At 39.3% G+C, this 72089-nt stretch overlaps 1 long non-coding RNA gene across 1 annotated transcript; it reads left to right on the forward strand.

The window, feature by feature from the left end:
• The first annotated feature begins 3660 nt into the window (after positions 1 to 3660).
• Positions 3661 to 52988, forward strand: LOC136560345 (uncharacterized). The gene is made up of 3 exons (XR_010784125.1): positions 3661 to 3702; positions 24250 to 24333; positions 52794 to 52988. It is a non-coding gene; the product is annotated as an uncharacterized lncRNA (long non-coding RNA).
• Positions 52989 to 72089: the final 19101 nt, after the last annotated feature.

Consider the following 72089-nt stretch of genomic DNA (forward strand, 5'->3'; position numbering starts at 1 on the left):
GCAAAAAGTTTCAGAATATTCTTCTATTTTCATCTCTATTTCCACTATACTCCCGATATAGTGAGGGACTTGCCAAAAGTATAAAGGCCAGACTGCCAGAAACAATCACAAGCATCCCAATACATTGAAAGATCCAGTGCTGGTGTTTAAACTGGAGTACATGATTAGGTTAAAATTGAGATGTTAGATCTTTCAGGTAGTGTCTATTTTCTCTGGTTTTAAACACAGTTTTGACAGCTTCTGATCTCAGTTCAGTGTGTAAGATTAAATGATGGTGAGTGGTAGCACAGAGACCCCTCAGGTATAGCTCAGACTGAGCTTGGAAGTTCTCCTGTTCATCCTTCACCACACAGACCCTCCACATCGTGCTGTGACAGTCTTTCCCAGGTATCACAACGATTTCACAACCAGGGGCATGATGAGCTCTGGAAATCAGACATGGGGATCACTAGCAAGAATGAGCTGGCCCTTAAGGGGACAAAGCTGTGCCCTTCCTCCTGGTGACACAAATACCTACACAACGTCCTCCTCCCAGCCAACGCCGAGCGAGGATGTCGCGTCTCCAGCTCCTGGCTCAGTGGGCAGCACTGGGAGCCCAGACAAAGTTTTTTTGGATAAACAGGCTTTTCTCTCCAGCCTTTCCTCAAACTGTCCCACAGCTACACCATTGTGTCACAACAGATGTGGAAGTTTCCAAAGAGGAAGAGGGTTGAACAAGGGTTAACATGGTGCATTCTCCTCTTACTAAAATGATGTCATTTCCCTCCCCCTCCCCAAAAGTATCTGTTGCTTGGTTGTTTACATACTGAATTTAAAATCTATATTATAGACCTGCGTGACTTAAAATTGAATGAATTCTCATACCTGAAGACATTTGTACAAATTTAATTTAAACTTCCAGTGCTTCGCTGTTATTAAAAATATTTGGTTTTACCTGCAAATTGCCCATTTTCCCCATTTTCTGTACTTTCTCCACAAAAATAGACTAAGAAAACGGAAGTACTGATACACTGTAGAAATTGTCCCAATGAGTTTATAATCCAGTGTGAGTTACACAGCACTGATAAGTAAAGGAAGTTCAACCAGACAGTTTAATCCTCCAATTTCCTGTCTTCTAATCAGCCACTGACTCCTCTGGCTTTAAATTAGAAACATTCATGGCAATATTCAGGACAGGTGAAGGAAAAAAGAGTAGCAAACAACTAAGATAAATACTTGTAAGCAAGAGGAGGCCACTTATAGAAAATGAATACAATATAAAGTATGTATAATGATGCACTGAAGTGTTTAAGCTATACAGAGAATTTAGCAACTCTGATAGAGAAGGAATAATTTTATTAAAAATATTTATACAGCAGCAGAGCAGCGTATGAACATACAAGAGTTACTGTATAAAACAAAGGAAATCCATGCTGCAATGGTACACTGTTCACACTTTGTTATTTTTATAGGGGCAGGAGCAGGATAATTATTGCTACATGTATGCCTTTTGATATACCATAAATCATAAGTAAGAAGCACAAATCAGCAAAGCCACGGACAGTTCAACAGCATGTGGGGATTACCATGATAAACTTGGACTGAAAGTGCGTATAGATATGCTCAGTGATTTAAACAAAAAATACTTTTTTCGAGTATTTTGGCAGTGCCAATTATCTTTCCATATGATGAAATTGAATATTTATTAGATGCGCCGTCATTTTTATTTTTATTTGCAATGATATTTATAGTGAGGATTCTATTAATTCTTAATTGATGGAAATGCTAGCAACATTTTGACATTTTCATATTTTTTTAAATTGCGTTAATTACCTGAATAATTCCAGTTATTCCTCTGAATAAACAAAGGTGTGGAAGAAAAGTAGTCACCAAAAGCTTCAGTGAAAAAATGATGTTAAGAACCTTTAAAGTAACTAAATTACCATTTTAAGTCTAGGTTGACTATTTTTAATAAATTCTGGTTTCACTCATGGCTTCAATAGAAAATAAAGACATTCACACTGAACTGTGGATTGAGAGTGGGATAGTAAAATTAGAAAATAATTATTTTGGAAATGACTGGAAGATCTGCTTTAACTGTCGCATTCAATAACAGCAGTTTGCTCATACATGGAGTCATTTGAAATGGCTTCTTATTTATTAATGAGGCTTTTTTTCCCGTCAGATGTTTCACAAAGAGCGCAGTTTGGGGGTTTGAAACTGTTTGGACGGAGATAACTCAAATTATGGGCCCAGGTTGGAACTCAGTTGCTCAGGTGAGCGAACCTGGAGTCGCTCCACTCCTCCCAATGCAGCCACTTCAGGCTGGTGGCAGTGTAAACCTTGTGCAGAATTTGGCCCAATTTGGGGTATTTAGTTTTGTTTTGGCATGGAGGATTTTCCCTCCAGTATATACCTTTGCTACACATCTATTTCAATAACCCCATGCAAAGGAATTTTGCAGACAATCCCTTATTAAACATATTATGGTCACATCATACTGGCTTGCTAGAACAAATAATTAAAAAAAATAATCAGCTTGAAATAAATGTTTATAAAAGTAGCACAGCTGCACATATTTGTTACAAATGCAAGACAGAGTACTGAAACTTTTCTATGACTAACCCTTTAGTGTCTATTTGACAGCAGCAAATTTCAATTGAAAGTGCCAATGAAAACAAAATAATGATCATTTTTCCAACAAATTCACCTCGTATCTTCAGGGTCCTATATTGGTTAAATTATTTGCTATTTTATATATATTTTAAAAGTAAATATAGCTCCTTCTCACACAAATTTACAGCATTTGGGGGAAATTTTGTGCTAAAATGTCACATTACAATATAGACAGAATAATAACTGTTTCTGCATTTACTTGATTAAAGCATAAAAAAGTAGATTAGGTGTTAGAGTGCCTTAAAACAGTGGAGACAAATGCAATTATTACTGAAATGTACAAATCCTGCAGCTTCTACTGAAATAGTTTGAAACATTTACAACTGTCTACAAGAAAGAGAAATAACATTTTTTCTTTTACTTTGACCTCTTGCTGTTTTGGCAAGTAAGATAAAATATATTAGCCATTCCATCAGATGGCTGGGGAGAAAAACTTGCTGTGATGAGGAAAAACGAATTAAAGGAGCATTAATAAAGATTATCTATGAAAGAAAATAAGGTCAAAATTAGAACTCTGCATTTTAAAGCCACCTTTCAAAATTGCAAGCTGCTTTGCCCAATGCTAAAATCCATTCATTTTACTAATCATGCAATCAACCAATCTCCATTATCTCCAGAGCTGGCTATAAACATGCTATAGACTGGGGTGAAAGAGGGAGAGTGTGAGGTTGAGAGACAGAGAGAGGGAAAGAAAGAAAGAGAGAGAGATTACTATACCCAGCCTTTTATAAAGCCGTTTCTTTCATTATAACAGGTCTTTTCATCCCAGTGACACAGAACCTTTAAATTTGGGCATAATGCTCCAGTACAGTACAGAGCTATAGCTTCAAATGGATTTAGAACCTGCTCCAGAAAAAAACCAAACTCCCTTGCCTGACACACAAATTGTTTACGATTCATTAAAAAGCAAAATTGCATATCCCAGTGCTGGCAGCTGAGTCCATATGGGTGCAAGGGGTATTCACTCATCTCTTTGTATGCTGGCAGTACCAAACCGAAGTTTAGCACTGTGCAGCTGAGATTTTGTGCAGCCAGACGATGCATGAGGTAATTTTCAAAGCTTTATTTGTCTTTAAAACATTAAAATCTGCTCTCTAGCTTACTTTTGATGAAAAGAATGTGGCAAATGGGATGAGGTTTGGGGGGGGGGGGGTAAAAAAATCTATTTTTGTTGTGTGTCTTAGATTCATTATGTATGAAAAACTGCTTATTACTCCATCAATAATTGAAACTTTGTACGAAAATTATTTGCAATTAACACATCTATTGTAAAGATCTTGAATTATTCACTTCAGCTAAAAATAACATCTCTTATCTACCACAACTTCTACAAAAAAAAGGCTATTTAAGTGATTTTTTTTCTGCTAGAAAATAAATGGTGTGACGTTCAAGTTTAAGGAGAACTTTCTGCAATGTTTAATCTAAACAACAGCATGTGTGGTTATAAAACTGTTTATTTTCAGGCAAGTGCATTACTAAATGTTTCCAGGATTTTTACATATTATATTCACAGCACTAAAACATCTGTGAAATAGATGTGACTGAAATGAAACTTCCTTGGACACTTTCTCTAGAGTGCTAATAACTGCCTAGTAACATTTGAGGATACTTATTAAATAATAAACACGGACGTACCTCATCATAAAAGCAGCCGATAGACAATAAAAGAGGAGTGGTAATAAAATATACAAATGGCTTGGAATAAGGCAAAATCACAGCATGATATAAATCTTGTGGCTAAAACAGGTACTTGAAAAACTTTGCTTTGAAAACGATAAGTAAAAATCAATAGCCTTATTTACAGGGGTTTAACAAGCTAAAAAAAAGTCACATGAATAATCAACAGTTTATGTGCATGCAAATACCCCTTCCCCCTCCAACTTCTCCTGGCAGAAAGTCTAATTGGAAAATCAGTACTATAAGTAAAGTGGTTAGCCTTCCCTATTCCCATTAACCAAACACTGCATGTTACATTTCACTGGCAACCGCTGGCAAACCTCTAATAGACGCTTAAAAAATTAAGAGTTTAGACAAAAAAACCCCCAAAACGGAAAACTCCGAGCCCAAACACCTTTAAATATAAGCCACATGATATACACAATGGCTACCACCAAGCTGCAGAATAAAAACCTTCCGGATCTCACTTTTAAAAGTCTTTCAAGTCCTCTGAGGTCTTAAACTTTCCAAATGATACCAAAATTGGTCCGGGGCGGCAAGGGGGAGGGAAAGCCCCCGACTTGTTTCAGCGTATCATACAATGAAAGTGATCATGCCTTGTTTTGTAATTCCACTCGCCAGTCCTTTTTTAACTGATATCTATGTGAAATGAGCTGAGGTTCACGGTCCAGTTAGGAGCGGATAATACATTCATTGTCCTGGCAGCAAACTTTTCCTCTCACTGGAAGAATTCACGCTTGCCACAAGAATAATAATTACAGAAAACTAAAAATGCGCTGCTAACGAATTAATCCCTAACGGACAACACGCTAACGAGGGCAGTAATGATTTGAGGACTCTCTTCCTCGCAACAGGACTTGCATCTTCTGCTACAATGGGCTATTGTGCATCCTCCTAACTCACTATACCTCTTATAGATTCAAGATGTCAAAGGTTGTCTGGCCCGGCTGACCATGACATGCTAGTTAACTCGTTCTACGGAGCACGTTGGGACTTTATTGAAACTTTAATTGTGCCCAAAAGCAGCTAGAGCCAGACTATGTGGGATCTATAACACATGGCTCCAGGTCAGCACAGCCCGGGAACCTGTTCTAACGCAAACAAGCGGAGGGAAAAGTTAGACCGGGGTCTCGGATGAACGGCAGCACCTCGCAAACCGCGCTCCTCTCACACGTGATGATTTTACACCACGCCACGACCGCACCGTTCCAGGCTTTTACAGGGATCGACTTGCTTTGTAACGGACTGAACTTTCCACCTTCCCTTTTTACAAAATACTGCATGGTGAAAAATGCACGCGCACACGGACGCTGGAAAGCAGCAGATAAAATAAAACAAACTGAGCGTTAGGCAGCCGACTGAGACAAGTTACTCTGCACAACAAGGCTTTTTCAAACTACTTCTTTGCATACTTTTTTTTTTTTTTTTCCCTTAAGGAGAATTGAAAAAGCTTCCCTCTGGAAACTGTAGTGCACATTAACAGTCTCCTGTTACACAGGGGAAAGCACACAAGTGGGACAAGTGTGAGGCTGCTCTACTGAAGAGTGTGAAAAAAATCAAATGTTAATTTGATAAATGTGAGGTCTGGGACATTTTGTCAAAGAGGGAGGGAAAGTAGAAAAGGGAGAAAAAAAAAAGCAGCCCTGCTGCCAACTCACCATCCACCAAGTTCTGGCCGAGATGTCGTAGCAGAGCTGCCATTTGATGGAGCCGTCGGAGGTTTTCCCTGCCATTATGCTGTCAGCAAGCTTCATCTGATGCTAACTCACGGGAGATAAGACACCTAATTGAGAAAACATTTGCACTGGCATGTTGGGCAACATGTAGCCCGGTCCATACCATATGGAATCATGGGTAAAAAAAAAAAATCTCCTTGACAATGAACCAATCTCTCACAGACCCAGTGGCAAGGTGAAGTGGAGATGAAAAGTCATCTGCTCCTAGCACTGTCTTCTCCTCTCTCTCTCTCTCTCTCTCTCTCCCTCTCTCCCCCCCTCTCACTCACCCTTTTTTTTTTTTTAAATAAGAACCCACTGCTCAACATCAAAGAGAGGCGGTCAAAATTAGGGCTTCATCACTCAGATGATTTTGGTCTGCAAGGTTTTTCTTTCCTCTTTTTTATTTTTTAAGAAGAATAAAGAGATTTAATAGGACAAAGGCAGGTAGTGGACTGTGGAGGGAGATCGCCACAGGCTATTAGCCTAAAATTTCTGCTTGACAGATGGAACTGCTTAGAGACTATCATGCAATGTTTTGGGTGTTTTTTTTTTAAAGACTTTCAGTCTGATTCAGTATCTGTTTATCGCAGCTACTTTTCTCATGTACGTGACTGGGGGGGGGAAAGACTGAGCAAAAAAAGAAAAAAGATTGCGTCTTTCTTTCATAATTGTGCATATAATAATTTAAGCAGTGAAAGGCAAAACAAAAGTATAAACTGTCCAAGTTAATTTCTCGATCAAGTGATAGATCCTTTTTGAAGGAATCAAATGATCTTTCATGGTTTTTTGAGACACTCAAGTTCTGACTATTTATTGCTTCTTGATTTTAGATATTAAATCATGTTGTTTAAATGAATGACTTTTCATATGAAGGTTCAAAGTGCCCTCTAAGAATGGAACAATTCCCTTTCAATATGTTTGTAAAATATAATTTTGCTACAGCATTTTTTTAAATGTGGTTTTTAATGTTACATTTCTTATTCCCATCAGGTGACATCTGCCAAACTCACAGAGGTTTGTTTCTCCCTCCTGCAAAACTTCTCTGCCACACTCAAAATTTATGTGAGGAATTGACAGATAACTTGGGAAAAGACAGCCCCAAAACAAACTGCTTTGAAAAGTTATGAAATCATGTTATTGTCTGATATTAAAATTTTTTCCTGCCTAGCAAAGCCAGAGATAATCATAGGTTTTCTCATCTCATTTTCCCCACTTCTCCTGGTGCACTGTAAACCCAACTGAAGTACTACTTTTGTGACAGCTGACTATTAAGCAGGCAGTGAATGCTTTCCATTTAAATCACCCCGCTGTGTCACACGGAGCGACGGTTGCTCGGCTGTGACCACCGCAGTCCCTGACAGGGCACTCCAGCCTATACAGTAGAGCCTTTCCTCAAGTGCTCGAAAAAATGAACTTCTGAACTGGCAAACACACTCTTGCCAGGAATATTTCTTGGGGCTGTGGAGCTATGGCTGATACAATTCGCTCACTCAGAAACAGCTACACTCTGCAAATCTTTTTTGTGATTTAGACACAAGAGGAAAATGTGTTAAAAACATCCACTCGATTTTAAACAATATTCGTTTCTGTTTGTATCAGCAAGAGGAGCTCGTGGGTGCACAATTCTTGTTTGGATTATTTTGTGTATCAACTGTTGTTTAACTATTTGGCTACAGCAAAATTGTAATTCTGGGCTGCACAGATTACAGAACTGCCATTCAGTACAGAACAAAACTAACTTTTATTGAGCTTCAATAATACCCTTGCATTTCTGTGATGTGCGAGATGATAAGCAAATGATTTAGTTTAAGCACGAACTGCTAATGTAATATGCAGGGGTTTGGGGTTTTTTTGCCCCAAATCTTACAATCTGTTTGGACTAAACATCAGTGAATGATCTATGCTACTACAGCATCCCAGTTTGCACTTTTAGCTCCAGATAGCCAGTACAATCCCACTGCTATTTGCAGAAAAGGGTCTGACTAGCATAGGAAGTGTTAAGTTTTATTTTGAGTCCAGAAAAAAAAAATGGACACTGTGCCAGGAACTGTCCTTGCTCTGGCTAGCCAAAGTATTTATTGTCTTCTGTTACTGCAGGTTTGCTAACACTACCTGTCCTTTCAGTCTCACTGCTTATTGGGAAAAAAACCTCCCTCTCCAAATAGTCACACAAAATATAAAGTAAAACTCTTAGTAACAATCAGCCCTTGAATTGGTGTCAGATTCGATTTTCTGCTGCTCTCTCTGCTCCTATCTCTCAAACCCATCATCTTACCCGCCCTACTTATTATTTATTTAGTATTTCATACCCAGTTGTGCTGCATGTCATTCCAGGCAAGTTCTGATAAATCTGTATTCTATATGTGTTTTTAGCACCTGGTGTATCTACTAACAAACTTTCTCTGGATTGCTGTATTAACCACTTCCTATACCAACATATGATTTTACCTCCCAATATTAATTGTAAACACACCAACTAAATATTTTTTTTAGAACATACACTTTTGAGATTATGAATGACAGAAGCATGAAACCATTTCCTTCCTGACAGTGGAGTGGTTATGTGCAAAGAAATGAGGAGTGCTGTTGGTTAACAGTGTTTTAAATTCAGAACAATTAGGTGCAGTTAACTTTGCCATTGTTCTTTCTGATGCTGGGGATGGTGGGTTCTTACCCGTGGAGCAATTACTCCTTTCATAAGCGGCTGTTGTTAATAGCATTAAAACAAGATTAAATACAACATGTTAAATATTGCAATTATTGTGGAAAATAAAATTATTTGGTGAGCATAATGGGGAGCAAATCAAGCATTTAACATGATCCAGGAAATGCTACTCCAAACAATTGCATTTGTTTTATGCAATTTTTCCCCTTTGATTGCTGACAGATGCCGTTTTGGAAACAAACATCTAAGTAGTTTTCCTTCAATCAGGAAAAAAACCACACACCAGAAAATGGCTACATGTTTTGAATTTAACTCTTGTCAATCAGCATTCTGCACAACACTCCCTGTGAATAGTACTGGGACAAAACGATGCCTTCCAAAGACTAATAAGCAACAAAGATATTTGCTTCTAAATCAGATCTGTTCCAAAGGAAGAAAAAGCCGTCGTGTGGCATCAACATTTGTGCAGATACAGCTGCAAAATAAAAATGCTTGCAGTATAGAGTGGTATTTCAAGTTGGAAATAAGTTAGGTGTGTATGTTGTGGACTACAGGAGATTTGTCTTCTGACAGCTTTAGGCCTCAAGCAATGGATTGAAGCTCTTGTGGCCAACTACCCACAAATAATTTGCTCAATTGTTGAGCAGAGTTACCTGCTGCAGCTCCTACAGCACGAGCAGGCCCCTCTATCTTCCCTTAGCCACAAGTTTGGATGAGGATATTGTTGTTCCTATCAAGTGCATGGAAACAGGAAAGAACACTAAAAAAAGGCTAATAAAGTATATTGATTCAGATGACTGTATCAAGCTGGCATTTTACAGTCTACTGGAAACCGAATGCATGAGAGCATTAGAAATGTTGGCATAGTGGGTGGTTTCTCCAAATGTTGGCTTCTACTGTTCACATCGGTAAAAGAAACGCGGTAGAACTGCGGGCAGCTCCCAGTGCCAGACACATCTTTAGGATCTCAGACCTCGTTATTAGATTATCTATTACTTGCATGGTACCCATTGCCCATTAACCCTCTCTTTGTTCCCTTTGCCTCCTATTTCTCCAGTTGCAGTTGCTCAGAACCTTTTCAGCTCATTGCACCAGTGTGATTTAGATCTGTTCCTAATTTTGGAGGCATTTTCCTTGGGAAGCCTCAACTTCGATGAGTTGCGAGGAGGATTTCCTTATCTCAAACAGTGACAATTAGTTCAAGAGCCATGTGAGAGCAGGCAGTTGATTTTTGGGCAGCCTCTGAACTGATGCAAAGTTGCTGACAACGAGTGTGCTCTAGCTTTTGGAAATCCTATAATCCTGGCTTCAATCAAGAGGATCTGCTGTTGCTGAAGGCGTAAACAAGGAGAGAAGCAGCATGTGACCACTGCTGCTGCACCTTCAAGGACTCCTGAGCCAAAAGGAGTGCAATGATAAAGCTTCTACTGGTTGCTTAATGTTACACACACATTTTGGATGCTCTTCCTGAACCCAGGGAAAGTAGTCCTTTGCCCTCTGCAGGAAAAGTTGGGTTTGGACTCTGCATTTCCCCCTGTAGCTCTGTTGTGTGTGTTTCTCCCTACTCCCCTCTCACTCCTCTGATTTTCTTCCTACCATCTGTATTCCCCTTTTCCCTCATCTGAAACAAGCATCAAGATCTTGTTTCTGACAGAACGGTCTGTCAATATGGAAACACACTGACATCACAGACAGTGCTGTGACTTCATGTCTGAAAGAAACAGGAGGAACAGATGAAAGGACTGAAGGCGAAGGAATGACACATACAAACATTTTTAAAAAATAAGTAGAAATTCTTCTCTATCTACCCAAAATGCAAAGGAACATAAACCAGATTTAAGTCTAAATATAACCAACTATTTCTTAATCTGTGACCATAACTCAGTACAACATTTCAACATGCTCTTCACCCATGAGAGGTCCCTGTCCCCCAGGAGCACACACTTTGCTGACTCAAGGCCTGTGTGACAGCCAACATGACCTCAAGAAGGACTGAGCAGGGTCTTAAAAAAAGCCAATATCAAGCATATATTGAGAGAAGCCTTTAGAGGGAAAGGAGGAATCCTGCCCTGGACTAATCCGTATAATCTAAGCAAATGCAAATTCATAGAATTTGAAATGAAAGTATTCTTTGAAATCACAAAGTCAGTTTGGATGCAGCTGGATCAAAGGTATCATTGCCTCAGTGGGGTGGGGATACAAAACATACACAGAAAATACTGTGTGTACAGGGGTGGAATACCTTCTATGATTTTTTCTCCTTAGAATTAATGTTAACAAAAGGGCCTAACCACTATTTCTATTACTAGCACAGTTTGTTTTTTTTTTGTAGAAGAATTTGGGAGGGGTTAAAAGCCCCACAATTCCTTTACTATTTGCATTATGTATTTTGGGTTCCAGCATTAGAGGGCATGCAGAAGATACTGCCATCTCCAGAGCCACTGCAACCCCTTAATAAGGAGATTCATAACTAGTAGGAGAGGAGCTCAAGAAAACTAAAAGGTTAATATATTCTAACTAGATGTTGGGTATAGAATGTCAGATCTGTCAAATTTCATTACAGTTTGGTGCTCAATGAAAAAGATTTGATTTCTTTTGCCACTGTCCTACTATGTTCAAGTCACACAGTGCCAGCAGCAACCAGCCAACGACCACAGGCTGGCACTGAGCGGGCCCGAGTGGGAAGCCAGCCGCAAGGACCATCTGTTTCCGATTTCTAGCGAAGCCAAGATGTGCAGTGAAGTGCATTCCATTCACCCAGCCAGCCTTCTCCCTGCTCAAGTTATTAGTGTTACAAGTGAAATTATCTTTTCCAAACAGCGGGGGAGCTATAATCCTTATGGAACAAGGCTTTTAAAAAAGGGAGAAAAAGAGGAGGGGGAAAAAAAGAGAAAAAAATTAAAAGGACAGAAAAAAGGCCCCCCAACACTCCCCCCTCTTCAAACATCTTTTGTCAAAGTTGTCGATGACACTGTTTGTAAATTTAATTGCCATGTTCACGGGTTTTATAATTTTAAAGGATGTTTTATTAAGAACTATATTCTCTTAGGGAAGAATGTGTATGTCAGTTCATGGGCTCTAATGAAATAAACCATTCAAATATATTTAGAGGGTTATTTATGAATAAAGTTAAAAATGACAAGATGAATGCTCATTTAAGTCTCTCTAACATGAAGTGCCTTGAAAAACATCATAGGTTTAGAAGTATAATTTAAAGTGCGAATGCATAAACAGCGCTAATTACATGCTACTTACATTGTTTCAATATGTAATGCATATGTTTAACCTCGCAGAGGAAGGATTGGTCTTGGCACAGCAATCGTGGGGATTTAAGGGTATGCTAAACTGATAACTGTAGAATGAGCTCTGACACAGGATATTGGTCTCCTACTGTTACCTAAATGCCAGGTGAAACCAAAGGATTTATAGGAGGGCGGGTGAAAAGGGGGAGGGGGAAAGAAAAAAAAAAGGCTACACAATGAGGTGAAACTGAGAAGTTTATTTTCAAAGGGGGAAACATTTATCCTTTGACACCATTCCATTCCGGTGACTTTATTTCTAATATACCATGAGATTAATGATGTGGCTACTGTCACTGTGTCTGATGAACACTGGCAGAGCTGTGGAACAGTTGCTCCCCCTACTATTATTGGACATATTTGTAAATTGGCATCTATATGATGAACTCATTCCTTGTGCCAGCCAATTGGAAAAAATCTTATTCAGGAGGACAGAGTTTTTATTTTCCTATTTAATTCTATATGATAGCCAGTTGGTTTAAGATTGGCTGATAGAATTTTTTAAAAATTAACAATGTTTGATATTTTTCATGTCATATGATAATCTCTATATGACTCTTAGGCAAATCAGTCGTAGATAATTAAAGAAATAAGTTATCATCAGGAAAAAGATCCCTTACATACCTGAAGTGGGCCAGTATTTAAGTCTTTTCTTAGGGAGGGCACAGTTGCTGAACATTGCCATAATGATTCACTATCCCATCCTGAAAGGATTTATTAATTCTAAAGTAATCCCATCCTAAATGAAAATCCAGAATAGCTTGTTCCATTCATTTTCTTAGTCCCTTTCAATCTGTTTTTACAGGTCTAAAACTATTTTAATGAGTGGATGATATAACACATAAAATGCAAATGTTGAGTCACCTGAAACCTGATTGTGAGATGAGCCTCTTCTTTGGATTTTATTTTTTCTCTGTATCTTCAGAGGTGCAACTGGACACTGATAATCGTTGTTCCAGGACATTATTTGAGCTATGGCTTAGCTGATATTAACACAAATCATAACCTCATTCCAAATTTTCTGTGTATCCAGAAACATCTGCTATAGCTGCACATGCTGCCCAACTTTAGGATGCCTTGTTTTGCCATGAGTAAAATGTTTTTCAGGCTGTCTGGTGCTGTGAGAAATAACCCTTCAGAATCTCTCCATGCAAGCTTGCTTCTCTGTAGGTCAGGAGGAGAGGGGTGTAGAAGGACCCAAAGTACTCAAGTGGGAACTGGGGGGATTGCTGCAGCCCACTTTAATATTTGAGAGCTACAGGGAATGGGAAGGGAGTGAGGCCAGCAGGTGAAAATGCAGAAACTCTGCACATTTCTGTCATGAGCTCTGTCAGACATAGGATGCTGAGGGCCAGGGCTTGCTGAGCCCATGGCTATTTGTGCAGGCACAGGCAAGGGTCACTTGCCAGTTTGTAGATAATGCCACAGGACTACTTTTGGATTCAAAGATGAAGCCTTATATGCTCTAGGAAACACTAATCTCTGAACATTTCCTTTTGCTTTTACTTACTCTTCAGTTTTTGGATAAGGTGGCTCATAGTGGAAAAAATGATTTTATTGTTAACCAGGAGGGACAGACAAGTCCTCAAATGTCTCTGGAATTGCTTTCTTGGACAAGACCTACTCAGTTCAGCAGTGCTGGTGGACTTTCAGGCAGCAGTGCTAAATCAGTGCCTTTTATCATCTACAGCTACATAAAAGACTGAGACTGCTCCTTCCTAATGAGAGACTTCTGTAACACTCTCTGCTTAGGGCTATTCTTAAGGAATAAGGAATCCAAGACAGATGTGGCAGTGACCATCATGTTACTCTCAAAGACCAAATCCCTCAAAGCAAAGGAAATATGAACAATTAAAACAATAAATACTCTGAATGATAGGAATTTCCAGTGCCCTCAGTTCTAACTCCAGTTCCACACATTAATTTGTAATTCTTGAGCCATGAATAAGTAAACCCGCTTTTGTTTAGAGAACGAGATTAAAATGCTACTAATATTAAAAACAGTCCTGTTTGCTGGCTCATACATCTACTTAAATACCTGCCAATTTCTTTGCTTTACCTCTTGAGTGTCACACTTTTCCTCCTGCTAATACCAGCTGACTGGCAGCCAGCAGGCTGAGCACTGCAGGTAAATACCTAGAGAAGTGCTTTGGCAGGGCTGAGCTCTGTGTAAGCAAATTTTACAAGCAAGTCAGGCATAATCTGTTGAAGTGGCTCCAGATTACTGAATATTTTACAGTAAGATAACACTTCTGTGACTGTAAAGACATATTTACACTTCTGTGTAATCTATGGCACTGGACATCACATCACGGAAGAGAAAACTGAATGAAGTTCATTCAAAACACATAACTCTAAATCACTCTAAACACCCTTTTTTCCCCTCCAGTTAACTGATCATAGAGACAAAGTAATTTTGGAGATGAAGTCTGTAGCATGTGCGTCTTCTGCTGTGGCTCCTTATATTTTTTGAAACAGGTTTTAAAAATCTGCACGAATCTTAGCTGATAATAACCAACACACCAGGAAGAGCAAAATTTTTTCAACTAATCAAGTTGAAAATTTGCCATGAGTTTAGAATTTATGAAACTTGATTACTTCACATATTTGAAAATCAAGTCTTATTCAACACATGGTGTATTGCCAGCAAAGAAGATGCTATGTAGAAATGATTTTTTTTTGTATCCATTGGAATTCCCATTAAAATAAGACAATATAACAAATCTAATTCTTTATGGCCTTAATTCTGAAGACTTGACTCTTTCCTCAGGCTAAAGGACTTTCTTTTGCAAAGCTGGCTGACAGATATGAAAGAATTGGTTGACATTCTAGAAAACAGAAATAGAAGGATGCAAGAATTGCAGTGTCCCTTGATGCACCTCCATCTTTTCCTAATGCAGGGATCCAGTATTAAGAAGATGACACTTCTGTCTATGAAGGCTCCTTTAGAGGGGGTTCAGGGCCAGGAGCATTCCTGGGAGTGGGCAAAACAGGAGGTGGCTCTTTTCCTGCCACTTTACCTGTCCCTTACAGGATTTCTTGCTTCTGTGTGCTGGCAGGAGTTTGCACAAACCCAGAAATTAGTCTGGGGGCTGCTTTTATCTTCATAGGTGTCACTTGAGGAATAGCTGTGAGCTTGTCTCCATGTTTGGGATCAAAGGTGTTCAGTGCTGAAAAGCTCAGGAATGATTTCAAAATGTACTTTGAAGCTTTCCTCGTGGGAACAGCTGGAATGTGTGTCTGTATTACCAGCTCTAATACTATGAGCACAAACACAAGCTGAGTCACAGTGGACGACAATGCTGCTGACAAAATGTTTTAAACTGCAAACTAAAACAACAATGGGATTATTTATGGACTGCAACTCTTATTTTAATGTCAATAAATGTACTGGATAAATTCCCCTTCATTAGCTGGAAACCTCAGAAGGAAGCAGAAATATTCTGGTAAACCACAAGCTTGTTCTTAGCAAATAGATGGCTGCATTTCCACTGCTGAGGCATAGCCAGACTGTTTCTGCACTGGGATAATAAATCTCTGGGAGTGAAAAACAAAGTCTATAAAAGCAAGACCTCCAAAGTAAGGGTGTGAGACACATGGCCCTCAAGCCTCCAGAGGATGGCATTAGAAAGTATCGAGAGTAGGGCTTTTTTTCCTTTTTATGAATGAAAAACATGTTTTCCAAGATCTACCATTCAACTCAAAACAAATGGTTGGAACGAGTCCCTGTCACTATGGGAGGTGTTTGCTCTCTTATCTACTGGGCTGCAGACAGTCCAGACAGAGGGAGTTGCTTTGACTGCTGTGTGCTGCAAAATAGAAAAAAAAAAAAAAAGAGGAAAAACACAAAAATAATGCGTTACACCCCCCCTGATTCCTGAGATGTCTGAGGTGCAGAAGGAGCAGTTCTTTGTAATATCTGACTCCACAGATATGCATCAGGCCATGGCATACACCAAATAGAGGGTGCTCTAATGCTTCCCATCCAACCTCCTGACACTTCACTCCTGCTGGTCCTGGAGAGAAACAGAGGACCCAGAATTGCCACAGGGGCTCTCCCATCACGGGAGAAATGCCATCAGATAGCTGAGGTCAGCTTCCCATTCCTTGAGAATGCTTTTCAGAGGCAGACAGAGCATCTTACAAATAATACTGGTGTCTCCTCATGTTTCTAGAGCAAATAGTTTTATGTCAGGATGGAAAATTCAAACATCACAGTCACAGATTGCCTTTTTGTTCTGCTCCTCAGCACTTATCTGTCTTTACTTTTCCTTTCTAAATCTGTGGTTCTATGTCTTATCCTGCACCTAATGGCTTGTAAGCTATTTCCAAGATGGAAAATGTGGTATTCTCTTATCTGTGCAGCATTTTGTTTATTTATAGCATGACACTAATGACACTTTGAATTTGCTTCTGAGTTTTTTCTTATTGTAAAGACAAGGCACACAAACAATTGTGTCTGGGTCTAAGTACATTCTTAACCCCATTCAATTTATTTCAGATGCTGAGTCCTCAGGAAAAGGGACCAATGACTAATAAATCAGGTGTTTCTTCCTTCACCTACTGGGATCAATAAGCAGCAGGAGAAAAAAGTTCTTGTTTGCATGAGATAACACAGACAAACAGCACCATGTAGTGGGTAAGAGCATATTTCAGGCTCTAACCTTTGCACAGATGCTAAGCTTATTGTGAGTAACTTGTATTTCAGCAAGACTAAAAACTGTTTACTAAGAAGGGAATACAGGGGAATGAATATGGCTTGCATATTTATGGAAGGCACATAATCCCCTTTTTACCGAGCAGTTTATGTAAACCTCATACTGAGTTGGGCTTCCAAACCTACAGTACCTCAACATGTTCCAAATGAGGCAGAAGGAGAGAGGGGCAAGATAACTTAGCACCTTTATGCACAGCCCCAACCCCTCCAGTCAGAAATGGATGGTACTTTGCCTAAAATGTCTCATTTTGTATTTAAAATGAACAAAAAAATCAGGTTCCTCCTTGTAACTGCTTCACCTAAGAATATAGTGATCACCTTCCTAAAGAGAAAAAACGTTCACTACAGCTTATTTGTGCTGGGAAACCAGGGCTCTGGTGCATCATCCAAACCATTATTCCACAGTGGATTAACCCAGACAATACTTATCAAAAATGTCACACCACAAATATGAGCCAGGAATACATTACTGGGAAAGCTGCCTGGACCAATGTGAAATTAGAGAAAATGGGCAAGTATTATGTATCAAACAATGCAAAACACTTGCACAGACTATGAACATACATCACTCTAACTGCTTTTATATTAATTTAAACCATGTAAAAAAATTAAGAAAACAAAACTCTGTCCCTCTTCAGTGTCTCATCAGATTGCTTTATTCTCACAGCTCCACAGGAACCCAGTGGCGCTACACTCATATTCTCCATTCATGCCTCTGCCAGCATCTCCCTGACAGCAGTCACATGTTTCCATCCTCCCTGGGGATGGGACACATTGCAAGTTCCATCCTCTCACCTCTGCACATCTCCTTGTCCTACTCTTTCTGCACTTCATTATTTCTCAGACCTGCAGTCATCAGTTTCCCCAGTCTAGATCACCTTGCTCAGCACTCTTAGCTGCACTCAGCAGCAGCACAAACTTATCCCATCGGTATTCCCATCTCTCCACATAGCCATGCTTCTGCTCAGACCTCTCTTGCTCCACAACTGGCCTCTTTTCATTCTCAATGTATTTCTGGTTTCTTTTTCCTCCCACTTCATTCTGTAACTCCCTTGCCCTGCCCCACTGGAGTTCTCTGGTCATTCCCACACCCACCTCTGTGGCAATCTACAAATCAGAAAATACTTGATTCGTCCCTCTTAGCTGGGACAATATAACACAAATATATATAGAGACAAACAGAGAAAGCCAGATGTGTTCACTAACCCCTGTGCTTTTTGCCTTCTAACACCCCAGATTATTTGGAGCAGGGATCTTATTAACTCTGTACTCCAGCTAACACACAGGGGCCATGAATGGGGATCTGATTTCTGGACAATTTCATTCTAGAAAGTAAATTTTATACTAAATAAATCCCTAGAGAAAAGATACTGGTAAAATCTGTCTTGTTCTAGGATTTAATAACAAATGTACTATTTGATGCATAATAGGCAATTCATTTTGCTATGCATTTACTCTAAAACATAAAGCACTTAAGGATATTTGGAGTATGCAAGACTATTAGAAAATCAATTTCTATTCTGGTTTATAGCCCAACCACTTAAAGTCTTAATTTGCTACAATTTACTTTCTGATATTCTGATTCGTTAAAGTGGATCAGCTACCTCCTGAACTCTGGTCATATGCTTGCTGGAGCTAAACTATTTAATTTTTGTCTACCACATCCACTCTCTCCACTTGTTTATTACCTACATTTATGCATTTACAGCACCAGTCCAGGTTGTTTGCACTTGCTCGAGAACCTGCTGCCTCTTTTTCTGAGGTTTGGGGGAGGGAGGCTTTGGTTTCACTGAGGGCTATCCCATTCCACTTGACAAATAAACAAACAGCAGAGTAACTGGCAGGAAGTCATGTCCCTTTGGTGAGCAGGGCTCCAGCTCATCAGAGGGCAAACCAGGCAGCATCATTTTCACTCCAGCACAAAGTGTCCATTCTTGACTCCTTGACCAAAGGAAGCAAAAGCAGAGGGACAACGAGCACAGCACATCTGCAGGGCTGGGTTTCACAGGAAATTATGCAGCTCCTCCACAGATAAGTTTCACTGAAGAACAAAGACTGATTTTGTTCAATGCTCCGAGAATGCTGCATTGAACCTGGACTGAGCTTTTCATTCCTTAAAAATGAGGCTCAGAGAGCAAAATTTAATTTCTTCCTTACCCTTGTTTAAATTAGCTGCACGATTTTCATATCAGCCCTCTACTTACCATATGACAAAAAGCTTAAAAGACACCCACTCTTCTCCAACTAAGTTTACATGTTTTATGTATTGATTTTAGCAGACTACACACAAGTTGGTGCATCCAAGATAAATGTCAGAGCAACAATGACTAAACCAGTTATGTGAAACTTAGTCTCTGATATGGAGTTGCCTTAAAGCTTAAGAAACAAAATATTTATGACCAAGAGCAAGATAAACGGTGCAATAACACATTAGCAGGCAGTATTGTCACTGATTGCAAACATATTTTGAGCTTACATATTTCATGTACACCCTGACCTCAGAGGCACTCTACCCACTACAATTGGTTTTGCAGCAGCTCAACATTTACCAGGAGATAATGAGGTGTGTTTTTGAACGATACAAGCAGCATTAGATGTAGTGGGAGCCAAAACCATGATCATATTAAAAGCAAATAGCAGAGCAGATTACCTCTTGCCCTCTCTTTTAGCTTGAGCAGCATATTCCAATAAGTGCAGAAGAGACACTGTCAAGTACTTCTTTATAGTTTCATTTTCTTTTTTTTTTTAATCTCCATTGCTTGCAATGCCCTTGCCCCCTTTAAAAGCTGCAGAATAAAATTCCTTTCTCAGTCAATTTTGTACTCTCTCCCTCAGCAAAGAATGACAAGGGATAAAAAAAAATAAAATCTCAAAACTTCACCCCCTCTCCAAAAGAAGAAATAGAGATAAAGGTTAAAGATAAGTTTTCATCAAAATTTAGAGGAACCATTAAGTTCAAAAGAAGGTCATCTGTCCTGCTCCTAATTACTGCTCATTTTCACTGTACTCAGTTCTGGGAAAATAGTGGAGCATTTTATAGCAAACCATAGCTAACAGTAAGCATAGCCTTGGAGATTCTGCTCTCCAAGGAGAGCAGTAGGATCTTTTCTCAAAATATTTCTTGGGCAGTTTTGGAGTAGAAGTTTTGAGATGTGAGGAGAACAAGGTAAGAGTGGTCTGGGGGAGGTCCCTGGATCTGAGCAGTATCACTGTGGCAGCTCAGTGATGCATATCCCAGGAATTCCCCTTGGTGGCTGCCTGATCCGGAGTTGGGCTGGGGCTGGAAGCAAAGGCTGTTTGTGCTGGCTCAGGGGCTGGGAGCCCCATGGGGCAGATGGGATCACCTGGGAAGGTGGGCTGGAGGCTGCCTGTTTACTCTGGCTGGGCACTCCAGAGCTGGAAGTCGTCCCTGTGAAGGAGAAAATATCCAGAGCCCCTGAATTTATAAGTTGGCAGCCTCCAATTTGGTTTTTTTCCTAACTGGAGTTGAGAAACTGTCCCTTTGTGATTATTGATAGAAATTTTCCTTCAGTTTCAGGGCTGATAAGATTATTATTTCTTCTGTAACTTAAAAATCATATTTCTGCAGACTGTTATTTAAACACTTGACCCTTGGTGCTGTCTATCACATACAGGAGCACTCCTTATGGGTTAGCGTAGAGATTGAACATGGCATTCGCAGTGGTGCATGTTTCTGTATTAAACATATAATTTCCATGTGCTGTGGGTCTAAATTTGACTTAATTGCTTTCTCTCCTCATGTATTGCAAGTCTGTACAAGAGCAGCACAAGGAAGAAAGGTTTCACATCTCCACCTCCCTTCCCACCTTCCAGCTAGTACAAGTGATTCAAGTTAATTGCATGATGTCACAGCAGTAATTACTGTCCAATAATGGTTTGCTCCCTTGTGTGACAGTGGGCATTTGGGTCAGCAGATGCCATAGTGGCACAGACAAAAAAGCCTTGCCTGCATCTTATCTGTCCTTCCTGAAAACTTCGCCAAGCTTCCTTCTTTCATCATTTTCTTTAGGGATCCACAGGGAATCAGCTCAGCTCCCCAGTACACCAAACAAGCTGATTTAGCCAGCCCAAACTCTGATATATTCATTATGAATCCAGGAAGAATCAGAGACTGATTCGCAGCATAGCTACAACTCCGTTGCAACAGACAAACCCCAGCCTGCAGCTGAAGTTATTCTTTTGCCAAAGGAACAGATAACTGCTGTTCAAGTAAAGGTAGCACATCACCTTGAGAAAGCTGTCACATAAAGTCACATCTTTCTACCTCTGGGAAGAAAGCAGCAACTGGCAGCTGCTCCAGGATGGTACTTTCTGATCCCACCTCTGATCAGTGCGGTGGCCAAAGCAAAGCCACTGCCTCCTGCTTCCTCCTGTCTCCCTCCAAATTCCCTGGGCAGCCAAACTGCTGTGGATGTGTGAATAGCTCAGGAGCAGTAGCCTGGCCAGCAGGTGAAAGAAATGACTCCCACTACATACAGAAAATACAGTTGTGGGAAATACATGGTTTGGGACAGGGAGCTGCTCTGTAATGCACTCTGGGCAACCAGGCACGGATCTTTTCCTCTCCTCAAGTGTCCACCAAACTGTCCAAAACTTTGCTGTTTGAGAAGATATGCAACGCAGAATGCATGTCATTCATTGTGTCCAGCAATAAACAAAATAGTTAGTACATTTTTAATGCTGTAAAACCTTTTAAGAGACTTTTAAACCTTCCACTGTGGGACAGAATTAGAATTGCTTTGCTATCTGGAACAGGCCTGGCCTCCAATCACATAATTAAGCAGTCACAAATTGCAAAATTGGTTTGTTTGGTTCCCACACCACACAGATACTCATAAAAGCTTTTTTGTTTGTCAGTTAGTGCACTGTAACTTACAGGTTATGGGCAACACAATTTGGCAAATTTGGAGCTTGAAGACCACATCCTCATCTTCCCATGTTTTCCCCACACTGGATAGTTTACTCAGAGTGCTCTCTATGGTTTCAGTGGCTGCATGCACTCAGATAATGTAGCAGCTACCAAGCGAAATAAAAGATTTAAGGCTTGTTAAGCATAAAGGATTTTTTTTTTTCTGTATGAGACAGAGGGTTATACTTCCTGCAGCCAATTACACCATCTTTAACCACTGCAAGGACTCATAAGCAGCAGCATATGCAGAGTGACTGGCTACATTTTGTAGCTCAGTTCTTACAGACACAGACACATGTCCTACAGACCAGAAGCACCATATGCTACAGGAGGGAAGTGCTGGGGCTCCTGCACCATCTCATGTGCTCCTCCTGTTCCTCAGATTACCCAAGTGCACTGAATAGCCAAAGCTGTTCACATAAAAATTGTGCGCCTTGTACCCATGAAAATATTTTATTCAGCAATAAACATACAATCTGTAACAATAACAACAACAACAAACAAACACAACAAAATAAAGAGCAGAAGATCTTCTGTAGATCATTTAGGCAGGTTGTCTGCAAGATTTCTAGTAGAAACTTTTGGCACTACCCATTAGCCAAAATTGCTATTGCCGAAACTTTAAAGCTCTATGAAAAAAACCAACAAACCCTAGATTAGAAGGGAGAAAACAGAACTACACCAGAAATACCTAGGGAAAGGAAAGCCAGTATTCTCTCACGGGCTTTCCAGACTACCTAGCAGAAAGTTAATCCTTAAGGCCCCACAGTTCAAAATGCATATAAAGATTTTTACTTGCTGTCAAACACACCAGTTAACTGAGGATTTTAGATCCCAACTCTGAACAAGGGTCTATGTTAAACATCAAAATCCTTGGAGGATCACCAGGAAGAACATAAGGAGGAAACAATACTTCGATGTACTTTTGTGGGTGATAAGGGGAACAACAGTCTGCTCTTTGAAGAGCAGAGAGACTTCACAGTCTGTATTTGTATTTATTTTCCAGCAGGATTTCCAATGCACCCTAGACCAAATGTCCACAGTAAGTACTTTCTGGAAAGAGGAAATATCTCAGTGTTGAGTATACCATGGCAGGGTGTTTCATCTAGCACCTAGCTCATGAAATGAAAATAAAGGGAACTTGACAGCAAATGAAAGTCCTTGAGGAAACAAGCAGCGGGGCTGTGCTCCAGAGGCTGATTAGTTCAGAAGGTTACCAAGTACAGTATTTAATAATATTTGCTAAAGCTTGCTCTTCAGAATCAGGCTTCCCTAAATTTAATTCTCATTCTCTCTGCATTGCCTCTCTACATAAAGGTAGATGGGCAGCTTGCATACTTAGTCACAAATGGAAGAGCTTTGCTATTAAAAGGCCAAATTCACAATTCTGCTGCCATCTCTATGGCTACAAGGTTGCACTTTCAAAAGTGACAAAATTAGACTTTGGTTATATCTATATAAAATTATTGCTTTAGGAGAGGTGATTTGGATTTATGCTGGTGCAAGCTAAATTTAGCCCTGAAGCTGATGTTTCAGGGATTTTAATGAAGTGTTAATTTTATATGGCTTAAAATAGAACTGGAAAACACCTCCTACACAATTTTTCTAATATCTAGGTTAGCGTGTCTATTACTTCAGTTACTTTGTGCTTTAAATTATTGGCATTTGACTTGTGGTTTTGGCAGCTATAATCTGCTTCCTCCAATTAGCAAAGAATGGGGAAGGATTTCTGTTTTTAAATGCAATTCAATATGGACAATATTACATCAGTTTCATCCACTGAGAAATTCAGAACTTGCTTGCACCCAGCCCAATTCTGCTGCAGAAGCATTGCACTGTAATTGTCACGCATTTGCTAAAGCCCTGGTGTTAATTCACACTGGAGCCAAAACCTGATTGCAACAGGCAGGTGAGATTGTCCAGGTGTGTTCCTGGCAGAAGCACAACTGAACCAGTGCTGCAGGAGTGCAGGTGTTGTGCAGCCACACCTCCCACTGCACCTGCACTGCTGTGCCAGCTCTTGTTTCCAGGCCACCACATTGTCCGGGATGAAGAAATTCCATCTCCAGGGAGTGCTGGCACTTGGAGTTGTGCAGTTTGTCTGTGCCCAACAGAAACACCTTCACACCTGAGCATATAACTATACATGAGAGTACATAACAACTCCACTACTACATGCAATCCTTAAAAGCTACACAGTGCATGCCACCTGCTAATCACCTGTAAGAGGCTATTATAGCCTTTTAGGGACATTGTTATTTTAAAATAAATATACTAAGTGGATTTACACATTCTGAATCCAGTCAAGGAATGAGCAGGCTGTTAAGAGAAGTCCCATATATCTGACAATTGCTTTGCCACTGCTTAGAACAAACAATTCCTTTTGCAATCAAACAACATCTTGGTGGTCTATATTAGCATTTACAGGTCCTTGAAACCAGCATGTTTCTGTCTCCCAATAGAGCAAAAGTGCTGAAATCCCACAAATATCTTCTTTGAGACACTGATATTTTGTCCAGTTTCACCTTTATTTCAGAGGGAGGACTTCTAGACTTTTCTGTGCTCTGAGAAAAGATTTTGTGTTTCAGAAAAATACATCTGGGCTGCTCTGCCTGCCTCCTTCCTGCCACTACAGCACACAGGAACTGGACTGAGGGCACAGGACTCCTCAGGTAACATCAATCCTGACTCTCCCTGTCAGCCCCAGTTTGTGTTTTGAATGCTCTGTGGTTGTGAGCAAGGCAGGAGGTGCAGGGTGCAGAGGCACTCCCACTCTGCTGCAAAGGATAATTCCCTGCTCCCGGGCACTCTGCCCCCTTCAATCACTGCCGGCCTTGGGGGGTTGGCTATGCTTCAGCTCGCCTTCAAATGAAGCCATGGAGGAGGATCCAGGCAATTCAGATGGTGTGGGATGGATGTCGGCGAGCTGGACCCTCAGTAATTAATGGTTCATAAAGATTCCCGGTATCCAAAATGAGCCTGGTTATGTGACAACATCAATCTGTTCCAGGGGGTGATCAGAGGCAGGTGAGAGGAACAGGTCTGTGCCATCACGCTCCAGGATGTGCCTGGGGAAGGGTCATGGCTGGGCTTCTTCCAGGTCTTGTTATTTCCCATAACATCCCCTTTGTGCTCTGACAGTGAATGTAAATGGCCCCAAAACCAAAGGCCTGAAAAGGACAACAGAGGTGAGGTACCCTAGAGCCAAACTTTTCAGGTTTGTGTCAGCTATTCCACTCCTCTGCTAAAGGTGCAATGTCAGACTAAAACAATGAAAAATGGGGTAGAGTTTCACTGAAGTCAGGTCATTTTCATGGTAGTGTTTGCCTGGAGTACGACTGACCAAATCAGCAAAAAACTCCCAAATCTTGAGGGTTTTGTCAGGGCATTTTACCAGCTTAACCACCAAATGGGATGTAAACATGCATTTAAACTACTTCGTACAGAAACCAAATAACAAAACACTTTTTTTTTTTTAATTCAACCAATAAACAACATTCAGTGACTAACAAGAAAGAGCTAGTTGCAGAAGAAATATTACTTTTGCAAGAATTACTGGATTTTGTGGAAAGAAACTTCATTCAGTATTGAATTTGATTCACTTCATTCAGAATTCTCCTCCCTCTTCCTTTTTTAAATATTTAAATTTATTACTTAAGAAAAAGAATTAAAATGTCTCTTCACCTCTGGAAGAAGCTTTATTACTAATAAGGATCCTTTACAAAACTGCTTTGATTAAATGAAGAAAAAGAAAAGATGAATAGATAGCTAAATACCCTCTAATAAGAAAAGTTAATAAGGCAAATGCATCTAATATTTCTTTCTCTGATAATGGCTCCTTTGTTTTGGTTGGAGAGGCAGAAGTGAAGCACACACTCAGTGCTGCATTCCCACGACTAAATCACCTGTAAGATTGCATTTTGCATTTGAAAGCTCTTTGACAATGTCTGTCCCAGGGTAGATGCCTTTGCTTCTTTGATGTGGTTAAGCAATTTTTCACAATCATGTAATGGATTAAATTAGACTTAGTCTTCCTTGAATGTTTTATATGAGGTCTGGGTTAGAGATGGAGCTCAGAAGCATCCACTCACAGTGAAGAGCACACTTGAAAACATTTTGCAGGATGGGCTTAAGTGATGAGAACACAAACCTCTACTTGTACAGAAAAAATATGCCCTGTTTCCGGTGTCCTTACTCTTTTATTTTTCCTCCCCCCTTTCCACCTCTGAGCTGGAATATTAAAATGTGTCATTTTCTACTATTCCATAAACACCTTTTGAAGGTGGGGAAAACAAACAAACCCTACTGCACTTAGTACCTCAATGTATTATCCCAATAAGAGGTTTTGAGAGAAAAATGAAAAGACTGCAAGTTCTTTTGTGTCACCAACAGCAAACCATCCATTCTTCATCCCTGGAAGAGTTCAAGGCCAGGTTGCATGGAGCTCCAAGCAACCTTGTCTAGGGGAAGGTTTCCTTGTCCACAGCAGGGGATTTGGAACAAGGTGAACTTTAAGGTCCCTTCCAACACGGGCCATTCTAGGATTCTGTGATTCACATCACTGATGAAAAATGGAGCTGGTAGGAGGGGAAAAAACCACTCCTCCCAAAAAAGTTGCTTTCATCTTAAAAATTTAACTTGTATTTAATGAAGGCATTAATGAGCAAATGAAATATTTTGCAGGTATTTGCTATGACATAAAATAGACTTGGGGAATCCATTTCAGGGAAAAAATACCCTTGATCAGGCAGTCTGCATTTAATAACATAGCAGAGGACATAAGCATTTCATAAAAAATAAATCTAATAATTAGGCCTCATTTTTTACTACCTGGCTTGCATTTAAATGTCTGGTTTAAGGTGCAAATGGAAAGCTCTCTTTTGATTTTAGGAGACTTTGGCTAGGTGTTGCTTAATAACGGCTTTGCTAATGAAGTGTCTGTTGGTTACTGAATATGACACATTTCCTGGCATTTTAAAAAACTCTTCTAAATATACGGAAATTGTCTACTCTTGGAGTTTCTTAAGAATGAGGAAAAAAAAGCAGCAGCTGACACTATGTTAGTTAACATAATTTCAAATACTTCTTTTAACATTGAAAAGGGGGATTTTTCACTTAGCCCTGATAATAACCAGTGGAAGGCCCTCTCTCTACTATTACACAACCAACCTGCTTGGGCTGCACCACCATTCAGATCCCCTTTTCTTCAACTTACTGCCTGCTTTGTTTTATTCTGAATGAAACTCAAAAAATTCTAGAAGTTATTTGGGTTGAAACTGTAAACCACATGAAACCCCTGCTATAACTTAGGTTTGTTTTTTTTCCCTAAGCTTAGTCAGAATTCTAGCCAAATTGGCAAACATGATCAGAGCTTCAGGTTGGTGCGTGTGAAACAAAAATTCCCCCAAAATCTGAAAACCAAGTCACTTTTGCCTTATTTTGGGGATTTCTGTGGAGAGCATTAAACAGCCCTGTGTAACAGGATTAAAATAAATTTAACTTCCAAGGTCTGAAATTTCTTCCTCCAGGGTTTAATGACAGTTTTATTAACATAAGCTGATGCAGGATTAGACCGTTAAATATTTAAATCCCAACAATTCCTGAAATTAATCTAGAAAGGGGAAAATTTCAGCCTGTTCCTTACCTAAAATTATCTATTCCACCAATGTGCTTCTATCGTCCACTCTTCTCATAGATGATTGAGGAAATGGGATATGGAGTCACCAGTTAATTTACTTTTGGCTAAATTTGCCCGGAATACTTCTGAACAATTAGCACTCTGGTCTGAAGGACAAAATTACTTTGACAAAGTCGTGCCTAGGGGCTGCTCCATGACGTGTTCAGAGTCCGACATTTTTGGTACATGTCTGGAATTGACAGTGACTCAATACATAAGGATATCCTTTCATATTCTTTTATGTGATAACCTCACTTTTGTTGGCACAGGAATATGTTGTCTTTTAACCTGACTTAAGGAGCTGGCCCTAGAAATAGTCTTCATCTTTTTGGATAGCAAGTTGGAATCAAGATTATTTTGACAGATGGCATCTAGCCTGTCTAATATGCGTTTTACCTGCTCCATAAATATTGATGACTTTAATACATTTGTGTTCTGCCATATGCTTCTTAAAGGTACACTTCCAAAACTTGACTTGGTGTGTGATTTAGATGGAATTAATCTCCATTTTGTAGTACTATAAATGAGATCACAATCACACGTGTTGTGTCTGATGTTGGAGGATTAAAAATGGTGTGTGTGAGGGTGCAGGGGGTAACTCCGGCAGATTTACACCCCATTCCCTCTCAGTCCTGACACTGTGCATGTTACAAAGTACAAGGGGAATATGTCTTTATATTATAAAATATTTAACACAGAAAGGAGTTTGGACAAAGGGAACCCCCTGCTTCACAAGGTCCTGCCACTTTAACCACATTTAAAGTATTTTTGCCCTTCAGCTCTGTCAACTCTTATGAGTGCCATATAAAATGCCTCAAAGAAAAAAAAATTGGAAAGATTAGATACTTACTAAATCAGGTTTTTTAGAGTCACAATTGTATGAGCATCTCATATGCACACTGATATACTGCACAGATATTCCTCTGCAGAAGCCATTTAAAAGACATCGCTCCATGTTTTCTGGAGGAGGACTGTTTGCTTTATGCAAGGACAGTTCCTTTGAACTCAGCCATTTCCAAGGCAGATGGGGTGCACAATTAGCCCTTTTATTATTAACACCACTTTCCTGCTTCTCCACCAAGGTTACAGACTTGTTCACAGGGCCGTCACTGAAATGGGAGCAGGGCCAGGGCTGCTGGCAGGAAAAGGGAAGATGTGGGCAAGCAAAAGCCCAAGAACCATTCCCCCAGGCTCCCGTGGCCTTGAAAAAAGCACAACTGCTTCCAACGGGAAGAGCCTCATGCCCCAAGCTGGGAGAAGTTGGCTTTGACTCCCAGCAGTTTTTCCTCTGTTGGATTTGCCACCTTGTCTCATCGAGCAAAAAAGGCAGCCTTAGCTCTGCCCCCCTTCGCATTTCACTGCTGCTGCTTCCTTTGCCCACTCCAATCAGAAATCATTCAAATAATGCCTGGGACAATCTCTGTGCATGTATTTGTCAAGGTAGTCTACAATACAGCTGATTAGAGCAACACACAAAAAATATGGCATGGTAAACTGTAGGAGCAATACTTCTAAATTTCATAAAATACAAAATAATGCAAACTTACATTTTTGCATCAGTTTGAAATCATAGGAGCATAACATTTTTGCAAAGAAAAAGTATTTTGAAACAGGATTCAGGGTTCCCAGTGAAAAGGATTTTTCTCAAAAATTATGAAAAACTTATAAAAATTACAACATTATATAATTGCAGTTATCCAAAAATTTGTGAGGGATAACTTTCTATTCTGTCAGGTGCACAATTTCTCTCACTATTTCCAGAGAAATGAAAGATTAAAATTCAATTAGAATCATACAATATCCTGAGTTGGAAGGGACTGTCCAGGATCACTGAAGTTAGAATTATGATTTGAGCATTTACTAATATTTCCCCGTATTTAAACCTATTTGCTTTTGTTTTTGTTGTTGTTGTTTGGGGTTTTTTGTTTGTTTTGTTTTTGTTTCTTTTTTTGTGAAGTGTCTGCTGTTAATTACTGTGCTGTACAAGGGGAAGATAGTGCACCCTAGCTCATCATTGAGGGAAGGAAAAGAGAATGAGAGAACCTGCTGAGCATATTTTCAGAAAGAATCGCTTGATAAATAATAACCACTTCAGGGCTCAGTATGTAAAAGGAGCGGTCGGTGGTCCCACTGATGCTTTGGTACATTAATGATGGCAGAGGCTGTTTGTTGGCACTGATCTTGCACAGAGCAGCCACATCCAGTGAGGTGCTCACAGGAGAAATACAGGCAGCTCAGTGCTATGACTTTGCTACCCCAAGTTTATTACAAAGGGACCCCAAGCACCATACAAAACCATCAGGAAGGTTTCTCTGCAAAGCATTTATCTAAACTCTCTTCAAATTAAACAAAAGTTTTACCAGTCTTTTTTTTTTTTTCAGCCAAGTTGTGAGAGGCTTGGTGTGTGTCCACTCTTATTAGTTTAAATTCCCTCACTCACAGTCAGGATTTATCCCTGGGCGCTAGCTTCTCACATGGCAGTGCCCAGCAGCCACACAGGGTGGTATTTATCAAAACTTGAAGCTATAGTGACAGCACTGTCCTGAAATTTGTGTTTCTTGTAAAGGGGCTAGGCCATGATGGATGTTTTGCATAAGATTTGGTTTGCCTGAGTAGATTTTAACTGGCTATTTGATGAAGTAGCAAAGGCAAGCTGGCAAAGGTAAACTCAATTTTATGTCCACTCATATTCCATAAATTAAAGCTTGGACAAGGCTCACCAGACTCTTAAAAATTATTTGGGAAAAAACAGCATCAGCCTATGCAGAGTTCAAAGATAGGTCAGACCCCTGCTGGATATAAACCACTAAAGCATCCCTGGCTTTTGTGTGTTCAAATCAATTTTCACCAGCTAGGAATTCATCCTGGCTCTGGTTGGATGAGGCACAAAGAAAGCCAGAGACCACAAGAAGAGCTGGCATTTCTGAAGCCAATTGTAATCTCTGGTTTAGCCCATAAGAGATGGCTGGGAGTCAGTCCTCGGCTGGAGCAGAGCATGCTAATTTGGGCAGGTGCTAAAACACAGGAGCTTGGCAGCTGTGAATAGGAAAGAAAAATGAGTGCTCCTCCAGCTTTCAGTTGTGATTTGACACCTCTAACTGTGGGCAAAGGCTGAATCAATTCAGAAGCTTGAGTGTTTGGTCAAACCAACAAGCAATACATAAAATAAGCCAGAAACAGCAAGAAATGGCTTTCCTTGAGTGGCTTCTAGGTAGATCAAAACCACAATAGAAAAAATTTCTCAGAGCTATTTATTTATTTTTGGTACTGGTAGTTTAGTGCTAGTTCTGGAAAATACTATGGCAAATTACAGCTCCTGTTGTACTAGAGGTTAACCAATGATCTGCAGCCCTCACAAGAAATGAAGTAAATTTTTTTCCCCACTGGCTTGTTTGATTCAAACTATTTTTTTCAGGTACTTCAGTTATTTGTATTTTTGCAGTTTACCTGTTCTCAACAGCTCTGCCTGCTGTCCACTGACATCACATTAAACAATCACTTACAAAATTGCATCTTTGCTTACATCAGCCCTGTCCTCTAAACCACTCAAGTGTTTGGATCAGAGAACAACTCACTGCATTCAGACTGGGGCCTGCACTGAGCACAGCAATGTGAACGTGCCCTCAGTTCTCAGCAATGCTCATTTGACTCTGTGGCTCTTCACCTGATGTCCCAGCAGTCCTATTATCTGTGATATGTCCTTATCCAACTCATTTTGTTGAAATGCCAGAGAATACAACCGACAGTCCTCAAATGCAATTTATCTGAAAGATTTCTTAATAGAAAGAGTAATCTCTCAATGTGTTTTTAAGAGAATGAGGACTCTGCACGTAACTGAAGACTCCAAGAGTCTCAAACATTTTTCTTCAATCTGAATGCAATTACCCATTGTAGCAATTCAAATCAGGTATTAGAACAGTTTTGGGCTCAAATTCAGGGAATTCTTATCTTGGCAAATAAGAAGCTCCACTAACATTTCTCTGTTTCCTATCAAAGCACCTTTCCAAGGAAAGCAGGCACTGGAGGCCTGGTTCAGGGAGTTCAAGTGCAGGATTTTAGGCACCTGTCTAATCTCAGTATTGGTGACTACAACAGAGAAGCCAAAGCCACAACTCTGTTTCCAATATACCTAAATAATTTGGAAGCTGAGATGGTGAAAGCACAAAACGCCTGTGTTCACAAGTCCTGGTCCACTGAAGTCTGGTAACAAGCTTTATCTCCATTTTTTCTTTTTCCTAATATGTACACAAATCACTTCTGAAGTGTATTACGTGCATTCTGTAACAGAGTTCAGGAGCTTCTTTTATTATCTCAAGCTTGGATTTGTAGTGTTAATGAGTCACAGAACACCCCCAGAGGAATAACCTTTTGCCCTGTCAGTTTGTTTACTATGGCATTTCTTGGTCTAATAAATGAGGTCCCAAACATTAAAACTTTTCCTTGCTCCTAAGGTTTTTTTATTGCTATTGAAAATTATTTCATTACTTCAGAGGGCTCATTTCAAATCAGTACCACATCTTTCTTTTGTTCATATTCCCATAACCTATAAGAAATAACAGTAAAATTTTCTCTTCATTACCTTCCCCTCCAATCTCATTACTTCATGTTTCTTTATGTTGAATTGGATGAGTCACTCAAGTTTCTAATTCAAGTTTTGAAACCATTCAGATTTAAATTACATGCTTCAGACCATCAGCAAGTAACATCTCATAAAGGTTGGGGTTTTTTTGGTGTGAAGAAGCATAATTTAAGTCCTAGCAATGCTGATAGTGCTCTGTAGATTTAGTATTTTCTGCAGTTATCATTTTCAGTATGCAGAATATTCTATTAAGTAATACACAGCTCTCAAGGGATTTACATATATATTATTTATGGAGGAACCCCTACCATTATATAATCCTAACAATCTTGTTGGCTAAGTAGCTCCACCCAGGGAAGCATTTCATCTTGTCTCAAGAATATTTCCTAATAACTTTACTGCAGTGAATTTCTTGTCATCTACTTCAACAAGTAACAGTTCATTCTCAAAGGGTTAATTTCTCACAATAGAAAGAGCTTTTAAGGCCTCTGCAAACCTCTCACCAGCCTTTTATTTACCCAGTGTTGTGTAGTGGTTATTGTACAATCAGATTCAGCCAGCAGAAGGACAATTCAGTACTCCTAATTCTTCTGTGGATACACTACATGACCCATGTACGAAGTATTCCTAAGGCTCCCTATTTAGAAAGTGGATATAATAATATGTAATAATATGTATGCAAATGTAAAGAAATAGATGGGATTTTAGATTTTTAAAAGTGGTCTTACAAACCTTGTTCCATTTATTATTCCCTATACAGTGGAATATTTCCTAGTACAAAAGACTTTTAACCTTCAGTAAAGCCATTGTTTAACTTCTTATGTTAAGTCTTTTCTGGTTGAGTACCAGAAAATCAGTGACCTTCACTGAATCATGAGAACTACTGGGAACAGTTTCTGCTTCTCACTCACACATTTCCTGACTGATAGAGACAGGAGGGGAAGACTTAAGCCCGTTGCTGTTGTGGAAAGGATATGCCACGACTTCTACAGAAGAAAATTTTGCCTTGTATTAATCAAAACCAGAGCAAAACAAAACCTCAAAACCAAAGCAAATGCTCCTGATTTGTCCCTTGACTACACAATATCTTGTCTTCTATATTTACTTGAGGTAACATGCACAGTAGTGAATATTAAGAAAATCTCTACAAAGCATGCAAAGATTCTGGTACATCGGGTACTTTGATTACATTGTCAGCTCAAGTGAGGAAGGAGATAAATGCTGATATTGATAGGACAAGCATTTTAACCAAAATGCAGCTATGATTAAATTGATAGTACTAGCAAACTGCTTTTATGTTGGGAATTGAGCACAATCAATAATTTTCAGAGCACTGCAGCAGCAGGAAGACTACTCATTAAATTAAGTCAAAATCACCTTGTGAATGGATTCAGCATTGGGAATAAATACTGTTATCATTTATTTTGATATATAAATGAAAACATAACAGTTTTCCCCCCTGTTCAGTACTCCCTGTTCTTCTGTTAAATTTGTTTGATTCCATTGCTCCCTCTGGGCTGCACAGGTGTACATGCTACAGAAATTTGGCTTGATGCACATTTACCTATTCCCTCCAAACACACAACTTCTTGGGAAGCTCTTAGCTTCCACTTACAGAAAAGAAAAATCACATTATGTAAATGGCAAATCAAAATTCAGCAGTTACTAATTGCTGAAAAGTCTCTAAAAACCTGCATGTTTAGTGGTAGTGCCATCCCAGAACTTCACAGCTCTCATCCTCTGCTCTCCTATGGCACAGTTCTGCCACAGGAACCTGCACCAGTAACTTGAACTGGTGTCAGCCAGAGCCAGAGGGCACAGCATAAGATCCCCGGTTGTAAATATCACTAGTCCACTCTGAAGTGGGCTCATTTCTGGCTTTGCCTTAAGCATCCTTTGAAGGGCTAATTCTGTTTCATTTCCCTCTATTTTCAGCTATTTAGCATAATTAATTTGATCAGCCCAGCGAAAAGAGTGCTTCTTTCTTTCATGCTGCAATGATGCAATTTCTTTGACCCCTATTTCTACCTTTCAGATGTAAGAGGTTCACACATTTTGAAATAGTCATGACTGAATTACGATCCGTTATATTTACAGAATAATTACTTCAGTAATTGAAGATACTTCTTTCTAAAATGGCAAATTTTCAGGTTGCCTCAATGCCATGAACATTTACACCTCCTGTTGCTCCAGATAAATATCTTTTTAAGGAAACTGAATTGTGTAAATTTTGGAAAACATGGGAACTATGAAAAACTGTATGCTTCATAATAAGAAAATTATGATCTTTTAGGAAATTTGATGTACATGTACAATATTAGCAGTCCATTAGTAACTGGTAAGAAGAAATGCAGCTCTGATTAAATCCCAACTCTTGTCCAAATTTGAAGCTAGCTTAAAGATTTTGAGGTCATGAAAAGTCCAATAGACGTGCAAGAAGAATGATATTGTACACTGAAACTCAACCACACTTTCTAGAAAACTTTTTGATTCTTTTTTTAATGGGACTATCTGTTACTACAATTCCAGTTTAAAGCTCTCAAGCACATGCCTAACTTTAGGAAAGGAAGATGACACTTAACACGTGATTAAAATCTGTTCCCCCTGAGAATGCTGTTGCAGATTTCAGGTGTGCACCCTCTCTGTTCCGTGTTACCTGGGCTCACAGCATGCAGAGATGTTCTTTGGATGGCAGGTAGTATTTTCCTCCATTCCTTTCTCATCCTTACTCCTTTAAAACCCATGTTGATTCTCCAGGGTTTTGAGGAGAAGAGCCAACAGCAGATGTAGGATTTACCAGGGTTGCTTCTGCCAGTAGATCATATTATTATTTCTTCATATAGAGCTTTCAATACAGTTTTGGAGGCTATAAATTTATAAGCAATGAGGCAGAGGGTGGGCTCATAGATCACAGTGTGTCATGCTCTCAATCAATACACATTCAACATCCCAGATGCTGCTCTTGTGGCTTGGACACATAAGAACCCACCTCAGTTTCACACCAACTCCATCAATCCTCTTCATTCTTTCTTTTTTTTAATAGACATGCTATGATTATAATTAGGTTTTTGTTCAAAGCAGCCATTCTGTAAGACATGATACTCAAGGTAATACTTTTATTTTTATTTTATGGGCTCTTTTGTTTTGTTTACAATTATCAGTGCCTGCTCTGGGTTCTCCAGAGAGGTTTTTTTCCGAAGCAGGTGCATTTTCAGCTCATGTAATGGATTTAGAGATATTTGGCCATAAATAGATAGTGTTAAACGCTGCTGTAAAAATGAGATAAATGTTTATTACCCAAAAGGTTAATAAAAAATCCACTTGGGACCCTCTAGAAAAGAATTAATCCCTTTAAGCCTGTACTGAACCGGTGACAGTTGCACAAGATTCACAAGCAAATTGCATCTCTAAAACATCTTAAAAGCAGAAAAAAAATTCCCAGACTGCACACCACAGTAAATGGAGGGAAGGAATTCATGAGTTAGGTATCATTTATTATCTAATTTAAGCACTTAGTAGCAGCATCTGTTTACAAATAACCACTTTCAGCATTAGATAAGTCCCATGTTAGGCTACTGTTCCTTCTCAACTTTATTATCAAACACTATGATTTTATCAGGGTAACACAGAAAATCTCAGCTGAAAAAAAACGAGCTGTGAAACAGTCAGCAATCCAAAATGTCAGGAGGAAGAAGAAGCTGCACCTGCCAGGCACAAGACTCTTCATGCATATACAATATTTTCCCTGAATTTCATAAGTTCTTACTCCTAGTTCTAATGGACTAAATGCACTTGACTTTTTACTCCCCTTACACCTTGCTGCTGAATACAGAAATGACATTTAGTAGCCTGGATGGAAAAACAATTTAATTTTATAGGAGTACAGGTGATATTATAACCATCAGACCTGACAGCTGCCAAAGACAAGGTGAACCTAACGCGATCTGTTTACACAACACACAGTCCTTCAGTGCAAACTTCTCCACACAGGCACCTTTCCTGCTCCCCCTGGGGGCAGGCAGAACCTACACTCTCCCAAAATCAATACCGTGGCTTCCCAAGGTTTTCAAGTATTCTCTTCCCTTATTTCCATTCATACCTCACTTCTTCTAGTTGTAAGTCTGCTTTTCCCAATCAACAGAATGGACAGCAAAGCCTCTCTATTCGTGCTAGAGCTGATTAGTGGAGTCAAGAATAATTTGGCCCTCTAAGTCTTAAACAACCTTGCTGTCATCCCCCCCTTCTGGCTGCCTGCTAGAACGAGACAATAAATCCAAGTTTGCTTCCTCAACAGCATACAGTGATGACCACGGATGGTGGATTTGGGATAGCTAACTGGTGTCCCAGGACTTACAGATCCATTTGTTGTAGAGGGGAATGAGCACATGGATATAGCAGGGAGACTCCTTCAATATTTTAAATTCTTCACTGGCTGCAGAGATATTCATGATTCAAAACAATGTGCTTCAGCTGACTGATGAATATTGTCTCCCAAAAAGCCATTGAATACCAAGTATACTTTTCAAGCGGGATATGGAAAACTATCTACATGCAGGCAGTCCTGCAAATTTGCCGCAATTAGTTTTTTAGAGGGCTGGAATAGGATATAGGGATTGCAGACTGAAAATTCTTAGTAGGTTGTACAGTCTTCGGCACATCTTTTTTGTGCTTTCGTTTCCAGTTGCTTCCATCTCCTTGTAAAGGCATGAAAAAATAACCCTCTGAGGTTCTCAGGGTCTGACAATGAAAATGTTGGAACTAAACTGATACAAAATTTGGCCACTTGCTATTGTTTCTTTTTCAGGTCACTGTAGTCAGTGTTTTATTTTCTCAAAACAATTATGCAATTATTTTATGCTGTCTTTCCTCTTCTGTTTATTGTCCCTGATACTTTCCTCAGCACTACAGTGTTTTAGGAAATCTGCACCTTTATTCTCCCAATCCTAAAACCCTGGAAGATTATTCTTTTCTTTTACTAAATACAAAATATTTTGAGATATTTGGGTGTATCTTTGGTAGCGTGGAAGATAATTATCAAACTCCAGTTTATTTTATACTATGATGCTGTTTGCTAGAAATATATCCTGAAGTTAATGAAGTATCACTGCACATCAGAAGTTTAATCCAGATCCTTCAATCCCCCCAAACTTTGTGATATTTTAAGCTAGAGCAGAGCTTCAATTAAATCCGCCTTTGCGTATCCTCAGGTTGGAGTCCTGGGCTGATGAAATAGCCTAACTCCATCCTGAGATTGACAAGTTATTAATTAGGACAGCAGGCCTGTCACAACCTCTAAGCCTCACCAGCACTTCCACTGGTTCCTCAGAGAGATGTATTGTCGCCTACTATTGGGATTAAGCTTCTCACTTCCAAAATATAAGCCTCAATCACGGCACTGGATTGAAAATGACTCTATTAGTATTTTTGCAGCCTGTTGGCCTGTATCTCTTCCAGTCTGGATTTAAGGATGAAGTCTCAGATCATTGAAATCAATGGGAGTTTTGCCACTGGCTTCACTGGGGCCAGAATTTTACTCTGCATATTTTACAGGGAATCCTGAGAGAAAGAATTCATTAATGAAGTAGATTAACAAGTGCAGTGGTTCAAATACAGCCTTGAAATGTCCTCAGTTGTCTTAATGATGGAGATTGTGGCTCAGATAATGTAGGCAGGACCTAATCTACAGAATCTTGCTATGGTGGCTGAGAAAGCAGCAGCCAATGTCACAAACTCTGATCAAATAATAGTGAATTATTGTTGTAGGATAATCCTCAAAGTACTTGGAAAAAATCCTTCAATTAACAATGCTGTTGGACTCCAACAAAATAAAGGAAAACTTTTGCAAGGGATGATTGAAGGGTTCTTGGGACTCCCTGTAAATTGAACTCTTTCCTTGACACAAAGGCATGGTGAGAACACACAGGCTTGGAATCAGCAGGAATTGTGTGTTTCCATATTACTGTTTCCATTGTATTTATTATTCTCTAATGAGGCCATAAACATACAATAATGCCAATCAGATGCAGCATGAAGTCTATTTAAGAGAGTTTTCAGTTGCATTTTTACCTTCCACCACTTTAGGCAGGGAGCAGTGTGTGTGTAAATATAGTCTGAAGACCAAAAGAAAAAAAAATCACAAACAAAAACCCCACAAGTAAACAAATAATTTTACAGGAAAATGTGCATGCCAGTGTTTTACTGAGAGTGTTGTATCCCATTTGAAATATTCACTTTTACTACCAGGTACCCTGAAGAATGGCCACAGTGCTAAAACATGAGCGCTTTTGCAGCTCTGCTGGTTTAGAGACAGCTGCTTTTGTTGGATTAGATTCACAAGAAAAGCTCTAGCCAACGCCATGTAGGTCACCATGTGGGGTTCTAGCACTTGCCACACTGCAAAAACATTATTTAAGACCAAATTTTGTGAAGGAGCCAAAGGCCCTCTGTAGCATCTGGGTATGCTGGTTTCTAGTTCATTGCTCAGAGAAAAATACATGGATTCAAGACAGAAAATGGAAAGGGATTAATAGAGGGATTTTTGTACAATGTAGATCAATGCCCAGGCTCAGATTTGAGTCCCTTATGCATTTATCAAAGCCATCAATGCACAGCTTTATAGTCACTGCTTTCAAAACATCCACAAGCCTGTAGACATCATGTAGAATTAGCACAAGTACAGAATGTAGAAAAGCAACACCACTAAGAATGCGTATCTAATTGCACCCCAGTCTGGATAATACCAATTTCCACAGTAAAGCTATAGTCAGTCATAACAATTAAAAAAATCCTACCTTTTCCTTCCTATCCTTTCCAGTCAGCCTTTCCCAAAGCATCTCCAAATGGATACTATTGAACTGCTAGGTTTGAGAAGGGACTTGCCTTAGATTAAGTTTCCAGTGAGCAAGAGTCAACGCTGCAGATTTCTGCATTACCAATGTAATATGCACTGGGCTATCACATCTATTAGCTGAGATCCCTAGGAGTGCTCCAGTATGGCAACTACACAAAATCACATTCCCATCCTTGGGAGAGTTCAAGTCTAGGTCATTTTGGCAACAGACATGAAGGAAAAGCAGCGCTGTTCCTGGCTGTGCTAGAAAAATAAAAGTCCAGCTTCAGTCAGTTTGGGACCATGAGAAGAGCAAGACTCTCATCCAAACTTTAACACTGCTCTTTACACAGCTAGACATGTTAGGTGTTAACTAGCACAATCCAAAAAAGGAATCATACCAAAACCTGGGGTACACATGATTCTGAGTAAACCTAGAAAACATGAAAAAAACTGACTGATGACCAACAGGCAACACTGTCACATTCACAGAGAACTGAGGAGGCACTCAGAGGAGGATATTTCCCAAAAGCCATGAAAGACATTCCCATCATTACTTTTCTAAAAATTTCTTATAAAACCTTACTTTAAAAGCATAAACAACAGCTCTCTTTTCCCACCTACCCCATTTGCAGTTCCTCCTGTGCCAAGAAGATGCCACAGAGCTCTCCCTTGTCATGCACCACCAGAAGCAAAAGCTGCTTTGCCACCAAGGTGAGGCCCTAAGAAACATCTGGATGCATCCCTGGAGTTTGAAAAGATTCAGCTAGGTATAATCAGTCTCACCTGGGCCTGCCTTCAGGATCTTTACACCTAATAATGCTATCTACAAAAGACTGAGCTGGAAATGGCTTTCAGGTGAAGAAACTCATCAAATGCAAAGACCCAGGTTGTCCCCATAAGCATGAAATGGCAAAATGCCCTTTTTTTTTTTTTTAACAGAGTCATTTTCCAGGATGGATTTATCTCCTGCAGTGTTCACAAGGCCTGTGTTTTCACAGCATTTGAGGCAAACAAAATGCTCTTGATGAAATACCAGCTCTTACTGTGTGCAGAATATGGCATTAAATTCAGAGAGCAAAGGAAGAAGTGGTTTACTTGCCTTGAGGGGAATTAAGAAGTGACAGTAGGCACTTAACAACAAGTTCCAATTACAGCATTTAAATATAATTGCATACCCTGTTAATCTGTGTCAGGGTGGCATCATTTTAATATGATTGTCACAGATTCTTTCTAATATTATGAGTGATGTAAGTGAAGCAGAGTCTATGGAAAAAGTTCAGTTTCAGGTCTTAATATACACTCTAATTCTATCTGTCAATTATGCTACAGAAGAGTTCAAATAAAGGTCTGGGGATCTAGAGGATGTAGCTACCTTTATTAAAGTACTTCTATTGTAAATACATGTATGGGTCAGGAGACAGTTATCATTTGGTCTTGTTATTTTTTATGAGCCTACTACTATTAGAAGAGACTCTTGTGTATAATCATTTAGATGTGTCATGGAATCTTATTACAAATGGAAATAGTGAAGTGAAATAACAAAAATTACAGCTTGACCTCTGCAAAAATGTTCATCTAGCCACTCCTACTTGTGCATTATATATAGTATTACAAGACACAATTATAACTCAAGGATCAAAACCACTTTGCATATCCTTTATAAACTCCAAACTTTTCCTTATATAATGTAAATTTAACTGCACAAAGATTGGATACTGATGTCTAGTAGGTAAACTTCAAACCTTAAAATAGGCATTACTCTTCTGGCAGTGGTAAAAATGTGTCAGACTGTTTCTTCTGGTGTAAAAACCACATGAAGGTGTTTCCCGCCTCCTTGCTCCCCCTCATCTAGGTCTGCATTGGGATTTACTGCCTCCTCAGTTGTGCTTTAGGAACTGATTGTATGGCTGCACTTCAAACTTCATCAGAATTTATACAAGTTGAACAATGTCTGCTTTTAGAGGGTTTTTTTTTGTCCAAACCAGCACACTGCTCTGGTATATAAAGTACAGTTGCATCAACAAAAGTATTGCAGCTCAGGAGCTGAAATCAACAACCGCAGTAAAGGGAGAGAAATTGTTTATTACAAGCTTTCCAATGTATTTTCTACTGCTGGAGAGTATTTAAAACATCTCTATACAGGCACAAACTTCTGGTCCTACACCTCACCCAATGCTGTACAGGTTCTGGAGGCATTATACATAAGCAGAATTTATAAAAATGCAGCCACCTCCTTGAAAGAATCCACTTTTATTGTAGTGATGATCATGATCAACCAAGAGAATAAAACAGGCAGAAAGCTCCATGAAACAGAAAGCAGAGAATGGAATTACAAGGCAGTGATTATTAAAACTTCCTTATCTTTGTGTAAATCATCACTAGATCCTTCAACAAGTTTACATCTCATATTAAAATATCACTGCCACCAACAAAACTATCCCTGAGCACCATGCTGGCACTTGGGTTGCTGTAATCGTGCAGGAAGGATGCCACTTACTGAATCCCTGGATTTTCCTTGGTGGTTTCCCATCCAACACTACAGGGCTTGGCTGTGTTTAACTCTCAAGATCAGGCAGGATCTCAGCCAACATTGCATGGCCACATATTTTCTTAACCCTCCGACCAGCTGCCATGCTAAAAACACAAGTTGCAAATGCCCAGCTACATAATTCCTTAAATTTAGGATGGTCTCTTCTAATATTTTATTGCTCCAGTCTCTACCAAGTTACTTTTATTTATCTGTCAGGACTTTTATTTATGGTATCAGGATAATTTTTAAGCAGATTTTCTTTCTGGAAAGAACCAAATATTATCAAAATATGGAGTGTCTCCTAAAATGACCTTTGCTGAAACAATGGCTATCCTGGGGGCTTATGAGAAAAGACCCAAAAAGGAGATGTGCATTTTGGAAATCAGTGAAGCAAGTGAGTGATTGTCCTATGAGCCCTTGGACAACACTACACAGAGCTACCATATGCTTCCTAGTGCTCCCCTAACTGCCAGCTGTCTCCACCTTGCTCCTTCCAAATGGCAGAGGGGGCAGCTGAATTGCCAAAATTGATGTTTTGACCTGCAGTTACAGGCAAAAAACAGGCTTGGGGTTGGTTTGATAAGAACATAAACTACATGTAAGTAGAGCAAGGACAAAAGAAGGTCATATTGTTCCACTGCTGTCACGCGAGGGTAACTGAGGAAAAATAACAATACAGAGGCATTTCTACTAAACTAGTGGGAGATGAAAGCAACGCCCAGATCCTGAGCAGCATTTTACATTCATTTTTCCCTTCATTTGGAGAAGAGGCAAATGTTATACAAAGTGTCAGGCAACAGAAAATTGGATCCACTGCCCTTTGAATTAATGTGATCTGAATGCAGATAAGCCTAAAACAAATGAGTTGTCGAAAAACGTGCAAGCTGTGGAATCTATTACAGTCACCATCATAATCTTCTTTCTCAGAATGACCCGATTTGCTTTCTTCTGTCTCTTCTTATCCCCCCTTCTGCCACTTCTGGACACATCAATAAAGAACCATCACAAGTCAGTTTGGGCCTTGTTTCTGAAGACTGGTGCTTTGAGTTTGAGGTGGAAGGGACCTTAAAGATCATCCAGTTCCAAAGCCCCTACCATGGGCAGGGATGCTAGGCACTAGATCTGGTTGCTCCAAGCCCCATCCAACCCATCCTTGGACACTTCCAGGGATGGGGCAGCCACAGCTCCTCTGGGTAACAGGAGAGTTGAGTGAGTGGCCTCCAGCACACAGAAAAATAATTTTAATGATTATTTTTCCAATGCATTTTTATGGTGATATATCTGGTGATTTTTTACTGTGCCAGATGGAATCCTAGAGCTTCCTTCTTATGAAACATTAAATTGGACAGGTTGTGACTGCCTGATTTGAGTTAATCTCTAAGGTATGCATCTCGTGGGAGATTTACGAATAAAAGCTTTTAATAATGAAACACATAATAGGCAGGTGTGAGGTAGAATGCAGGAACACATCCTTATCTCAGTCATAAACAGAAAGCTTGGAAGAAATGCTAATAAACTGTTAAAAGCCTTTAATTAAGTGTGGCCCTAATAAATTTTGTGCTGCTTGGATGTGTGAACTTAAGAGATCAAAAAACCTCTAAAACTTAGGAATTTTGCCCCAGGGCACCTGGAGACACTGAACACGTGACAGGTTCTAGGAAAGGCAAAAGACAGTGCTATCACTTTGTCAGTCTTTATTGCAACATTGCCTTCCTGAGGGTTTCATAACCTGCAGAACAAAGAGTGCCAGGGTTCACATGCTACAGCCAGGCTGTTGACCAACCAGGCAAAACCAGGCAGGAAAATGTGAAAAAAAAAATCTTAATTTATTTTAACTACCTTTCATACAGAGGCAAGACCTGCAGAATGAGGCTCCTGAGGGCATGGATTTTAGGGGGCACATGCTATCTTGCGGTGTTGTGGCCTTTAATATTTTGTTAACATATCCTAAGGACAGCTAAGCTTCTCCAGGTTGGGTAAAAATCAGTATTTAGAAGAGCTGACCCATTGAATGAACCTATGTATACTCTAAGGAAGCATTTCTCACAAAGCTGACAGTATTAGATCTCAGAGAATCCTCAGAGAATTGCTCCTACCTAGCATTCCAAAAACCTCAGTTTGACCCTGCATCCAAAGACTTACACTAAGACATAAATTCACAGACAAGCCCAGGCTTCATTAGCTCTAATTCTCATGGAATAGGTTGTTTCAAGTCTCTGCTCTTGAGGCTTCCCAAGGCAGTTCCTGCTGGATCTCACAAACTTCAAGGGGCTATTCAGCAGTCATAGATCATAGTGGCACCAGGTGAATGTCCTCAGCCCTGGAAGACAACCAGGAGTGAAGGATATTCAGCTGGATTGCTGAGCTGACTTTTCACTAAACAGGAATTTTCTCCACTCTAGACTTTCTTTGCATTGCCTGTTTGAACTGATCTGTGCTTGGTGATTTGCTCTTGTAACCTCCAGAATGCTCTGCGCTTCCAAGAGCTCCTTGGTACAGAAAGATACAAACAGCAAATCAAGCTCAAGTAAACGAGATGGTGCTCCCCGTGCATGTACTGAACACAGACACACAGAAATTCATTATTGAACCTCCCTCTCACATCCATATGTTGTTCCATTTCCCTAATGATTCTTCCACTGTGCCAGTGTTTCCTCCTGAACAGGAGATGCACAACAGCTGGTGAAACAGGACAAAGTCAGGGGAGAGCAGCTATTAGAGGAGTTAACTGGTGACGCCTGGACACCACTAGGAGACATTTTCCATGTCACTGTGCATTCAGCATGGAATCTGTGTCATCACATGGTGCAGCAGTCTTGGCAAATCTGTTCCAAAGCTGAGTCTGCTGGCACTTTGCAACTACCATCATCCCTGCTGTCGTTGATCTTTGGCTGCCTCACCGCAAATGGTGTTCTCCTGTCACCTCTGCTGCCACACAGACAGACAGACAGGGCTTAGTTTAGTTCCAGCCTACCTACGTAGTCTGTCACCAAGCTGAATGGGAATACTTTGGGCTCCTTTTAGATGGTATTTGTCCATAAGAGACAGACTGAAAAGCAGGGATATAATTATTTTCTGCTTTTATCCAGGAATAGGGGAGGAATTCCTGATTTTCCACAGGCATAAATGTATTAAAGTCTGCTCAGTTCAGACATTATTTTTTCAGCGAAGATCATGCTACAGATAAAGAGTCAATGAACTTCAGGCATTACACCTGAATTCTTTAAAGGGACAGCAGACAGCAGATATTGCTGGGAACTGGAGTTTGGCTTGTGTGTAAATCAGCAAAGGAGTGGGCAATAAACTATGTTGGTGTTGAAGTAATTTTCTATCTGTCAGAGGCAGTTCCTTCTACATAAAACTGTATTCACTGTGGATTTGCAGTGATAAAAATGGAAATGCATGAGGACAGAGCAGCTCCTGGCTCATTTGTCAAATGTTGGGAGTATATCATGCTGTACTGGACAAACTTGTTTTTCCTGCTGTGCAGATCCTTTTCTGCATTTCACCCCTTTCATATATTCAAATAAACTCTTCATTATTTTGCAGTTTTTGAGGTATTCTTCAAAGCAGTTACTCTGTTTCTGTACTTTGTACAGAAAGTAGGATATTACTTATCATTCCATTCTGCTGCTCTCATTTTACCATGGAGAGAACACATTTGTTGTTCACTGACCCCTCTGGATTGCAGAAGCAAATGTTAAAGGGATTTGCTCTACATCCACCCTATGGGAGTCCTGTTCGGTGTGACTAATTCCCTGTGCTAACCCATAATTAAACACACCTTGAGGATTTTTGCTTGGTTTTTTCTTGTTGCCTTTTTTTTTCCCCTGAATGTGCATGCAGCCAAATCTTTGAGCAAATTTTATGCAGGTTGAATTCCCATCTCAAAAAGAAACTGGCTTGACCATTCTGGGGGCTAACAGCAATGGGCTGCTTCATACAGGCAGCACATTGACACAGATCCACAAGCCTTTTGGATAGAGAACATTTAAAAGTTGGACTCATTATCCACATGCCACGTTATTGTGCTAGGACCAGCAGAGTAGCAACTGTTCACCCAGGTATCTTTAGAGAACTGCTGGCTTGCAACATCTTTTTTCTTTCTTTTGCCAGCTCCTAAATAAAAGGACACAATATCTGTACAACCTCTACTTCTTTCAAGAAATTCCCTGTCTCTTAAAGGCTTTGTTAGTTCTTTCATGAAACTGCTATTAAATAGCATGATTGTTTTTACAAAACAACAAAAATGTTCAATCTTCTGGTGTAGAAAATGAATTTCTAGCCTTTAAATGTTCTTATAATGTGGAAACCCATGGTTTCTGTGCCCAGCTTTCTCTATTCTGTCCTCTACAACTGAACAAACTTTCAGTTTAATTTTTTCTGGCTTTGATATATTTTTATGCCACTTACCTATGTATTTTACTCCTTTCTTGCTCCTAGCTTCTGTATTGCGAGAGTGAACCTTTGGCATTTAGGGATAATGCAATTTTATTTTGGACACCTGGCCCACACAGCAGAGGAACCAAAGTGACAAAGTTCTTTTTTTTCTACTTGTCCCACATAAATGAGATACACAAAGTATATAGACCTGCATAAGCTTCTCTAAACATTCCTGTAGAGAAAACCTCTTCTGGTGTTGGCTAACAAACTCCCCTCAGGCATTTTTTTCACATGCAACCAGAAGATTTCCATGATACCAAAACCAAGTAATTTTCATCTAGCGTGTTTGAACTAACCTAATCAACGTGATGTGACCATCTATTTTAAAGTCTACAGGAGGACATCTAGACCAGTGCAGTACGACTTGGAGCAATTTTTACTCTAAACTTTATCAGACATTGTCTGCTTTAGTTTATCTTTATGGCTGGTTCCTTAGCTTCTGGCAAGGCAAGTATTTAAAAAATGAACATATGTTGCATAAAATGACAATGCATGTAAATTAATTATTTGACTCTGACATAAATTTCTAGCATAGCCTCTTCCTGCAAAGAAATCTCTATCACTCATGATTCTGATCATGTTCTGTGAAGTCTGTGAGGCCAGTCTGTTAAATTGCAGCTGCATCTCACAAGTCATTCATTATCTGTTATTGCAGGTGAGCATCCTGTATGAAGCAAAGATGAACTTTCAAATAATTGATCCAATGAGGATGGGGAATATTGTAGTAATTACTGCTTTGGGAGTAGCTGTTAGGTTGGATAAGCTCCTTCTGTGGATTACAGAATGTCTGATTTCTGGATTTGAGTTACTTACATGCAGTGCAGGTGCTATTTACTCATCTGCCTTGTAGATGAGTTGTAGATATTTTTTTAATGGAATGTCAAGTAAATACAAAGCATTGTGGTTAATAGCTTGAAGAGTGCTAATAATAATCATGCTTTTTGCTTACTGCTCCCCAAATAACCTTCATGACTGGATTTCTGTTCTCAAAAACTGAAACTGAATGAGAGAAAACAGAATCAGAACTGCCTGAAATGTCAAATCTTAGGAGCACAGCTTGGAGTGCAGACAGATGGACCTAGCAAAAAGCAACTGCATATAAAAGTGCTATAATCCGTTGGAGCAGCATGTTAGTCGAGAACAATCAGATTCAAAATTGTTCCTCTGAAATTTTCTCGCTGGCAACCAAACATTGTGACTTTTGTCATCGTGCTACGAGGATGAATCAGATGGGTGACAAGAGCCAGGGACTGGAGAGAAAGCAGCAGATGTGAAGACAGAAAAGTGAAGCCAGAACAAAATGCCGCTATCGCTTTTGAGGGGAGGTAGTGATTATGGCATTAATCAACATTCCATAATCAATGGCAAAAACCCTGAGGAGTGCCAATATCTATTCATCTTTATTTATGCATATGCCAATCCTTCTTTATAATGTTGTCCCTGGGAGTAGTTTCTAGGTTATAAAGATTGTTGCCATGAAAAGAGATAATTGTAGTTCATGACCTGGAGGCCAAGGTAGCGCATAATGACGCTATTGTGCTCTGGGATGTACAGGGAGCTCTAGGATGAGGGTGGAATGTAACCAAATACAGCATTCCAGCAGAAAATCAACAATTTAAACAGAGCATTTTAAACAGAAAATCCTAGCTGTGCTATTAGAAATATGCTTTTGCCAGGGTGTAATTACACAGAAAACCAAATTATATCACAAAAGTGATAGCATTCCTGACATCAACAGCCAAAAAAGTACTTTACCCCAGGAACTCACCAGACCTGTGAACAATGGGAAGTTGTGTTGGAGGGCTGTTAGCCTGGGACAGAATCCTACCTTTGAGTGCATAATGATTAACTCCTTCCTTGCCTCTTGAGCAATGCTTTCTGTCTTGCTCACCCCATAATTACATCCAATATCTGCCATATTTGAGGCTGAGAGCTATTTCCCTATATAGTACTAAAACGTCCTGGTTATAAGCCTTGATATTATCTAAGAAAGTGTCTGGCTTAGCAACCTTTAAGCCTGCTATTTCCAGAAGGCTTCATCTCAGCACACCGGATAAGGAGGCCTCTGGGATGCTTTGCTGGTTTTGGCAAGGATTGTACTAAAATCCTGGAGCAATTCTGACTTCTCCTCTTTACTGGTTGCAATCACATTTTCTATTTTCAGCATAATTTTAGTAGAACACCAGAGTGCCTTTTTTATGCTCAGACATACAGATAATAAGTTGCATCACACCAAGTTGGAGTATGACATGATTTCTGTTAAGACTTGAGTGTTAAAAGTTTATGAGAAGTTTGATTTAAAACTATGGTCTACACCATGTTCCCTAGGGGAAAAGACAAGGCTCCTTTAAAGCTTGGAAATGATGCTCCATTTGCATTGCATGGATCTGAATATACTGGATTAAGTTGCTTTATGTGATGTTATGTGACTGAACGTAACCAAGTATAACCATATGGTCCATAAAGTAACTTGTGAAATAGACTTGCCTTACCCTGGGAATAGATGTTGCTCATTTACGATCCCCAAAATATTCTGTGTCTGAATTGCTTGCAAGTAGTACGAGGGAGCCGGGCTGTGTTTTGAGGCTGGTGCAGCAGCCAGACAGAATCCTGACACCAGCTCAGCTATAAAATGTACTTGTAGGTCAAAGCTACAGAACAATCTGTATCATGCTGCTTGCTGTCGTTAGTGTGCAGATCTGTTCAATATATAAAAATGCTAAATTACTGATCCTGGATATGTTAAACTGAAGGCTGTAAAGACTATCACATTATTCTGGTTAGTTCTCCAAGGAAAAGAATAATCTTGGAATACAGTTCTCCTACACATCTAACTTAAGGATAAAATAATCTGTTTGAAGTGATCCCAATTCATTCCTCTGTAGCTTTAGTCCCTGTCTGCTATCTTTGACAGGTAATTTTTCCCATTCTTTTGGTGTGCAGTTTAATCACATAAAACTACACAAACACTTCTCAAATATTTCAAATAAACATTTTTTCTGGTTTACCTTATGTAATAATAATTTGCAAATCCTGGAAGCTTTCCTGACAGACCTTGAAAGTCTCTATTTGCCTTTCCAAGTTGGTCACTTGTAGCAGCACTTGGATGTTCTGGAGTCACTGGATGTTGCTAAGATGGACCATAAATACAAAGTTAAGGTTCAGATCACAGTTACTTCAATATCGTGGATTAATCTGAATTCAGAGCCTGGGACGAGGCTGTGACAAAGAAGAATAGAATTTAAACGAGAGTTCCCCCAGACAAAGAATACTTTGATCCAGAATTTTTGTCTAAATCTTTTGCTAATATCTATAATTTTTTCACTTCAAAAATTGGCTGGGCATAGCCGAACACTAAAAACTTGCTCCTGTGAGAACAGAATTGGAGCACTGGAGCAGTGGAGACTCAGCTGACTTTCTTTTCTTTGTTCTTCACTGTCAATAACACCCATGAAATTAATATTTTAAAGTAAATAAAAGGAGAGAGAAGAAAGAATAAATAATATGATCAGTAGATTAATCTAATAATTTTACGGTAGTACTGGCAATAACTATTGTTGTTTTAAAGCACAATGAACAGCTCTTTTTTGATTAAAACTGCATGGAAAAATTAATGTTCTGTTTCTTAAATATCTTAATGAAAATAGTTTTACTAGCAGATTCATCCTTTCCCAGTTGCTTATGAATTGAGCAATACTAGATAGAAACCAATGGCTAGGTAAGTGAACAAAAAGGAGACACTTCTGATGAATGTCCAGAGGCAGTTCTGTATATTACATGTTGCAACCTTATAATTAAATAGTGAAGTCTAAATTCAAATATTGTATCAACTACCTGTTGACTTTATTAGATCAGTACTTCTTTATTATCTCTTAAATTTTGTGGGAGGGATCCATAAATATCTAAACCCCTGCCAAGAATATAAATCCAGAGGTGATGAACTCTATTTCAATACAAAGATTTATGCCTTCAACAAGAAAAGAGAATATTTGATATTAATAATAAAGATCTTCACAAATTTCCTAGAGATTTACTTGACTATATCATCCTGTGCAGTTACTCTATTCATCCCTAATTTCATGTGCTTTTTGAAGACTGATAATACATCTTTTCTATTTTGTTAAATAAGAGATTTCAGAAGTCATAGAACATCTTGTGCATGAGTGTCCGCATGTGAATGTGCATAGACATGCAGAGAAGTTTCTCCCCACTTTGGACTCAGAGCCACACCAATCCACACACAACTCTGTTTTCTCAATTTTTTTCCCCAGAATGTTTCTGCAGATGTCTGTGGTAGAGGTATCAAGCCATACTCATGAATGCTGGATGAAAAATATACAGATATTGCCTTCCCCACTACTCAAGGAACTAATTCTTGAGACTTATTTCACCTCCAGAAGTAGCTGAGTGCCTATACTATTTAGACTTAAATTACAGTGATGGGAACTAAATGTAATTTTCTTACCAGATACTGAATTTTTTCCACATCTGGCATTAACATGAAGTGATGAAATAGGCAGGAAAAGAGGAATTAGAGGTAAAGAAAGGTAGAAAAGGATATTCATTTCTAAAAGTAGGCACCAAAGCTCTGGGAACTATGTCCTTTTCACGGTATTTCCACTGTCCCTCAGTTTCTTTCTAAAATGTCATTTGAGCAGGTGGCCAGAAAAGAAAGCAAGCAAAGTCATGAGCAACCAAAAGAAAACTTGATCTCATTATTTCATATCTAAAAGTTCGAAACTAAAACACTAAGTGTAGGGGAAAAAATGGAAATGAAGTTTTTTTGACCTTTGTCCTTTGGACACCAGCTAGATCTTTTTTCCCCACTATGATGGATAAGCATAGCGAAAAGGGAATGAAGCCATGCCAAGCATGTCCAGATTCTTCATTTCCAACCTTCTGTTTCCTTCTGAGAGACGGAGTAACTTCTGCATATTACATTATTAAACTGCAACTAACAAATATAGTGTCTCCTTCCTGTCACGCTTTACAGCAGACCAAGGACATGCAAATCATGATACTATTGATTTATTTTAACTTATTTCATTAAATATGTATCTGTGAGGGAAACAGGCACAGCCAGGATTATTCCCTTAGAACAATTTCATAAATTGCACATGTTCTGCACAGACTTTTAGGCACAGACTAAACATCCATCACTCCTTCCTTAGATATTTTCCTCAGGTCCTTCATTTTATTTTCCTCTCCCCTCTGGGTTATAAAAAGTTGAGCCATTTCTTCCATAAAATAATCATCTTCCTAAAATAAGAAAATAGATGCTTCTGACAACTGTATATCATTATGGTATTCAAGCTACATAAAATAATCCCAACATCTGTTTCTCTGTCAGTTTTCCAAACCCTAACCTACTAATAATATGCTAGATGGATGGTAAAACCAAGTATCACGCTATCTGAATCCTTCTGATTAAATAAATGCAATGTGGATGTGTGGCAGCTTTTGTGACAACACAAAAATGTATGGAAAAAAATAGATGCAAAAAGCATCATGACAAAAAAAAGAAAAAGAGCATATGCCACTGATAAGCAAACATCAAAAGTAAACTCTAGGAAAATAATTTTAAGACCTGTCATTTTTCAGAACAAATTTGACCTGCTCTGTTGTCACAGTTATATCACTTACAAGATGGTTTCTTGCAGGTTTTGAAATCATGGCTGACCAGTGATAAAATTCTCTTTTTCTGCGTGTGTCTTATGCTCAGAAAGATGTTCTCTTGATTCACCTTAACATTTCACCCTGGTACTGCCATCATGGGACTGCTTCTTATCAGTGGGAATCGTTTCAGTGTTAGGAAATCTCCAGTGAAGGCTGTTGTCATCGAGTCATGCAAGAACATTAAGGATGTTCTATTGCAGATAACTATGATCTTGGTTAATGTTTAGGAAACAATAGCTGGATTTGATAAAAATATTTTTCCCTATGTTGGAGCCACAGATGAGGCAAGAGGCAAAAAGAGGCTGTCATAACATCCATTTCTATGCCAGAATTGAAATACCTTTCTTCTGCTCAGTACATGTGATTAATGACCCCAGGTAGCTACAAATGGAAAATTGAATCAAATTGGAGATCCTGCTACTTAAATATCCCATCTCCAGAAACACAGAAGAACAGAACAAATAGATGAGTAGGTAGTAATAACCTTCTCCCAGTAAGCTGCATTGTATGAATTTCCAGAGCTAGAGATGGTGTTCACATCTTTGCTCTGAACACCCCTTGCTGCACTTTAATTCTCTCAGTTTGAATACTCAAGTTTTGGAATGGCTTTCTTGAGGTTTCTGCAGCTGTCTGAATGCTGCAGAAGAATTAATGTTGTTATCTCTCCATCTTTTTTGTGCTATTTAATTTGAAAAGAGAAAGTGCAGCTGCTTCATTCCTCTTCATCGACTCTGCACCTAACTTCCAACTAATTTTGATTGCATATTCCCCTATAACCCTAATACCTCCCTTTGTCTGTAACTGGCTTTATGAATGAAGGCACGGTGATTAAATTACAGTGATGACATGCCTGCATTGACTTATCTGCTATGCATTGTGGTATATGACAGGGTTTGTTGTGTAAAGTCTCTCAGGCTATTAGTTGTCTAAAATAATTGTGAAGAAAAGGTTTAATTTTTAATGATAGCATTCTAAGTATCAAACTGGAGCTGAGAATGGAAAAAAAAATGGAATGAAGTAGAAAACTTATGATAGAACACCTTCTAATTACAATAACGCACTCCAGGGCTCAAATTATCAAATGATAATTTACACCTAGGTGATTTGACAGCACTCGGCCTTTGGCCTTCTGCCTAACAACACAATAGGCGTAAATCATTACCAAGCGATTCACACCCTGTCATGTCTTATTGCTTAATTAATTTGTCTAAAAGGCTTTCCATGAGAACTTAGAGCAAATGCCTTTGTTGTACATCTTTTAGTATGGGGGTCAGTACCTGCCCTCTCTGTCATTCTCAGCTCTCATTTCAGCCTGCTGTAGCTTAACAGCAAATTTTTGCTTTTTCCATGCAGTCATTTAAATTGATGTTTGCATTTTTTGCTCTCTTCTTTTAGGGGAGTTCATCAGTTGTTCAATGGCTGCTGTGGACCCGTGGATGAAGGTTAAATTCATGCTGAGCTTAGGACTGCAAAGAGCCTAGAACTGATCTTATGGGTCACTGGAACATTGCACTCAAGCAGTTAAAATGTTGTTTTTATTAACTAGTCAGTGTATGTTTATTCAAGCAGCAATATCAACCTCATATATAATCTTAGAACAAGTAAAGCTATATTGTTGAGGCAGACATTAAATATTTTGAATATAAATAATGTATAGTATACTCTCGCAATGATCCAATCCAAAGCCCTGGCACTGATGTGGAGAATAATAAATCTGATGGTAGAAAAAAAAGGAGTTAAACAAATTTATGGGGTATATAACTACTGATATCCATTAGATAGATGATCCAGCTGCAATTCTGAGTCCTTAAACTACTGACTGTTGAAAGCTAGAATGATTTTACAAGAGAAATGGCCCTGGAATTCACTTCTGACTCCTTTAGTAGAGGGGACATTAGGTTAGATGAATCAAACTTGAAGAAAGGCTTATTTATATTCTTATGAACAGTGATAACCAGAATTTCCTAAGCAGTCTTTTCTGCTAGAAAAGAACAAAAAACCCAAACAAACAAACAAACAAGAAAACCAAACCAGAAATATTCCATAAGCCTTTGCAATGAAAATGTTTTTCTAGATGTTTACTTAAGCTCTATCCAATCCTCTTAAAATTCTTCCTTTACCAAAATAATTTGCCCGTCCTGAGAGCAAGGGAACAAACCATATGTGACCTGTCCTTGCATCCAGAATAGCCACTGTTGGAAGATATCCAGTATCTGGAATGATGAGCATGGTACAAAACTGAAGGTGGGAGCCATAAACATGTGACATTCAAGGCAAGGGAAAAGCTGGAGATAGGAATTACATCTTTGAGTAAGCAATGGTCTCTCAAGGAAAAGCACTACTGTGGTAAATTTGTCACCTAATTTCCCCTTGCTCTAAATGCTGGGAGCTTTAATAAAAAATATTGCTCTTGTAAAATAGAAAACAACCAACCAAACAAAAAAACACCCCAAAAAATCAAACCACTTTTAGTGAGTGAAATGGCCTTGGCTCAAAAGCTGAAGTTCTTTAGCTGTTCTTGCAGCAGGCACAGTGGGGGCAGCCAGGAGGCCACTGCTGTGCCTCCAGCACTTCTCAGAGGACACAGAATCATGAGCTGGTTTCATGCCTGTTTAAATACTTGGTCTTTCTTGCTTTAATTGTCATCTAGAACTAAAAAAATATTTCATGATACCTTGGCTTGCTTTGATTTGACTTTCCTGACTGTAATCTTCCCACAATGAGATTGATTTCTCCCAGACCTCTCCTGGCTGAAGACTGAGTGGGCTGGGAAGTGTCCTTAAACTATCTCAAGCCACGGAACACGCATTATTGGCCACATGAAGGCTTTTAATGTCTATGCAGGTGAATGCAGAATCAAATTTCTGTCTAATTAGCATTTGTATTCTTGGATTCATGTGTGATTCTATTTAGAAATTATATTTTGGGAAACCATCAATCTACCTCACACCTCTTCCTTGATTTTTATTGCTATTAATATAAGTAAGAAAGAGGTGACAGGAATGCAAATAAATAGACACAAGACTACATTTATCTTCCAAGAATCTTATTTCTCCTTATTGAATTTTAACTTTGAAAATGAAATTATGTACTTGCAACTTAACACCTGCAAACTACAGAAATTTACTTCACTTCTTTGACAACCTGAGAAGGAACATCTGGGAAAACCAAGCCAGAATGTGAACAGTTGGAAATTTGATTGCAAGAGAATATAAATTCTTCCCTTAAAGAAGAATTTACAAATAAAACTATTTTCTGAGGATGTCCATGTCCCTTATCAAAGGTACTTTCTTTCTAATTCTTAAAAATGGAACTGTCTTTTAACTCAAATTTCAGATTAAGATGTTCCAACAGATATTTCCTTCTTTCTTCTTTGTTATGTTAATTTGCCTTGTGTTCATCTTACCTGAGATTGAGCTTCCAGATAAGACCATGATTTTATTATTTTATGTTTGTGTAATGGTAAAATCAAAATGGGGATGTCAGAATTTGGCTCCCCCCCTTTCCAAGTGTGTTGACTTGGAAGGGTGTAAGGGTGACTTGGTCATAACCTCTGGTTCAGCAGATCAAGGCTCACTGTTCTTTGCAGACCTTTGCTACAGAGCCACATGGAGCAAGAACAGCAGCTAAAATTTCCTTTTGATTGTGAAGATTTCTTGTTTACTGTTTTGACAAATATTTGACTTATTTTGGAACCTCATATAAGATAGCCAATTACATCAATGGCTTTAGCAGATGTCATCTTAAAATCTTTATATCCTCTGCATGGTGTTCCTACAGTACAGGAGAACGTGATTTAGAGGTGGCAGACAGCTACACTTTTTTAAGAATCCAGGTAAGCAGGGCATGTATTTTACCACTAAATAACCTTAATAACCTTCCTGAACACTCACCAGCCCAAGTGACCTGCTGTGCTCCAATGAAATTACTGAGATCAGTTGTTCAGCCTGAAGGAGGGCCAAACCATGTGAATTCATAGAATTGCAGATAACATGCAGACAAGCCCAATAGTGATGATTTCAAGGGAGGTTGTACAGACATCTAGCTGTTCCTTTCATTCCTTTTATTTTTAAAAAAGGAATTAATTCAGTGTTATTTCATCCCCTACAACTGTTGGAAAATACCCATGAGTTTGGCTATCAAGTTAAAAAGAAACTTATGGGGACCACCCAGAATCTGTCCTTGGTTATCCAGGGCAACAGAGCTTTAATGAAAGATTTTCTTTTCCCCCTGTTTTTGTCCTAAACTTTAAAAGGAAGGAGAGCCCTTTTAGGATTTAGGCAGCTGCCCAGACAGTAGCTTGCTCTGTCAGTCAGCTTGGCCCACACTCTCTGACTTCCCTTATCTTAATTCCAGACTCTCTAATAGTAATGTTGAGTACTCAAAACCCTAAGCCACTTTTGATCTTTTTATTAAAAAAAAACACAACAGGTCTGGGAGGTTGGCTTTTGAAGATGCATATATGTCCTTTTTGTGATTTACTTGTTCTTGACCTTAAAAAGTGTATTGGAAGGTAGCAATAACTGCAGGAACTTTTTTATTTGACTTCTGAAACCCTGCTTCTTGCATGGATCAGCCTCATTTCTGCTCGCTTCTCAGGATATTCTGAACATAAATCAAGAAATGCTTTTACCTGCTTTTGCTGGTAAAAGGAGCATACCTGCTCTTTGCCAACGCAGTCTGTAAAACAACAGCAGTGGCAGTGTTCTTTATTTTGTTTCTGAATTCAGATTATTTTGCAAGCATTCTGATGAAGCCAGAAAAAGGGGAATTAAAACAAAGCAGCCTACATTGAAGAGTGGAATATGACAATCTATTTAGGGAGAGTCTCCTTTGATTTTTACTTGAGAACAAGGCTAAGTTTCTTCTTATTAGGCCAAATTTTACTGACGTTACACCTGGCAAGTTAATCAAAGGCAGTGTGACAGTAGAACTGCAATTGAATTCCACAAGTGTGACATGGCACAGTCAGAAAGATTAGCTTGTAAATCCTCTGTAAAGACTATCTGCAGGACAGTGTACAAAACAGTTTTAACAGTGGCAAAACAGAGTGCAATGCTTGAGCAATAACAGGATCTTCATAATTTTTTCAGTTTGAACAGAAATTCTGGATTACAAAGGCACTTTAAGATTCATCAGACCTTTGGAGCTTATTTCCTGCATTGTGACCCGGGACACTTCACAGGTTACAAGGAAGCCTTGAATACAATTCATGGAGCACGACTCAAATGTGACATGAGAGCTCAGCCTGACCTTAGAATCACAGCCTGGTCTTTGTCACCAGGACTGCCCTAGCCTTGCTCATTTTTGATTAGGACATTTAGCCAGAAGTTGATGATAAATATTTTTCCTGTTCTTCCACTCTATTCTTTCTCCCTGTAGTTAATAGCATTGTAGAAATAGAAGCAGCAAAGAGTTCATCCGACGCAAATGCTTTACAAGCACCTCTAAATTGTGATCATACCAAATTTGCATGCCTGCCATCTGCACAGAAACCCTGTCTTTACTCCAGCAAAGCTGACTTGCTGAACTTACAGTCTCTAGATCTTACAGCTCTGCCCCATTGCACGTGCAAACACAGACAGTGGGGACAGCAGCAGCTGCGTGTGTCCATCCAAGGGCAGAATGCACTCTTAAGCTTTAATAATAATACTTGTGGCAATATGTAACATTTAAATAAGCCTTTTCATCTTCAAAGTCCTCTGCAGGCACATAAATTTACCCAGCATCTCTCTGGTGTGGCTATTATTAGCATAATTTTACAGAAGCAGTCAGGGGACAAAGAAAAACAAAGAGATTTGCCCAGGGCATCTAGTGGGATCACAAGCAGAGAGATTACTGTAAATTGGCATTACCTGGGAACTTCATTTAGAGATCATCAGAAAGAATAACATAGGAATACGTGTTCAAAGAACTACACAGTGTGGACACCATGTGTGTGACATGCTCTTTCCTAAGAATTATGGATATATCCCAGCCATTAACCTAACAGGAGAAAAAGGGGGAAATTTTAATCAGTGAAAGTCATGCAGAATTCTCTTGTTGGCAGTTCAGTGTTGCTCAGTGTATTGTGATGTAGATTTGATTGATTTTTTGCAGAGAAGTGCAGCACACTGCAGGGAATGTGAAATATCACCTCCACTGCACATTGATTTAAACCACACAGAGTTAAACTGCAACAATCTAGTGACTTCTGATCAAGCCACCCTTCTATAAATACATGATCAATCTCTTTGTTTTTTGAGGTACTTCATTTTCACGGGAGTAAATTTCTGTGCAAAAGCTGAAATGCAAAGGAGTATCAAAACTATATTACAGTAGATGAAATACTAATGCACTGTGTCCTGGACTGCACCTCCCTCAGACACATGACATGGTTTTGATCTAAGCTTTAGGGAATAATGTGGACAAAAAGCCTTTTCAAAAAAGAGAATAAAAATGGTCTTATTTGAAATTTGAGTATAACAGCTGAAAAAAGCACCACCCTCATCTTTATTAGCCTGCTATTCAATCCACATGAAGTGAAGACATTGTAACGCTGCTATTATCACCCCACTGGAAGTGGAGTGGGAATAAATGGAAAGAAATGCATTACACGCAGTCCAAGAGACCTGATCCTGAATTGCACTGAGCTTCTTATTCCAAGCCAGGAGTCCTTTTAGCTCTCCTTGACCTCAGTGAGAAATTTGGGCTCCCCAGAGCTTGTGCATAGTATTCTTTATTCTTACAACTCTAGGATAGGTGCACTGAAAAATACATTTCAAAGACACTAAATATGCTTACTCTTTTTTTGTTTGTTTTGTTCTTGCATGTAAATGTAATGCCTCTAGTAACATAAATGTATGGTAGCTGAACATTATGTGAAATATAGAAATCACGTTTATTTTGTCCAGAATTTATAAATTGTGTAAGGTTAAGAATATTCTGCAGGAAAAAAGCACATTATCCTTATGGAAGTGGATTTGCATTTTTATTTTCCTATTAAAACATTATATTTTACAGACTCTTCTAAGTCCTTTATATGAATATAGTAGGCATCAGTATGATAATGAGTGGAAAAATATTGTTGGGGGGGTGTTTCATAAGAAACAACAGCAAATGCTAGAGGTCTTATCATCCAGTGTGCTGTTGATTTTTTCTCTTTTCCTTTATTTATAGGGGACAGCTACAGACACACCACTCACTCTCTAATATTCCTACAGAAACAGCAGCCATCTGGGTGCTGGGGTGGGTGCACCGAGCCCTAGGGTGCCTTTAGCCAGTTCACTTGGAATCTCGAGTCTGTCCTGTCCTATCACCCAGCAGCAATGGAACATTTGTTCCCTGAAGGGCCGGCACGCTGCCAGCAGCAGGTGTTAGGCTGTCCTCTGGGATGAAGGCAGCAGGCATGAGCACTGATGTGTGCCCATGACAAGATGTTGCAAATCTGCTCTCATAGCGACGGTGACAGCATCTGGGACAGTGTTGTGAGTCACCATTCTGTAACCATTAAAAACCAGTTGCCATTCCTTTCATAATAATAAATTAAAATATCATTCCAAAGTGTGCTGGTCTCAGGAAGAAAATTAAAGAAGGCATGTAGGGATAAACACATGTGTGTGCACTGGCACACACAGCGTTACAGTATGTGTTATCCCACTGTGTTCAAGTGATTGTATCTTAAATTAACAGGTACAGTTGATGGATAGGATAGGGTTATGGCTACTATTCAGACTGCATTTTTAGAGTTTCCTAAAGGAAATACAGTCAAGAGGAAAATGTTTAAAAGTAATTTAAAACTATCCTTTACTATCATTTTAAGCTAATGATTTTATAATTAATAGATAATTCTTACACAGTTGCATCTATTAAGCCCAGATTTCTAAGTCACCTCAGTTTTAAATTTTATTTACATAGGTTGAACTTGTGCTTCTTCTGCCTAAGTGCAAAGCTAAGCAGAGTATGTGGCATTTTATAAGAGGATTTATATAAATATCTGCATGGAAACAATAATAGATTAGCAGTAGCTGCCTCTTTCCAAAATGACTGTTTTGAAAATACTTTCATAGATCTGTAGGCAGGTGCACAGATATTGTTTCTGTGACTTCTTCCCACAGAGATCATATTCTTCTACTTTGATTTAAACTGGATTTGAATATGGGTAAAGTACATTTTTAAAATTCTCCAACAAGCCATACAGCAAATAGCCAAATAATGCTGTCCCTTGATTTCTCTGGATTTCAGCCTGGCATGCTTATCTTCCAAGGGATCTAAATCCAAGACCTTCCATCTTATTGACCTTTGTTGAATATATTGCATGGGACTCAGTGACTGGGCCTCTCTTTGACCACTGGCCATTTGTCAGCAAGGCCACTGCTTTCATTTGGGCTGAACCCAACCCAGTTCAGATCAAAGGCAGAACTGTTAGTGATGTCAGCAGAGCCAGGATTTCACCCTGGGCCTCAACATTTACAATTATCAGCATTATTGTGACGGAGGTTTATAAGCAGGGCTTATCAACATGAGGGGCTTCAGCAAGAGAGAACTCACATTGAAACTGACAGAGTTTAGCTCAAGTGGTTTTTAGCATTTTAATGTTTCCCCTCTATTCATGTTCAGTCTACACTTGGCTTAACAATCTGGGTGGTTTTTCACTGCTTTTAGTCCACCAAATAAGGAGTTTTGCCTCTTGTTTCCCCTTTAGTCTTTGCTGCAAGCCCTGTATTTGTAGGTTTGCCCAGTAACATCCCAGGTACTGCTGAAGACCAGATGCCTTGGCCATCTACCACCACATTTTAGTGAAAAATAAGTTATTTCCACAAAGACAGATGAGAAATTTGTTTCAAATGCTCCATCTTGTGAAAATAAATTTTATTTTTCACTTTTCTCTTTTAATTTTGTTAAATAAAAAATTTCAAAATTTGTTGTATATTATTTTTCATCATAAATGGAATGTGCAATATAGAATCAGAGGGCTTTTTTGACAGTTTTGAAGAAAAATGTTTTTCTTCTTTTAGAACAGATTTGGCCAATAATTTGGAAAAAATATACAAAAAATCTAAAGGGCAAATCATTTTTTTTCTGGTCCTTTTCAAAATAAAAATGTCTGATTTCAGGAAATCTCTCTTTGTTTGGTTATGAATACTTTAGAATTTCCCCTCAGAACCATGTATCTGTCATTAAAAATTTTACCTAAATGTGTAAGAAGATAAGACTCATGAGAAATTTTAAGTTATATAAATAGGGAAAAAATATTTGAATGTTAATTCAAAGACGATGCAGAACACATTTTTTTGTTACTATTTATTTTGCAAAGGAATTGAAAAATTGATCACTGAGCTTTTTTTTTCTGTGTATTTCATATACAGGAAACCAGAAAGCTGATGTAGTGGCATTATCAAACAACTCTCCTCACCACACATTTAACTCCTCTGTTACCTGTAATTCTACTACAGACTTAAGATTTAACTCAGGAGTTGCTCTATAGTGTCTTCAGTATAAACACCCAGTAAGACAGAAAATAAACTTCCTTCTGAAAGGGGAGAGAGAAACAAAACCAGACAAAATGAAGTGGAGCTTTGAACCCCTAATAATTTTTAAGGATTAACTGCTGGGTCTGTGTTTAGTGATATAACAACGCCAAATTCAAGAGGTGCCAATTACATTGCCCCTTGACCTCTGCTAAAGCCTGGTGACAGGCACCTCTCAAGTCATGGTTCTTTTGGTATTTTTAGGTGAAAAATTAAGTTTTATTCAGTCCCCCACATCATTCACTCACCTGCTGTGTGTTTAAGATCAAATTTTCGAAGTCAGGCATGTGAATTTGTGCATGTACATCTGCAGGCATCAACAATTGAAAACCAAGCCCATGGTTAAAATTAAAAACACCCACCCAGAATCCTGTTCCAATGTGAAGTCTACAAAGGCCCCTTGAGAAAGCTGAATCCTTTATTGAAATGTTTGACAAAGAAACCACATACTTTTCTGTTTTGATGCATTAGATAATGATCTTTTTTAAAGAAAAAAGCCTTTGCTCTAAATCAGCAGCCTGAAGAATTAAAACATGAAAACAAAAGCATATTATTTAAAGAACAGCCTGTTCCCTAAACTGTTACTGTGCTGGGTGCCAAACCACATTTTGTGATATATCATGTACAACCTCCTCTTGCATGTTTTACTGTTATGTTTTACATGACTTGGAGTGAGAAAACCCTGATAGTTCTGCCTTGGACTTACCACAAAGACTGGTCCACTCACAGAGCTGAATCACAACATGACAATTTCCTCCCGGGATGATGACTCTGAAAGAGGTGGAAAAGTGTTTGTTTACTTGGTGCTATGTATGAAAATCTGAGTTAAATAGAAATGTGAATTCATAGTGGATCTGTTGCCCTTCACAAAACACTTGGTGGTTGCAGAATGACAGCGACCTTGCTGCAAAGTGCAACTCACACGATGTAGGGCCACTTCATTCTCACACAGGTCTAGAAATTAATGACAGTGACCTAACTTGAATGTGAATTTGCAGTATATAAACCATAATTACTGCCAGTATGCAAGCATGCCTTGCAAGTAGAGGTAAATGTGAAACGGTTTATTTTACAGAGGGCTGTGTTATATTTAATATACAGTGGAGTAACAAGCACACATGCAATTACTGCAGAGCAGCTCATGCCCACCAACTTCATCCTCAAATCTATGCTGGAATATTTTGGTTATATGCCTCTACCCTCCATCACTCCATTTACGCCCTTTTATCCACTATCAAAATTCATCCTGATTAATTTTCCAGAACACATCTGAGAGGACAAGCCTAACTTTGTGTACTGTGGTAGAGAGAAGGGTTCAGCAGCCTTTCAGAGGTCTTTTTTTGCAGCCTTTCCCTGAACAAATCCTGTCCCAGAGATACTTACAGGTTATAAAAAAGGCAGGTCTGACAAATTAGCAAGGGAAAAAAGGAGTGGAGCTGGCTATGGAAAGAGTGTAAGTGGAGAAACCTGCAACTGGAAGCCAATAAGGACAGCATGAGTAGAAGCTGCTGTTAACTGCTGTGTTAGCTCAGGTAGAGAGGTCCAAGCTATGGTACAAAAGGTCCCAGACTCAGGAGTGACCCTCAGGGAAGTCATTGTGATGGAAGATCTATTTTCCATTTTATTTATGATCCTTTTAGAAAGATGACAGGCAGGGACTATACTGAAATTATACATCTTTTAATGCCAAGGACTTATGGGAAAAGAGATTACAGAATCGATGTCATTCCTTCAGTGTAAATTGAATTCTCTCTGTTCCTATGCATTATATCTTTAATAATATAATTGTGTGCTATTTTTTCTACAAGTCTCTTGCCTTATTCCTTGCACAGTTCTGACCGATGCTGGGATGAACCAGAGTTTAATAGTGAAGTAGGCTGATCTGGATCTCCACATATTGAGAGACCAGAGCTAATAAATGAGGTAGAGATTCTTGGGAGTTATAGGAAAGTTAAATCCACTTACAGCTGAGGTCTGGACTCTCTAAGTGCCATTACTAAAGTCATCATGTAGTCAGTGATGTATGGTCACTTATATGTGTCTCAGTTTCAGAGGGCCCAAAGTGATACTCCAGGTTTAGAAACACTGAAGTGCTGAACCAGCTGAAGGTGAGGACATAAAGGGTCATGCCAGGAACATATAAAGTTTAACTTGGTATTCCCGTAAACATTTATGGTAACTCAACCTATACTAAACATTTATAGTAAACTCAAGTATCAGTAAAAAAGAAGCATGAGTATATGGAACAGATGGAATTTTTTTAGATACAGTGAAAATAGAAAGAAGCCTGAATTGAAAATTCTCTTTTATACATATTATTACTGTGAATTCAGTGGATTCCAAAGAAAAAAATATTTAATTTAGCAACTCACTAATGTCACTCAGGTGATCCAACTGCTGCAGATTTTTACTTGCTGCATTTAAAAAAAATAATAGTCATAAGGACATATTTTCTGTAGTTAACCCTGAATTACTGTATTAATGTGAGGAACTAGTTAAGTATTCTAAAATAATTATAAAATTAGGGTTTTTTTCTTCTGCTTTCTGTACATCATTTCCCTTCACCTTCTGGTGGTATAACAAAAATAAATTAAATCTTGTTGGTTACACACGTAAATGTGACTGTAAAAAGCTGAAGAGGAAATTAATAACTCAGGGCAGTAAACAAGGCCTGGGACCACACATTGAACTATGAGGAAAAACAGAAGTTTTTCTGTCCCATCTATCTTATATGTGAATAAAAACCCACACAGTCGAGTAAACGTAGCATAATGCATACACAGAACTTGTGCAGTCTTAATTTCAGCTTTCTAATGTTTCAATCTTTGAAGTCCCCAGTCCTTTTAACATTCCTTAAATGTTATTTCACTGTAATTACTGTGTTAGTAATGAGAGATTTGTTTTCCCAAATGGAGTTATTCTCTATCAGTCCAGTGAGGCTCTGGGAAAGGAGAAAGGGTTGTGGCTTACCTGCTCAAATCCCTTGCACGCATGGTCAGATAATTCTGACCAAACTGAAGATTTTTCCTCAAAATCTTTCATTCCAGAAGAAAGAAGTCTTCACCTGTAGGAAAATGCAGAAAAGAGCCACGCTGACAGTTTATTCCTGAGTTTATTCTGGGATGTGCTGCCCATTCCCTTACCTTGGGCAGGGCTGTGGTGGAGCACATCCCAGCCCATGAGGGAAGCAAGAGTGCATTGCACAAATATGGATGAGCAAAATCTTATGGTTTATGAGGCAGCTTCAGTGAACTGTGTTTATATTATGGTTGGGCAAAGGTGCAAGTTTTGTGCTTTTTTTCTTCCCTAAAGAGGGAAAACCACAGAAAGAAATGGAGATGAAAAGGAAACAAGTAAACAAATGTGGTTTTACAGAAACGGAGGGACAATTTATCCTCAGCACAGCAAGCAAAAACTTGGAAAACATTTGGAAAAGTCAGAAAACAAGTTAAAGTTGGTTGGCAGACTCTGACAGAGCTGACAGCTAAAACTACCCCTGGCATGTTGACAACAGTGTGGCATCAATCTGTGTGTAACAACCTATCCTTGAAAAACTCCATCCTGGATTTAAGCTAGCACTTCCTAACCTTTTCTCTACCCAGCATCCAAGCTGCGGTGTGGAAAAAGTTTTCAGATGTGACTTTTAACTCATTCACGGACAGCGGCCAGCTCCCTCCCTCAGACCGCCATCATGGCGGCCGCCTCGGCCGTGCTCCCTCACAGACCCCCGGCCCTCCCTCCCACCTCAGCGGTCAGCACAAATACCCATCCCCAGCTCCCTGCTCATCCTCACCTGGGGTCCCCCGCCTACTCCACATTCCCACTTACTTTCTACAGAACATGTCTGTGTTTCCTGAAGCAAGGCTGTGACAGGAAGATGGGGAACATTTTGGCGGGAAGATGAGGACCCCTGTGGCAACACAGCTGCCCTCAGTGTCACCCACCCCACTGTAGCTGTGAGCTGCATGAGGGGGCTCTGAGCACGCTACTACCCACAAGATTGTTATTCTTGCAAGACAAAACAGCCTCAAGTTGCACCAGGTAAGGTTTAGATTAGATTTTAGGGAAAATTTTTTCATGGGAAGTGTCCAGCCATGTCACAGACTGCCCAGAAGAGCAGTGGAGTTGCCATTCCTGGGTGGATTTGAAAGAGGTATGGATGAGGTACTCGGGGACATGGCTTTGTGGCAGCCTCAGTGTTGCTGAGGAAACATTTGGATGTGATGGTCTGAGTGCTTTTTCTATCTCAAAGACTCCATGATTTTATGTTTCTGAGGTAGGAAGTAGAGAGAGCTCACAGTAAAGCTGAGGCCCAGCAGCAGCTGGGTTGCACAGGGGTTGGAGACACAGACCTCCACACCAGCTTACATGGCTGTCTGTTGTTGTATGAAGGCAAAAAATTGATGCAATGGCACTGCTTTCTGGGAAATCTGCAGCTGCATCCACTATTTGCTGGTAGTGGCCCAGGAATCCACATTTATACAGCTAAAATGATGTGCTCAGCCTTTTAAGCTATTGACTACTAGATCTCACCTGAGGTGTGGTAGTAACAATAGGCACAACCAGCCTGAACTACCTGCAGCTTCTGTCTCAACAAAAGTGGGTTTAAAAGATTGTTTTCACACAACAATCTCACATACTGCATATAGAATGCCATGGAAGTCCTTCCCGTGTTATTACTATACCTTAAAAATAGTCTTCTGTTTCAAGATCCTTTGGTGTTCTCGGATTATCTGTATTTATATAGTTCTTGTGGTCCTGTGATCCCTATGTGTTTAGCTGGATGATACACAGATAGCCTGAGTTGTCAGTCACTCTCTCCATCTTTCCTATCCATCCCTTGAGAACCTCACCTCACTCCTATAGGCTCTTTATATAATATCCCTGAGGGATTCAGCTGAAACACCTCAAATACACTAAAGACATCTGGATGTAAGATGCCTGCTTCTATGAGGATGCAGGCAAAGGTTGTCCTGCACAGGTCATATGCAGGCTGTAATGACCATATTATTCTGATCATAAATAAAGCTGTGCCTTCTCACTTGTGGTATGCCTAGCTATCATTTGCTGCTGCATGTCACTTTGAGGTTGATACTTAGCAATTGATGTGGAGAAAAAATGAGTTGCTAACATCTGTTTTATCATTTTTTGATGAATGAAAAACCAAACAGAGACCTTAGTTGTGCACAGATCATTCAAAACAATGATATTTACATAGATTCAATGTCATCATGTGTTGCACTAGTAACAAAAAACTTAACAAATTATTTAAGTGATAGTGCCAAAAGGAAAAAAAGCTCATAGTTACTGTCCCATAGACAACCTTTCATCAGCCCCATGTATTTCAGCCTTTGGACACTTGGCTGTTGTGTCACTGGTCACTGAATTACACTTACTGAGGTATCTATCAGAAAAAACTAAGATTACTTTTCTTTCATATTTCTCATGTGCTACAGCCATGTGAATAGTGGGTCTGTTTGGTTCCCAACTGCAAAAACAAATAAAAATTCCATCTTTAACACTTAAGAAACTGTCTATTTTTAGTTTGGTTTCCTATGGAAACAAGGCATCTGTGATCAGGCTGTCTCTGTGCATGTATCTGTCCTTGTGTACCCCCTAATAATTTTTGAATCTAGTGGCCCTTTCCAATCAACTGTGATGAAATGACAGAATTTTCGAAGTATCTGGGTTCTAACAAATTTCCTAAAAATATGGGGCCAGATAGATGAACAAAAGACATTGATGTTGCCCAGCTGAGGGAAAGCTGCAGCATGAACTTACATCTTACGAGACTCCAGAGAATTCAAGGAAGTGAGAGCTGCAGTAAATAACACAGCTACACAGAAAAGCTGCAGTCCAAGGTCATGCTTTTATGCACCTCAAATTCATAAAGAAACAGACTTAATTCATTCCACTCCTCACACAATTACTTGTTTAATATTTGCAGAGGTCTCCCTTCACTTCTCAGTCAGAAGATTAGAATTCTCCCCTTTCCCCACAACCAGCAAAGAATTTAGACCCAGATGTTTTTAAATTTGACCTGTCCTATGGGTCAGAGGATCAGGATCATGTGATAGGCTATGTAATTAAAGCTTCCCAAATGGTGTAGACTTGTGCATCAGGAAGCTTCAGGGTATGCCTGAAAGCAGGATGTCTTTGGGAATTAACCTGCAAGAAGAAGAAGAAGAAGAAAATAATGTAGGACTCAGCTCTCCTTTTTAAGTAGGTACTTAAAATATATGAACAAATTAGGAAATAAGAGTTAAAGAGGTGTTGTTTTGGGGAGAATGGAGAGAAGAAGTGGGAGCAGTAGCACAGCATGATGGTAAATAGACCTTGGTATGGAAGAGTCACTAGCTTAAAATTATCTTGTTCCTTTTTAGATTAATCCATCTCTTGCCCTGTCTTCAGTCTTTTCAATATTGCCCAGAGGTGGAAAACAAGCCGATGAAAGAAGTGTCTTTTGGGGTAAGGAAACTGGAACAGATGCTGAGTAGTTACTGTACATGTATAAAGCTGACTTAGATTGCAAGTTAAAATGTCACAGCTGACTCTGGAACTGGAGTCACTGAGGCAAGAAGGAAAAGACCCTCCTTGCTCTCCATGAGCTGGATCTCCATGAGATCCATGAGCTGGATCTGAATCTCTACAGCCACACTTCTGCAGGTGTGCATCCAAATTAATAAGCTCTGTCTCTAAGGCAGAGCTGCTTGTGGATCTGTGCCGTGTAAATTAGCTGGGTCAGTTGTGTAGAGACTTTCCGGCCCAAAATGGTGCCTGCTTGGGGCTCTCTGCACCGTTCTCTGTTGTACAATGAAGCACATATGAGATGTGTGATGAGCTTTGGATGTGGATAGTGAGTTACTGAGGCTGAAAAACTGGAGAGAGCTGCAGCTCCTACTTTCCCTGGAGAACAAATGTTTTTCAAAGCCTGCTAAGGTCTGTAGAGAAATTTCAGCTGATTTGTAGCTCTTTTCTACTTTCTAGGCTCATAAGAATTCCACATCCTGGGAGACAAATAAGAACTCAACACCTTGGGAGACAAATAGGTCTTTCAGTATGGAAACAGACTTTCTGAAAAAGAAAAAAACATCCCGGCTGTAGAGATGCTTCCCTATAGCTCTGACCTCTCATGCTGTTTTGGTCACAGAACCTCAGGTGGATGGAGTGATGAGGATATTTATCCTCACTGTAGTGGTCTGAGGAGGAGGTCCCACAAGTAAACATTTTGGATTTCCCCCAGAGTAATATTGCAATTGCCATTTCTACCATTAGCAGTCTGCTGTTACTTCACCCTGCTCTGTGTAGTGTGCCACCAAAATCAGTTCTGCTGCTTGTTTGCCATTGGATGGACATTACAATTAAAGGCTTGCTAATTTCTGATCTTTTATATGGAACAATAATGAAACTATTTAAAAAATAAAAATAGGCAGACATATTTTCAAGACTATTTGCCTGACACTGAAAGTGAATGTCTTCTGGTTGTAAAGGTTTTTTCTTTCCTATTTCTACAACATTTACCATAATTCATTTAAAAATAGAGTTTAGAAAGCAGCAGGTATAATTAATGTATTGATCTAGTTTTCCATTATGTTGTTAGTACAGGTGAAAAATATGCTTTTGATGAAATTGTTGATTAAAGCTACCAAAAAATCCATTATATCTAGCTTACTTTTCCTTACCTAATGAAGCAGATGGATATAAAATAAGGGAAGGCCATATTGACCTTTAGTAGGAATATATATGGCATATAACTTGATACCTATAAGACAATTAATATTAATCTGACCTTTTTAGTTTCTGGGCTACAGTGCTGTTACTAATAGCAGCTACATAATGTGTTGTATGTTTTCACTGAAGAGGTCACGCACTGGCTAAGAGCAGGAAAATGTGGATTTGCTGAGGCTGTTCTCAGCATCTCCTTGATTCAGGGCAGGGAGGAAGAACAACTCCATCTTCCTTCCCAACCTCTCATACACCTTGGTTGGTCAGGAAAGTGCAGAGGGCTCGTTCTGTGGGCATTATGTTTTAAAGATTAATTGTTTCAGTCACCAGACTGATAATCAGCATGAGAAAGTGCAGAAACAGTTACACAGGATATTGGAGGGTTTCAGCAAGGCAGTCCCAGCCCTGTGCTGATCTCTGCCCCTGAGCAGGAACAACCAGCATTTTGGGTTTGCCCAGCACCTAATATGATCACACAGCAATGCTATTTGATGTGATAAGATAGCTATGTGAGTATGTGACTGTGGCTTGCCCAGCATGGAAATGCTCAAAAATGGCTTTTGCTTTCAAAATTCAGATCAACCCTAGGTCAAAATAACTTAGGTATAGACAGTCCTAAAACAAATGCAGGGTACTTTGTAATAGGCTTTTAAGGAATGTTCTATTCACAAATATTTTTTACAACTATTGAGTCAGTGATTGGATGTTTTTCAGATTTAAAATATCCTGGATATTTGCTGCATTATTTAACAGCAGCTGTCCTTCATATTTGGCTAGCAATAAAACCTTTGCCTCAGTTTCTCCATGATCATTTGTTTAATATTAACATTTTGATCCCCAAGAACTAGATGATCTTTAAGGTCCCTTCCAACCCAAATAATTCTATGATTCTATGGTTCTATTAAATGAGAATTTTTTTTCAGAAAAGCTAAAGATTCCAAAGTAAAATCCCATTCTCTTTGGTTTGGGTCAAGTGCAGATCTTTAGAGCCAAGCCAGTACAGTCAGTGCTGCCTCTATTCACACTTCTCAAAGATCATGATCTCTTGAAGGGTATTTCTTGGTCACCTGCATTCCAAGGTGCCCTCTGAGAGCAAGCCCTCAACAATATGTGGAAAAATAATTCATCCCCATTGGATATTCCTAGCTGTTAGCTGAAGTGGTCCTGCTACTCCATATTTCTGCATCAAAAAACTCTCCAAATGTCAAAAAAAATAGGTGGGGGTGCAGATAAATCCTTTTCCTCCCCTTGTTCAAAGCCTGTCCAGCTTTTCCAGCCATCCAAGTGCTGCCCTGTTCGCTCTGTTTCCACCACACTGCTTCATCTCCCCGTGGCATCCCTCTGCTCCATGCTGTGAGTGCCACACAGCTGACCCCAGACACTTCTGCACATGCAGAGTGCTGCATAATAACACGAGAAGGCTCCACATGTCTGAAAGGAGGTGGATTTTTCAGTAGGAGCACTGGTTAGCACTGAGCTGGGACTGCAGCCGGCGCTCCAGCCATTCTCATTCAGGCTGAATCCTTGGGTGTCTTCACTCCCGCAACCCCTGCTCCTCCCTTCAAATTGTAGACAGGCTGTTAGCAGCACTTGTCTGCCTGCTACAGAGACCAAATGGAAAGGCTCCCCTTTCTCAGGATCACCACCTATAACAAGTTTCTCAGCTTCGAATTTCTTCCCTGTTTTTCATTTGACTGTACTTGAGTTAATTGCTCTTCACTCCTTTCCAGGTTCTGTGACTTCTCCCTAAATGTCCTCCTAAATTCTACCTCTTTTTACCACTCTCTTCTCTTTCCTATGGACACTTACACTATAGACTTTTTCCCAGTCCCAGTTTCTTGCTTATTATCATCTGCCTGTTTCCTACTTTGCCTGACTTTCATCCTACAAGATTCTGATCTCCTAGGGATCAAGAACATTGCCCTTCTCTCAGTTCCTGCCCTATTCAGATATACCTATGTGTATATACATACATACATATATATGTATTATTATATATATTCCCAAGACTAGATCGTATGCAAACTGTGCATGCTCAATCAATAAATAAAATATTTTAAGAATATTTTTATAGTTCTGACTCTTCACAGTCAGCAGCATAACCATCTCTTGTTTTAAAGATGCTTGCAACTTTTTTTCTGGCTAATATAAATAATGTAAATAATTCATGTATTTAGTAACAATAAATATTCATATTTCATTTGAACCAGACAGTGGTCGTCTAGATTAAATTGAACTGCTTTGGATTCAACAGCTGGCAATCTCCCATGCCAAATAAGGGATTTTAGTCCTTCTTTATTTAGAGTACAGAACTACCAGAAATGGGAGGTGACGTGGAGAGGAAATGGACCCTCTTACCAAAACATATAACACATCTGTCTATTGACTGTACTTTCTTCAGACTTGGCTACAAGCAAATATATTTATTCTGGAACAGACTAAATGGGTGCTGGAAGGAAGAATACAGTTTGCATACTTCATGAGTATAGATAGCTGTGTCAGGGTCTCTTACTGCTTTTGGAGGTCAATTCTTAGTGAGCTGTATTCCTTTTGCCAGAGGAAGCTTAGTGATTTGGAGAACCTTTTGAAAAAAGTCAAACAAAACAGTAAAAAAATACAAATTAAATAGAAATCTACTCCCCAAAGTGGCAAACACCTTTTCCTTATATTATTGAACCGGTAAGCTGCATTTTCATTTGTCCAAAATTTTCATCATTATACATAAACAGGAGTTTCATATGCATGGAGGAGGAGTGAAATTTAGCTATGGGAGAGACTTAGGAGTTCTGCTTTGAAATTCAGGAAAATGATGTTTTCCTTCCTTTCTGTTCCAATTAATTGTACAAATACAGCACTATTGTGGGGATGGCGGGGGAAGTGGGCCATTGTGGGGGAAAGGTGTCCATGTTTTCATTTTGTGTTTCCTTGGTGTTTGTCCACTCCCTGAAATCTGTAAAAAGGGCAGAAGGGTTGGGAGCTGATGTACATTTTCTTGCTCAGGAAGTTGGAGTGCACATGGCTGGAACTGTTCTGAACACTCTATGTAAACCATAAAAATTCAAGAGTCAGAAGCAAACTATGCTTCCTGACCAGATGAGGTAGGATTAGCAATCTTTAAAAAACTCAGGTAAGGGGCTCTGTAGAACAGAATAGAGAGATTTCTCCAAACAATTGCTCAAATGCTGTATATAGATTCATGAGGGGAAAAAAAAAGTAATTTTTAAGTTAGTCTGAGCTAAACCATGTTAAATTCCTGCTGAAGACAAAGCAATTGTCTTTCATATGCATTATCTGTTTGGGGTTAATAATGAGCTTATACCTGGCAGTTAGCTAGGTAATATGTATGGAATCTATATGTACCCCATTATTGTTCTGATTCATGGGTTAAATATACAGTGCATGTCTTTACGTTCACAGTAGGCTGTTCTGGACTGGGCCTTTAAAGTATGAATGTAAT

The sequence above is a fragment of the Molothrus aeneus genome, chromosome 9, assembly GCF_037042795.1.
Source record: "Molothrus aeneus isolate 106 chromosome 9, BPBGC_Maene_1.0, whole genome shotgun sequence".
Taxonomy (NCBI): domain Eukaryota; kingdom Metazoa; phylum Chordata; class Aves; order Passeriformes; family Icteridae; genus Molothrus; species Molothrus aeneus.